Source organism: Monomorium pharaonis, chromosome 1 (genome assembly GCF_013373865.1).
Source record: "Monomorium pharaonis isolate MP-MQ-018 chromosome 1, ASM1337386v2, whole genome shotgun sequence".
NCBI classification, from domain to species: domain Eukaryota; kingdom Metazoa; phylum Arthropoda; class Insecta; order Hymenoptera; family Formicidae; genus Monomorium; species Monomorium pharaonis.
The window spans coordinates 32,101,845-32,173,933 of record NC_050467.1 but is presented as its reverse complement, the minus strand read 5'-3'; the positions used below and the strand labels follow the sequence as shown (position 1 = coordinate 32,173,933).

The following is a 72,089-nucleotide window of genomic DNA, read 5'->3' as shown; positions in this document are numbered from 1 at the left end:
AATCGCGAAAGACTCGGCTCTCGGAGAAAGAGCAGCCGCTGCTGCCGTCTGGGCAGCCATGAAAGACAAGACAAAGATAGGTATGGGTATGAAGAAGAAAAAAAGGTAACGAAAAAAAAACGTATACTTCTGACAGCCAGACGAGGCGGCATGTTACCAATTTTACCGATGTTGGGCGCGCTCGGATCATTGATCGGCGGCGTGGCCGGTGTGACAAAGGTGGTAAACGACAGCAAAGCTGCACGACGTCAGCTCGAGGAGCTGCAACGTCACAATCGCGCGATGGAAGGGCGCGGAGTGTATCTCGCCCCGTACAGAGGCGGACGAGGGCTGTACCTCGCCCCGTACAAGTACGGAAAAGGTGTAAAAGCGAAACGAAAAAATATGTCAAAGAGGCGTTAAGAATACCCGCGGGTGTGACGACGAACATGCAACTACTTCAATTGGCAAAACGATTGTGTATCCCGTATTTCAGAGGAGTGTTTATGCGTAACGCGCTACCGACGAGCGGTGCGCGTCAAAATGAGAGCGGTATGGTAAATCTGGACGATGCGGAGGGTCACGGTACTCACTGGGTAGCGTACGTAAAGAGGAGAAATCACGTAGCGTATTTCGACAGTTTCGGCAATCTGCGGCCACCCAGAGAACTCGTATGATATTTTGGGGACGATGTGACAAAGATAGAGTACAATCGAACGTCGTATCAAACTTACGATCAAAGGAATTGCGGACAACTTTGTCTGCTATTTTTACACTCGATTTAAAGACCGACGTTGCGCTGTTTAATCTCAGTATTCGTTCAAACATGTCGCTGACATTTACGCTGAGCGGCAAAAGCAGCATTCTCGCGGCAAGCTACTCTCCGGCTATAGATTTGAGCGACGACAATTACGAGCTCGGTTTAGCGATCTTTGAAACATATAACACGATACCGAACGTGAATGCTTCCAACAATAAATTTTACTTTGGCAAAAACAACGCGGAGATTACGATTCCCGAGGGATCGTACGAGTTGCATGCCATTAATGAGTTTTTGAAACGTGAGATTTCGCAAATACGTCCGCGACGTGATGTCACGACTGAAGGCAGTAATGGCGGGGATAAAGATCCGATAACGATCCGCGCAAACTATAATACGATGAGATGCGAGATCAGATGCGCACACAAAATAAATTTTGGCAAACCAAACAACATCGGCTCGCTCCTGGGATTCACATCGAAGCGTATACTAGAACCGCAAATATGGCATGAGTCAGACGTGTCGATCAACATAATGAATGTAAACATTATCCGCGTAGAGTGCAACGTGACCGCGGGCGCGTACAGCAACGACAAAAGCGTGCACGCGATACACGAGTTTTCACCGAACGTGCCACCTGGATATAAGATCTCGGAAAGGCCGTCGCAGATCATTTACCTGCTGATCATCGTGCGGAGCGTTACGAATCTGACGATACGCGTGGTTGACCAGAACGGACGATTGCTCGATTTTCGAGGAGAAGAAATTACCGTCAGATTGCATGTGCGACGACGGCTGCAACGATAACGCGAACGTGAGATGCTCGTACTAAACGCGTCGGAACGCGCTAGAAAAATAAACATCTTTACGACGAAAACACCAACGTTACAGCAGTCATCCGATACTTTTGCGACGACATTCGATAATATTCGATCATCCGACTGTTCCAAGAAAAAGAGGCTCACCGCGTCGAACGTTGAATATCTACAATCTCTGGGATTTGCTGTGCGACAATGACGGATATTTTAAATATCGAGGACGAGCCGATCTTTGACGATCGCATCGTCAAGATCGAGACTCACACGTACAATCCGTTCGCCAACACGACGTTTGAATACAACGATGAGATAAGAATTCCTATACAACAACAGGATCTTTACACGTTACCGTACGAAAGTTTTTTTATACATTGAAGGAAAACTTATAATAAAGAAACCAGTTGCGGGATCTGATGTGACATTGGCAAATAATTGCATCGCGTTCATGTTCGATGAGATTCGATACGAGCTCGACGGTGTGGAGATTGATCGAAACAGAAACCGAATCGGAATAACCAGCACCCTCAAGAACTATGTAACTATGTCAGCTGCCAGAAGCGTAATCGCGAGAAACGCCGGCTGGGATCCGTGGAATCCTCCGAACGGATACTTTAATTTTTGCGTACCGCTCAACATGCTGTTGGGATTTTGTGAAGATTACAGACGCGTGGTGATCAACCCTCGCCATGAGCTGATTTTAATACGCGCGCGTAACGATAACAATTGTCTGATGGGAAGTTCAGAATTGGAGCCGAAGATTGAATTACTTAAAGTTCAGTGGCGAATGCCGCATGTGTTACTGAACGAGATAAATAAACTGTCGATGCTGCGTGCGCTAGAAAGCGGGCGATACCTCAGCATGGCATTTCGTTCTTGGGATCTATATGAGTATCCTTTATTGCAAAGCACAACCAAACATTCGTGGGCCATCAAGACCGCTACTCAGCTCGAGAAGCCTCGATACGTCGTTTTCGCTCTGCAGGCTGGTCGGAAGAATAACATGTCTGAAAACATGAGTCGATTCGATCATTGCAAATTAATCAACGCAAAACTCTATTTAAACTCGGAATGTTATCCGTACGATGATTTGAATCTAGATTTTGATAAAAATAAATGATCGATTCTGTACGATACGTACGCACATTTCTGTAAAAACTATTACGGATATGATTATCTCGAGCCGAATCAATCCGTCACCATGTTTCGACATAATGGTCCATTCGTGATTATCGATTGCTCTCGACAAAACGAATCGATCAAGAGCGCAACCGTGGACGTACGCTTAGAATTTGAATGCAGAGAAAACGTGCCCGCGAACACTACCGCGTACTGTCTCATTATACACGATCGTGTGATTCAGTACAACCCGTTGACCAACGTTGTGCGCAAAATTACCTAAGTGCGGCGCCACTTTTTCTCCAAAACAGTATCAAGATGATATAAAAATTCATAACGCGTCGAGACGGATCACAGTATTCTCAACGACAGCTGTCATGTCTGTACCAACATTCGTGGATCTGCAAGGTTTCATCGTGGAGAATTTATCGTTAAGGAATTTGCCTCTCTCAAAGATGGATTTGAACTCACCCACTACATGTTTACACCCACCTATTCATGAGAATACCTTACCAAGGCAGAAAGACGTCAGGTGGCGTGGTTGAAAGTGAATCATCACGGAATATCATGGGAGGATGGATTGATTCCGCACAGCATGGCTAGAGATTTAATTACAAAGGCAGTGATGGGTACAACTGCAACCAATGATGAAATTGTCGTGTACGTAAAGGGATGCGAGAAACGAGAATGGCTGCAGGACTTACTCCTGGACGAGGCGAAAGAGGAAGCTAATGTTGAAAATATCGAGGTGCATTACGAAGACATAAAACCTCTAAATAAGTTGGACATTACGTACACCTTACGTTGTCGGAATCATGTGAACAATTGCGCTTTACAGAATGTATTTAAACTGTTTAATTGGTGGTCTAGCAATAAAAAATAATTTTTTATGTGTTGTGTATTTTTTATATTTCCATTACCCGTTTATATTTCGTCTTCCCCATTTATTAATTAAAATAGTTTTTAAGTTCGGATAATTAGTAGGAAAAAATAATTCTAAAACGTTTATACAAATACATATTTATTTATTATTCAAAGCATCATATACAATATTGTCTGATGCATAAACCATCAGTTCGCAATCTATGAGCGAAGTTTTTACACATATTTCATCTAATAGCTTTACAGCATCGCACTTATTATTAATGTTATTTCGCTGCAAGCAGTTTACAAATCGATTATATTTTTCTTTCACTACAAACATATCCCGCGACAATTTAAAGTATACATTATTGACGACATCTTCAAAATTTAGTAAAAATTGCACGGTCAAAGGTTTCATATACAAGGCTTTGTTATTTAATGTAAATTTTACGACACTCCCGTTATGTAATTTGACGAGTTCTATAAGAAGATTATCAATCCACAGCGATGTAACGGTGGTTGACTGCAGGAGTCGCTCAATATCCATGCGTTTCTCGATCATTATTACCCAGGTATCACGTGACAGCTGTATCTGATTGCTTTTGTTGTCACCAAGAATTATCTCCACAAAAGGTTCACGTCCCACACTGACTCCGATATCCAAATATTTGTAGGCAGTGGCGGTTAAAGCGAATCGCCTTCCCAGGATGCGAGGAGTATAGCGCGGCTGCGATAATGTTCTGCAAAAAGAATATATCAAGTTATAGAAAAATATAGAAAATATATAGGATTTAAATATATAGATTTTAATTTAATTAAAAATACTTACGATTTATCGCACCCGTCATTCTGTTGGATCGGAACGTAATAGTTCATCTCGTACGTTTCTTTCTTCAGAAGCTTCACAATCTGACTTCCACCAATCAACTGCTGCGGTAACGTTGTTAAAGCTTTACCGTTCGTATTCCACTATTTGACTGATGCAATAACGATGTCGGGAGCTCTTTTTTATATTATTATCCCCTCCACGAAATACCCCCTTTTTTTATCCCCCTCCACAAAAAATCTAATTTTTATCCCCTCCACAAAATATCTAATTTTTATCCCCTCCACAAATATCTAATTTTAACGCACTCACTACCGATTCATTATCTAGAAATTTAAGCTGCCGACGGTTCGGCGCTCCTTGTCGCGAAAAAATTTGTTTATAACAAACCGCTACCGGATATGGTCAGCGATTTTTGTTTATAGCTATTCCAAGAGCTGTCGAATAAATTTATCAGCTGCCGACGATTCGGCGCTCCGTACGATAAATATTTTTAGAAATTCGTTTATATCAAGTTGCAACTCGCATATTATTTTACTTAAAAAATGTTTATACTGATAAGCGATAGAAAGACCCATAGATAAAAATTGTTTATACCTAATAACTACTTCTAGCCGCAGGGCCTAATTGTTTATATCAAGTTGCAACTCGCATATTATTTTTCTTAGAAATGTTTATACTGATAAGCGGTGACCGGCAAGTTATTGTTTATATCTAGTTACAACTGACTTGTAGTTTACATAAATGTTTATACTGATAAGCGGCTACCGACCGGTATTTGTTTATATCAGGTTACAACTAGCATGTTGTTTACATAAATGTTTATACTGATAAGCGGCGGCACCCGTTTGTGTGACGTCATCCCCCCTCCCCCGCGTGACGTCATACCCCTCCCCGCAAATACCCCCCCGCCTCTCACCCCCCCTCGGAGCCCCGTAGTCAGAACCACCCTCCTATTCCTACTAAATAATTTCAAATAAAAATTAATTTGACATTTTGAAAATTCACGCATAAAAATGTGTATTTTTTAATCTGAATATTACATTGTTTGTGCAGGTTTTTATCAATGTACATTCCTATTAATTTAATTAAAAATTTAAAGGTATTGCTGTTTGTAGATACTCTGAATAACTTAAATTGAATAATCTTTAATAAATACTTTATTATAATGTGCACTGGTATTGAGGATGAAACAGATGGATAAAACACTATAGGTGTTAGAGGAGATGTGATTATGATTGTATTAACACCATGAACTACATGAAAAAACGTTGAAAGTATCGTGATGTAGGAGAACCGCTTATAATAAAGTTTCCTTTAATTTATTTAGATCATTTAAATTTAAAATAAAATATACAAGTGGCAAAAATTTCATTATTATATCAATATAATAAATTCCAATTTTGTATGTGTGTGAAATAAGGACATTTTATACATCAATCAAATTGTTAACATGAAACGTTACAGGAAATATTAAAAACATTCAGGATTTAACATCACAAAAGAAAAATTGAATGGTTATTATATAGAACTCCAAAAGAGCCTTATAAAAAACTACAGGTAATATGCATTTTGAAATGTTTTTACATATCGATCTTGTATACTCATATCGATCTCTCTATACTTTTTAACAAAGTTTATTACTATATTAAATGTTATAATACATTGTTTTTATCTTTAATTCTGATTTCATATGACTTATCCAGAAAGATCCAAAATTTAAAGAACTAATTACATATTACACCTTCTGCTGGACCAAAGTTTGTTACAACAATACCACAGCTTACAAATTCTTGCTATATAATAAAACTGTGCTAAATTGTATGGTTATGTTTATATGTTCTATAATATGTAATAATTTATATGTGTATTTAACTGCATTTATATGTGTATTTAAGTGCAATAAATAATGTTTTCAAGGTGATATATTCTTTTATATTTTAAGTAAAGAATAAGTGATTTCTATACAGGGTGTCCCAACGCACGTGCACCATTACTCGCAAAAAGGTAGAAGGGATCGAGATGAACATAAAGATCCAATATTGTCTTGGCTTAGGTCTACAAATAATCGAGAAATTAATTTTTCAAATTGTGCGAATGAGAGCGCGCCGTAGGAAGAGCCGAGCCGCTCGAGTTAGCGGCGTAGCGCGGCCCACTGTGTGAAGCATTGGCTGCCGGTGGCGAGGGGAAGGAGGAGAAGCGGCGCCGCTGCCTGTGCTTTCTCACGTCCCGCCGCACCGCGTCTGGATTCGTAGCGATGGCAGCTACGCACATTCACGATTACTTGACAAAATTAGGAGTTAGCAATGATAGGACAAATTAAAACCCTAATAAACTCCTGTGATTAAGAAAGTCGAAAAAGAGAAAGCGATAGAAACTTATGGAATCTACAAATAATCTAATTTCTATCGTAATTGTGAATAAGTAAATTAATAACAATTTTTCGTACATTCACGATAGATTTTTTCTTTTTCATAAATATCTTATTTACAGTATCATACATTTCTAACTTTGTTTCTTATCGAATTGTATCGTACTAATAAATCCTTGATGAAAACATTGATAAAACATTCGTAAATTCATTCGTAAAATCATTATCGTAAATTCACGATTGATTCTCAAATTAAAAGTTTTTTTTTATTCGTCTATTAAAATATTTGCTACATCGAGTTCTCTCATTGTTATGTTTTTTCTCTTACACAATATATTCATAAATATTTCTTCATATTTAATCAAAATGATGCAACAAACTTTTTTAACAGAAAATGCGAGAACGATAGAAAATGATATCATTTCTTTAAATTTGTTCTTTTTGATTTAGAGATGGATTATAAAATAGAAATCAATTAGATTTTTGTGTTTCTATTTTACATAAATAAATCACTGAAAATCTGACGTAATTAATAATGCAATTAAAGATAGAAGAAATTCTAAGTTTTCTATCGTCATGAAAAAAAACTTAGAGTTGTATTGACAATATGTGATGTTGAACGTTAATCTCTAAGCATAATTATCGTAGAAGACGCATCACGCCTAATCTATTATTGCATGCGTACTGCACGCGTCGCTCGGCCGCGCGAGTCAGCTGGTTGCTATGGGGAAGAGCGTTGTCGTATTGTTGTTTATGTCGGTTCTCGAGCTGTCAAGCTTGTGTATCGGAGTGTTTTGAATAAATTCCGTTCTTTTAAGAAAGCGTGCTATCCTATTTCGTGCGCACGGGAGTGCGCAATTGTGTACAGAGTTTGTAGAGCTGGCGAATGCGAGAGCGCGACGCAAGAAGCGCAACACTATTGTGAAATCGTCACATCAACAGGGGACATTTTTCTATATGTTATGACAAAGAGTGTAACATCCCAGGCTGGTGTCTCATACTGGCAAAAGGTACTGAATACTGGCGCAATACCGATCCAGTACCAAAAAATGGATGTCACATTTCAGTACTGGTCCAATGCTGGTCCAGTATTAAAATATTACATTTATGGTACTGACCCGTTATCTAAGGTACTGCACATAGGTATCGAAACAGTACTTGGCCAGTACAGTTATAGTACCATGCCGGTACAGAAAAATAGTAAATGAGAGTACCGCGTATCTGTACCGAAATAGTAGCTGGCCAGTGCAATTACGGTACCATGCCGGTATAAAGAAACAGTAAATGAGAGTACCACGTATCTGTACCGACACAGTACCTAGCCAGTGCAATTACGGTACTATGCCGGTATAAAAAAACAGTAAATGAGAGTACCGCGTATTTGTACCAAAACAGTACCTGGCCAGTATAGTTACGGTACCATGTCAGTACGGAGAAACAGAAAAAGACTTTTCTGTATATCTGTACCAAAACAGTACCTTGCCAATACAGTTACGGTACCATGCCAGTACGGAGAAATAGGAAAAGACTTTTCTGTATATCTGTACCAAAACAGTACCTTGCTAATACAGTTACGATACCATGCCGGTACGGAAAAACAAAAAGACTTTTCTGTATATCTGTACCAAAACAGTACCTTGCCAATACAGTTACGGTATCATGCCGGTACGGAGAAACAGAAAAAGACTTTTCTGTATATCTATACCAAAACAATACCTGGTCAATACGGTTATGGTACCATGCCAGTACGGAAAAACAATAAAAGACTTTGCCTCTTTGAACCGAAGCAGTCTCAGGCCGCCATTACAGAAACGGTACCATACCGGTACAGGAAACGATAAAAGAGAGTATCGCGTATCTGTACCGAAACAGTACCTATCCAATATAGTTACGGTTCCATACCGGTACTGGAAAACAGTAAAAAACTTTTCCGTGTATCTGTACCAGAACAGTACCTGGCCAATACAGTTACGGTACCATGCCAATGACGGCTTTATGACAATGACGTCGTGAATGTACGCGGATGCGCATTAACGATTTGCACATATCGCGAGGTCCCGGGCCCGGCCGGCTTGGTCGCGTGTTCGTTGCTGCTGCTAATATGTGTGCGCGGCGTGTGCGGGTGCCCCTGTAAGAAAAGTTGCGTAGAGCCGAGAACTTTCGAAAAGTAGTCGGCGGCAAGTTTTGTGGTTCCGCAGGAATATTGCGTGTGATATTGTGATGTGCAAGAGGTTAGTGGCGAGTCCGTTTTGTGTTGTGTTTAAAACGCGCATAATAATCGATTGAGTTGTTATCTTATTATTCTTTTCTGCTTTGGTAAAAAGAGAGTTATCAGACCCTTCGTCCTGAAATAAAGAGATCATATGCTTTAGATACAAAAGAGGCTGTTGTTAAAGCTTTAGAAAGAGGGGAAAATTTAACAAAAGTTGCTGTGGAATTTAAAGTAAGTTTTACTACATATTTTATTTAACGTTTAAAAAATTTGTATTTTGCCATGCAAACAGTTAACAATTGTTAATCAAATGTAACCTAAGATATTATGCTCAGATACCGAAGATTACATTATTTAGTTTAAATTAAAAAAAGAAAATGTAAAATTAAAGTATAGAATTTTCTTATACTATAATATTTCAAATTAAATTAAGAAAATATTTTACTTAACTAAAAAATGTTTGTATTTATTTAAAAAATTGTAAATTTTTATTAAAAAAAATTTTTTTTAATAAAAAAATAATTGTTTTAATAACTTAAATAATTTTTATGTAATATAATATAAATAAAATAAAATAAATAAAATAAAAAAGTTTTTTTTATTTAAAAAAATCTTTTTTTTTTTAGTAATATATCAATATTTATTGCAAGAATTGAAGATATTAATATAGAATTAATAATTTTTTTTTATAAAACTGAAATAATTCAATATAAAAAATAGTAAATAAATTTTTTCTTGTACATATAGAATCACTAAATCATGTGCTATTCATACTTTGTTTCTTTTTTACAATAGACCATTTTACCATCTAAAAAATTTCCTAAAAACATTAATTTTCATCACAGCTAGACGCATGTAACCTCTTCAGACATATAAGAGAATAAGCGCATGAAAAGTGTTTGGACACGAAAAGAAGAAAAATGGCTTAGATATTCATTCTCAGACATTTCTAGCAACAATAAAAATCAGCTGATAACGAAAGGTGAAGCAACGTATAACGATATTTATATCAACATCGTTTGTTATGGTCGCGCATTGATTGACACGATCACAATAATCGATTACTATTGCTAAAAATATCTAAGAAATAAAAGCCGTTATTTCTTCTCTGTCATGTCCAATCTATTGCTTCCCGTGTGCTCATTCGCTCAGACGTTTTAATTAACTCTAACTAAAACTTTTACCGAATTTTACATGACTTTATATTGATCCTCTACCCTCTCACTTCAGAACGTAAATTACAGAATATGTATAAAATTTAGGATGTTCTTATATATATTTTTGCAGAGAAGATGCCGAAAAAAAAGTATTACTATACTCAGAAGTACCGAATATTAAAAAAGAACAGATTACATATTTCATCATCATCAGTATCGTCATCACCATCACTGTTAGTATCAAATAATAATAGTACCAAAGACGTATATGATTACAACATAGACGATGAGCGTTTATCAAAAAATAATTTGGTCTCCAAAGGAGACATTACATTTATATCTGAAGTTACACTTGGAAACAATACAAGTGAACTGTATAACAAGCAATCTGAATAGAACTTGTTTTCTATTTCATCTTCGTTTGAGCAATTAAACTTTAACGAGGAAGTAGAAAAAGATAATAATTTTAAAACATTGGATTCAAACATTTCCTTCGAGCAGAAAATACGTCATTGGTCTATGAAACATATTTTACATCTTTGTAACAACATGTTATCCGAACTATTATGTATTTTAAAAACAGAACATGACGAATTTCCAAGAACAGCTGCAACATTTTTGCACACTAAACAGTCAAAAAACGCAGTAAAGCCTATGTTAAGTGCTAGTGATGCTTTTGGTACTTATATCTATTTTGGTTTAAAAGAAATTCTTGCATTAATGATAAATCCAGAAATATATATGGAAGATGCAATTGAAATCTTGGTTAACATCGACGGTGTACAGATTTTTAAAAATTCAAGGCAACAGTTTTGGCCTATATTAATTATGTTACATAACAAAAATTACGTTTCAAAACCGCAAGTTGTAGGTATTTATCACGGAGAATCCAAACCGAAGTCACCCACGGAATTCTTGGATGACTTTATAAAAGAAGTATTAAGTTTAACATCAAATAAAATTACATTGTCAAATAAAACGTACAAAATTAAAGTGTTAGGTTTTGTATGCGATACGGCGGCTAGGGCATTTCTTAAATGCGTCAACTCACACGTAGCATTTTATGCGTGTGAACACTGTTCTGTTAAAGGTAAAACAGTTGGTAAGAACAAACGTGTATATCCGAAAACTACTTGTGAAAAACGCATTAAATCTTCATTCGAAATGCGTAGCCGGCCTGAACGTCATCTTGATAAAGAGATCTCCCCCTTATTAAGAATACCAGACTTTGATCCAGTGCAATCAGTTTTTCTTGATTCAATGCATCTTCTATTTCTCGGTATTACAAAAACATTATTAAACAATATATTATACGGTGGTTCAAAGGCCGGTGGAATTGGTCCACGAAATCGGTTGTTATTACGTAATTTACTCTGTAGTTTATCTGGTCAAATTCCTGCAGAATTTCAAAGAAAAGTTTTTGATATCTTTGATATCAAAAATTGGAAAGCGACGCAATTTCGTTTCTTCCTTTTATATTGCAGTGTCTTAGTACTTCGTCATGTTCTTCCAACTAACAAATATAAGCACTTTTGTCTTCTATACGTTGCATGTCGAATATTATGTAATAATAATTTAGCAGTACCAAATGCAGAAAAAAGCGAAGGAACTCTTAATATTATTTTTCCGTTTGTTGCCGAAATATTATGATCCTTGTATACAAAGTATAAATTTTCATAATTTAATTCATATAACAGATGACGTAATTAACATGGGATGTTCACTAAATTTATTATCGGCTTTTCCTTTTGAAAATTTTTTAATGACTTTGAAGAAACTAGTACGCTCGCCAAACGTTCCTCTAAATCAAGTTGCAAATCATCTAAGAGAATTAACTTTAAATACAGACATACAAGTTCACCAAATTATGCCTGTAAGAGACAATGTACAATATAACTCAGATTTTAATAATAAGACAAAAAAAACATATACAAGTATAACATGGAATAACATGATTATTCAAAATATTTCTCCAAACAACGTCGTGCAACTTAAAAATGGCAATATCATCCAAATTGACGAAATATCCTCATTACAAGATAAAGTCTCAAACCAAGAAAAAATATTATTAAAAGGAAAATTATTCTCTAGTAAAAAAGACGTTTTTAAATATCCTTGTGAATCGTCTTTTGTTGGTTTATATCAGGTTAATATAAACAAATACCGTCGCACATTTCAAGTTACAGAAATAGAACATAAATGCGTACTTCTAAAACTTAACAATATTACGTACTGCATACAATTATTACATACATAATATTCCGAATTTTTAACCATAAGTAATATGCAATGAAATTGTTTGAAACTTAGAGACACATGTGTGTGGTACGTTGTTTTACTTTTTAATGGCATAAAAAATATTCTATTCGGATTAAAAATATTCTATTAAAAGATCGGATTTATTGTTATGTTCAGACATAATTTTAATTCATCGAATTAATTTTTAAAACTTTAATATTGAATAGAATATTTTTTATTATTTAGTTAAAAGTAAAACGGCGGGCCATACATGTGCATAACATTTGGCATATGACGCATCTATTCGGGATTGCATCTATTCGGTATCAGGTACGCAAGGCCGGTGCAGAAAGTATTCAGAGCTCTTGAGTTTGATTTTTCATCCTGTATTGATGGTAGTACGACAGCTACCCGACGGGACAGAGCTCGTCTCAGAGGTTCTTACTTCTTTCTATTTCACTACCATCGTCATCTCATACTGAGATTTCTTGCATTCTTTACAGTTAACGAGAGACGTTCAAACAAACATTACATTATTCTATTCAAAAGTTTCGACTGAAGGTCAATGTGCACATGCGTCATAAGTTGATTGCTTGTTTTTATTCTTTGTACTCTAACTTTAATTAGTATAAGAACAATTTACGTTTTGTTATAATTTTTTTACTGCATACCAAAGTGATTATAATTTTATTCATTTTTTTGTATATAATATTTAGCGTTATTTATTTTGTTTGCATACTCACGCATCTGTGCGATTTTTTTTTTTTTAATAATTCTAGTGTTGTTACTAGTCTTCGTATTAATTATTAATCTATGTTCTCATTATCAATAAGTTTGCGTAACACATTTATTGTTTAATTCTGTGATATTTCTGTTGATTACTCTATCACATTTTTTAACCATTTTGCTAATGACTATTTCTTTGTTCTAAGATATATATATATATATATGTTAAGATAGTCTGTCATTAACAAAATTATTAATTTGTAGTGTTTACTATTATTCAGTTAATAATTATTACCTTATATCTACATTTTGTGATTGTTTTGCTCTGATTATTAATCCTACTAACAATAAATAGATTTTAATTCTACTGAGATTTCAAAGTAACTTATTAATTTCTTTTCGTTATTGCTATCCCTTGCTTCCGGCAAACTTGCTTACTAAACAAACTTAATTCTGTAAAAAATCATTCTTATTTCCAATATAATTCTCATTTCCATTGTAATTTTTTTTCTTCGCTTCAGTTTTCTGTAAATTGATTAGCAAAATCTGGGTTTAAAGTTTAACTGATACATAAAGTTAAGAAGGTCAAGTATGTTTTTGTATGTGTGTGAAATAAAAATTAATTGATACATCTAGAAAAGCTATTAATACTAATATAAATTTAAATGCGTTTATTTTTCTTTTTTCCCTTTTAGTATAATTATAAATAGAAAATGTACATTACGGTGTACATATAATATTTTACTTACTGTTATAAAATAACAATTTTTTAATTATTATTTTACTTGTCACGTTCCAAAAAATTATTCATATATAATCATATAAAATTATATATAATTGTTCGCAATAGATGAAAACGCGATTTTTCATGACATTTAGACTCGCTAAATCATGATAATCGTGCATCAGTTGCGAAAAATACAGTGCGTATCTTGAGCAAGGTGACTTTTCCAAAAATGTGAAAATATATATATCCACACTCAGTGTTTTGCCTCGGACGGCAAATTTCACATTCGCGGAAAAACTATCTTGCACACTGTACTATATTATATGATTACAAATTACTTTCGTCCACACACACACACACACACACACACACACACACACACACACACACACACACACACACACACACACACACACACACACACACACAAAATTACATATTATAGTATCACATAAAAAAAAGTTGTTAACTTGACAACATTTTTCAACTTGATTAAATTTTTTTAATTTAATTATTTATGTGTTTAATTAAAAATATTAGAACTAGAGTTCGAGTATTTTATGAAACATATAAATACTTGAACTAAATTTAATAAACTTGATAAATTTAAGTAGGAATACAAGGGTGGTTCTGACCCAGAGGATCTCAGGGGGGGGAGGGGGGGTGTATTTGCGGGGAGGGGGTATGACGTCACGGGGAGGTATGACGTGACGGGGGGGGTATGACGTCACGGGGGTTGGTATGACATCACGGGGGGTGACGTCACGGGGGTGTGACGTCGCGGGGGGTATGACGGAAGGGGGGAGAGGCTTATCAGTATAAACATTTTATATAAACTCAGTTGTAACCTGATACAAACAAATACCAGCCGCTTATCAGTACAAACTTTTATGTAAACAACATGCTAGTTGTAACCTGATATAAACAAATACCAGACGATAACCGCTTATCAGTATAAACATTTATGTAATCTCAGTTGTAATCTGATATAAACAATTACTTAAACCTTTCTAAGTAAAACTATATGCGAGCTGCAATCTAATATAAACAATTAGACCCTGCGGCTAAGGGTAGTAATTAGGTATAAACAATTTTTATCTATGGGTATGGGTCTTTCTGTCACTTATCAGTATAAACATTTCTAAGTAAAATAAAATGCGAGTTGCAACCTGATATAAACAATAACAAATTTCTAAGAATATTTATCGCACGGAGCGCCGAATCATCGGCAGCTGATAAATTTATTCGGCAGCTCTTCGAAGCTATAAACAAATAACGTTAACCATATCTGGTAGCTGCTTGTTATAAACAAATTTTTTATCTCACGGAGCGCCGAACCGTCGACAGCTTAAATTTCTAGATAATGAATCGGCAGTGAACGTGTTAAAAATTAGATATTTGTGGAGGGGATAAAAATTAGATATTTTGTAGAGGAGGATAAAAAATGAGATATTTTGTGGAGGGGATAATGACAAAAAAAGCCCCCGACAACGTTATTGCATAAGTCAATTAGTGGAATACGAACGGTAAAGCTTCAACAACGTTACCGCAACAGTTAATTGATGGAAGTCAGATTGTGAAGCTTCTGAAGAAAGAAACGTACGAGATGAACTATTACGTTCCGATCCAACAGAATGATGGGTGCGATAAATCGTAAGTATTTTTAATTAAAAAAATCTCCTATGTATTTAAATCATATATATTTTCTATATTTTTCTATAACTTGATATATTCTTTTTACAGAACATTATCACAGCCACGCTATACTCCTCGCATCCTGGGAAGGCGATTTGCTTTAACCGTCACTGCCTACAAATATTTGGATATCGGAGTCAGTGTGGGACTTGAACCTTTTGTGGAGATGATTCTTGGTGACAACAAAGGCAATCAGATACCGCTGTCACGTGACGTATGGATAATAATGATCGAGAAACGCATGGATATTGAGCGACTCCTGCAGTCAACCACCGTTACATCGCTGTGGATTGATAATCTTCTTATAGAACTCGTCAAATTACATAACGGGAGTGTCGTAAAATTTACATTAAATAACAAAGCCTTGTATATGAAACCTTTGACCGTGCAATTTTTACTAAATCTTGAAGATGTCATCAATAATGTATACTTTAAATTGTCGCGGGATATGTTTGTAGTGAAAGAAAAATATAATCGATTTGTAAACTGCTTGCAGCGAAATAATATTAATAATAAGTGCGATGCTGTAAAGCTATTAGATGAAATATGTGTAAAAACTTCGCTCGTAGACTGCGAACTAATGGTTTATGCATCAGACAATATTGTATATGATGCTTTGAATAATAAATAAATATGTATTTCTATAAACGTTTTAGAATTATTTTTTCCTATCATTTATCCTAACTTAAAAAACTATTTTAATTAATAAAACGGAAAAGAGGAAATATAAACGGGGGTAATAGAAATATTAAAAAATGCACATAAAAAATTATTTTTTATTGCTAGACCACCAGTTAAACAGTTTAAATACATTCTGTAAAGCGCAATTGTTCACATGATTTCAACAACGTAAGGTGTACGTAATGTCCAACTTGTTTAGAGGTTTTATGTCTTCGTAATGCACTTCGATATTTTCGACATTAGCTTCCTCTTTCGCCTCGTCCAGGAGTAAGTCATGCAGCCATTCTCGTTTCTCACATCCTTTTACGTACACGACAATTTTAACATCGGTTGCAGTTGTACCCATCACTGCCTTGGTAATTAAATCTCTAGCCATGCTGTGCGGAATCAATCCATCCCATGGTATTCCGTGATGATTCACTTTCAACCACGCCACCTGACGTCTTTCTGCCTTGGTAAGGTATTCCCATGGATAGGTGGGTGTAAATATGTAGTGGGTGAGTTCAAATCCATCTTTGAGAGAGGCAAATTCTTAAACGATAAATTCTTCACCAACGATGAAACCTTGCAGGTCCACGAACGTTGGTACAGACATGACAGATGTCGTTGAGAATATTGTGATCCGTCTCGACGCGTTATAAATTTTTATATCATCCTGTTTTGGAGAAAAAGTGGCGCCGCACTTAGGTAATTTTGCGCACAACGTTGGTCAAGAGTTGTACTGAATCACACGATCGTGTATAATGAGACAGTACGCGGTAGTGTTCACGGGTACATTTTCTCTGCATTCAAATTCTAAGCGTACGTCCACGGTTGCGCTCTTGATCGATTCGTTTTGTCGAGAGCAATCGATAATCACAAGTGGACCATTATGTCGAAACATGGTGACGGATTGATTCGACTCGAGATAATCATATCCGTAATAGTTTTTACAGAAATGTGCATATGTCTCGTACAGAATCGACCATTTATTTTTATCGAAATCCAGATTCAGATCATCGTACGGATAACATTCCGAGTTCAAATAGAGTTTTGCGTTGATTAATTTGCAATAATCGAATCGACTCATGTTTTCAGACATGTTATTCTTCCGACCAGCCTGCAGAGCGAAAACGACGTATCGAGGCTTCTCGAGCTGAGTAACGGTCTTGATGGCCCACGAATGTTTGGTTGTGCTTTGCAATAAAGGATACTGGTATAGATCCCAAGAGCGAAATGCCATGCTGAGGTATCGCCCGCTTTCCAGAGCACGCAGCATCGACAGTTTATTTATTTCGTTCAGTAACACGTGCGGCATTCGCCACTGAACTTTGAGTAATTTAATCTTCGGCTCCGATTCTGAACTTCCCATCAGACAATTGTTATCGTTACGCGCGCGTATTAAAATCAGCTCATGGCGAGCGTTGATCACCACGCGTCTGTAATCTTCACAAAATCCCAACAGCATGTTGAGCGGTACGCAAAAATTAAAGTATTTGTTCGGAGGATTCCACGGATCCCAGCCGGCGTTCCTCGCGATTACGCTTCTGGCGGCTGACATAGTTACATAGTTCTTGAGGGTGCTGGTTATTCCGACGTTTCTGTTTCGATCAATTTCCACACCGTCGAGCTCGTATCGAATCTCATCGAACATGAACGCGACGCAATTATTTGCCAATGTCACATCAGATCCCGCAACTGGTTTCTTTATTATAAGTTTTCCTTCTATAAAAAACTTCCGTGCGGTAACGTAAAGATCCTGTTGTTGTATAGGAATTCTTATCTCATCGTTGTATTCGAACGTCGTGTTGGCGAACATATTGTACGTGTGAGTCTCGATCTTGACGATGCGATCGTCAAAGATCGGCTCGTCCTCGATATTTAAAATATCCGTCATTGTCGCACCGCAAATCCCAGAGATTGTAGATATTCAACGTTCGACGCGGTGAGCCTTTTTTCCTTGGAACAGTCGGATGATCGAATATTATCGAATATCGTCGCAAAAGTATCGGATGACTGCTGTAACGTTGGTGTTTTCGTCGTAAAGATGTTTATTTTTCTGGCGCGTTCCGACGCATGTAGTACGAGCATCTCACGTTCGCGTTATCGTTGCAGCTGTCGTCGCACATGCAATCATGAAAATTCATGTATCGCGTGCACGCTTTTGTCGTTGCTGTACGCGCCCGCGGTCACGTTGCACTCTACGCGGATAATGTTTACGTTCATTATGTTGATTAACACGTCCGACTCATGCCATATTCGCGGTTCTAGTATACGCTTCGATGTGAATCCCAGGAGCGAGCCGATGTTGTTTGGTTTGCCAAAATTTATTTTGTGTGCGCAACTGATCTCGCATCTCATCGTATTATAGTTTGCGCAGACCGTAATCGGATCTTTATCTCTACCATTACTATCTTCAGCCGCGATGTCACGTCGCGGACGTATTTGCGAAATCTCACGTTTCAAAAACTCATTAATGGCATGCAACTCGTACGATCCCTCGGGAATCGTAATCTCCGCGTTGTCTTTGCCAAAGTAAAATTTATTGTTTGAAGCATTCACGTTCGGTATCGTGTTATATGTTTCAAAGATCGCTAAACCGAGCTCGTAATTGTCGTCGCTCAAATCTATAGCCGGAGAGTAGCTTGCCGCGAGAATGCTGCTTTTGCCGCTCAACGTAAATGTCAGCGACATGTTTGAACAAATACTGAGATTAAACAGCGCAACGTCGGTCTTTAAATTGAGTGTAAAAATAGCAGACAAAGTTGTCCGCAATTCTTTTGATCGTAAGTTTGATACGACGTTTGATTGTACTTTGTCTTTGTCACGTCATCCCCAAAATATCGTACGAGTTCTCTGGGTGGCCGCTGATTGCCAAAACTGTCGAAATACGCCATGTGATTTCTCCTCTTTGCGTACGCCACCCAGTGAGTACCGGGGCCCTCCGCATCGTCCAGATTTACGATACCGCTCTCGTTTCGACGCGCACCGCTCGTCAGTAACGCGTTACGCATAAACACTACTCTAAAATATGGGATACACAATCGTCTTGCCAATTGATGTAGTTGCACGTTCGTCGTCACACCTGCGGGTATTTTTAACGCCTCTTTGACATATTTTATCGTTTCGCTTTTACACCTTTTCCGTACTTGTACGGGGCGAGGTACAGCCCTCGTCCGCCTCTGTACGGGGCGAGATACACTCCGCGCCCTTCCATCGCGCGATTGTGACGTTGCAGCTCCTCGAGCTGACGTCGCGCAGCTTTGCTGTCGTTTACCACCCTTGTCACACCAGCCGCTCCGCCGATCAATGATCTGAGCGCGCCCAACATCGGTAAAATTGGTAACATGCCGCCTCGTCTCGCTGTCGGAAGTATACGTTTTTTTTTTTCGTTACCTTTTTTTTCTTCTTCATGCCCATACCTATCTTTGACTTGGCTGGCTTTCATGGCTGCCCAGACGGCAGCGGCGGCTGCTCTTTCTCCGAGAGCCGAGTCTTTCGCGATTACGCGTGTTTGTGCTTTCGCGGCGAGTATCTCGTCCGCCACGTGTCTGTCGGCGAGTTCGTTGCTGCGAGAATACGCAATGTCGTGTTCGCGGCACGCCGCGTCCGGCGGATTTATACCTCTATCGCCTCTAGCTAATCGTTTTTCCAAGTGCGTTCCCGGTCCGCAAAATTGATAACCGGGGATATGTAGCTCGAATGGAAGCGCGTTTATCGCGCGATTCAAAAGATGACTGCAGCCGCTTTTTACCTTTGCGACAGCTGGCATTCGGTACAATTCTTGATCAACGGCGCGGGTCCGTCGATGTGCGTTTGCTGCCACGGCTGATTATAATGCTCGTTGCAGCGACAATATTGTTGAACTTCGAAATCAGTCTTTATATATTCCGGGAGCTTGTCCCACACGTGTTCGATATAGTTGGCGCACTCGCGTAACAGAACGATCTTTGGTACGAATTGTTACTGTTCAGCGCTCAAATTTATAATATTGGAGGGATGTGATAGTATGAGATACATGTTTGCTACTGAGCGATGCGCGATTTTGCATGCCTATAAATAGTGGTTCCTGCGAGGTTTTTGTTTCCTAGTAATTTTTTTATTATTCGCTTTAAAAAACCGTGCGAGTACTATTATGAAAAAATAGTTTTCAAGCCATGAGTGAAACGTCACAGGGCTATAGTTTACTCGAGCATCGACGATAAGCTCAAGTGACATCTCCACAGCGTGGGGATGATAAGTACCAAAATCATAAACAGTAGCCTTCAAAGCCGGACTGACCGTCAGTTCAGGCTGAAGTTTTGCGAAGACACAATGGACTTTTACAATTCCGAAACAATGGCACTGGTTGTAAGTATTTCTTACCTATTTTTACATTATTTATATTAATTGACATTATTTATATTAATTTATATCATTTAGATTAATTTATATTATTTATATTAATATTAATTCATTTTTGTAGTGCCTTTGCTGTGAGGAAGAGGTGCAAATAGCACTTCCAAAAGGTTTCCCGGCTATAGGATATATATATATATATATATATATATATATATATATATATATCCATAGCCGGCAGGCGGTGCGCACAGCTCGTCGCCATCCAACAACTTTTCCCCCGTTAGACCCGGCGGCATACATCAATTTCCCTGCAATCATTGTAAGTACCATTTTTATATTTCAACGTATATATTGCGTATTTTTCATGAATAATTAAATAATATACTTTGTGCTTGTGTATGTGTTCCGGCAACGTAATGTTAAGAACCGAGATATCCATTCCGCAGCACGTAAACATCCAACAGCACCGATTGCGGGTGCAGTGCAGCCGCCGGATAGATCGAAAATACCATGACTGAATATGGGGGGATATTGAAGATGACAACAATTACAACTACGAGGATATTTTTGACTTACGATATTTATTAGGAATAGAGGTGGAAAATCAAAAAGAAACGGAAAACTGGGATTATAATGGTTACGCAAATTATATTTTAGATCAAATAGAAAATATATTTTTATAGAAATTAAGAAAAAAATATTATATACTTTTTATAGTTATATAGTACTTTTTATATTTTAGATTTTATATTATTTTAGATATATTTTATGATTATATTTAGATATAGTTATATGTAGTATTTTTAAATGTATTATACAATATCTTTTTTTAGTTTTATAATTATTTTATATAGTTTATAATTCTATTATTAATATTTTAAATATATATATATATAATAGATATATCGCGTATCTTTCTTAATCACTCCTCAATCCTGCATGCTTTCCTCATCACACGATCGTCGATACATTCCTTTTCTCCATACACTGCGTTTATACATACTCGCGCACGCACACAGGCACGCACACACACCTCTAGCACGCGACCGTCGATATGCGATATCGCACCGTTGATGTCGATATTCTTTCTCTACACGCTGTGTTCACACATACGCACACATACTCACGCCTTCTCTAGCACGCGACCATCGATACGCTTCTTTCTCTACACGTGTGTTCACACATACGCGCACATACTCATGCCTTCTCTAGCACGCATACACGTGTAACCGTCTTCTCTGTTACGTATACACATGCGCAAGTGCCTTCTTTAGCACACACACACACACACACACACACACATACACGTCTTTCTCTATTGTGAGCATCGTTCACGTATTTTAGGAATGCACTTAGACAGAATTAAGATATATTGTTATTAAGCATAAAACTACTTATCATCTACGGAATTCACATACAGAGGATTAGAGATATATTCCTAATGTATATTTTCCATTATTCTGTTTTTAAGAAATACTTTACATTGTTCTCCTCTGAGTGTATGGAATTTCCTTTTTCTGGTAAACATAATACGTTATTCTACCCATATAAATAGGGCACCCTTCGACGACAGAGTCAGTTCTCTCAGTTAACAGTTCACAGTACGTAGTACTCAGAATCACGTAGTTATAAGTAATAATTATAAAAATTTGTGAAATAAAGTTTTTTTTATAAGAAGAAAAACGACGATTCTTACAATTGGTGGCAGCGGTGGGATAATTAGCAAATAGTGAAAAGTGCTTTTACTTCGAGGACAATATACTAGTTGCACTAGTTACCTCCGAGGAGGACCCGAAGATTATCCTGCTGTATCGAACTCAACGGGGACAGACTGGCGTGGACAGAGTACAGAGGGGTAAGAGAAATAATTGCCTCTGAAACGGAATCAAGCGAGGGTAGCAATATTCTAGAGTCAAGAATTTTCGTTACCGCTCCAATGTCGCGCGCACAGAGTCCTAACCGCGAGCAAACGCTCACTTTCAACATATTAACCGACAAAATGCTCGAAATGACAGACGCAATAAGAGAACTCAAAAATCAAATAACGGAAATTAAAATAAACGGACATGCGAATCAAATTCCATTGCAAACGACAAGAGAAGAGACTGTTGAACCTGAAAACATTATAAAAAATTACAATAAAGTTATGCAACTAATTCCGGAATTTGATGGAAATAATGTGGAAACCTTTATAAACCACATACAAACAGCAGTAAAACGATTAGCAGTCGATCAACATGAGCTGCTTCTCTGTAGCGTTGTGGCACAGAAACTCACGGGAAGAGCAAAAAACTCAATTAGAACAGACACTACGCCAAACTTTCCACAGTTTTACGAAAAACTGAGATATCTTTACGGCAAAGCACAGAATATCTCCGCTTTAGAGGTGCAAAGAGACACCTGCATCCAACGTCAGAGCGAGTCCATCGATGAATTCATAAATAGATTTCTTCGCATACATGATGAAATCATTCACGCAGTAAATTCACAGGGCACTGGCATCGCAACTATTTGTGTACAGGAACAGCTATACCAGCAGAAAGCTGTGGAAGTGTTTCGCCGCAACGTAAAACCTGAGATTGGTGATCATTTGTATTGTTTTGAGTTCAGCCTGCTCAACGAGGCATTCTCCAAAGCGAGAGCTTTCGAGGGAGAGCTCCGACTAAGAAAAATGCGAATGCAACGCTATGAATCTTCAAAAAGATTCTCTCAAGAAAAAACACGGTTTCAACCCAAGGAATGCAGCTATTGTAAGAAGCGTGGACATGAAGAAAAGGAGTGCAGAACGAAGGCATTCCACCTGCAAAAGGGGCAGCAAAATTTTCGCGAGCGCCAACATCCCAATCAACCACCGGACCGAGCATCGCATCATTTGTATGCAGCCAATCAGGACCTAAACAACAGCAACGACGAGAAGTCTACCAAGGACCCGGCGACACGTACGTCAGAGCACCCAGAATTAAATTGAAGATTCCAGGTTTCAAAGATACTATTTTCTTAGTAGATACAGGTTCAGACATATCTTTAATACATGAAATGTTTATTGAAAATCATAACTTACCAAAGTTAGACGCAATAATTGTATCTGGAGTCACTACGCACTCCATAAAAACTAAATACGCGGTAGTAGTAGAGGTATTTGAAAAAAAACATACATTTCATGTATTAGATGATCATTCGCCAGTACAGCATCAGGGAATACTAGGTATTGATTTTCTCACAGCAAACAATTTTATATTTTCAAACGAGCGACTAATTCTAAGCGGAAAAGAATTTAAAAGATGCGATAAACCGCATCCCGATAACGTGAAAAGAAAACAAGACGTGTTAGTAATATTCAAAGATGACACTGGAGCGATCACGAGAATGAATGACTCTAACAAACCTATATTGCCGTCACACTTACTTTCTGAGATAAAAGGCATTGAAGGTTTTTACGAGACATCAATCTATCCCATTTCAGAAAAGATATTAGATAACACGCGTTTAGAACTATTGAAAGAAAATACCCGTCTTTCACATATTCAAGAACATTCCAGCGAGATCTGGGATATCATAACGGAATTCCATGATATTTTTACCTTACCAGGAAACCCTCTTCCTCTTACTAAATTAATTGAACACGAAATTAAAACCTCGGACGAAATTCCTGTTAACACAAAACAATATCGTTATCCTCCAATACACCAAGAGGAAATTAAGAAACAGATTAAAGACATGCTTGCAAAAGGAATTATACAGGAATCAGATTCACCTTATAATTCACCCCTTTGGATTGTACCTAAAAAGCAGGATGCTTCTGGTAAACCCAAATGGAGATTAGTAATAGATTTTAGAAAACTTAATGAAAAGACCATTCAAGACGCTTATCCGCTTCCAAATATAGACGAAATATTAGATCAGTTAGGTAATGCGCGATATTTTTCTGCTTTTGATCTGGCATCGGGTTTCCATCAAATCGGCATGCATCCCAAAGACATTCAGAAAACAGCCTTTTCTACTCCAAACGGACATTATGAATACACTCGAATGCCCTTCGGTTTAAAAAAATGCACCTCCTACCTTTCAAAGAATGATGAATCGGGGCTTAAAGGGATTAATTGGTAATAATTGCTTAGTTTATATAGACGACATAATAGTTTATGGAAAAACAATCGAAGAGCATAACAAAAATTTAAGAATATTATTTGAAAGACTTAGACAGGTCGGGCTAAAATTACAACCCGATAAGTGCGAATACCTCAAACCGGAACTTGAATATTTAGGGCACGTTATTTCGGAACAAGGCATACAACATAACCCTAATCGAATCGAGAAGGTAAAAACTTACCCAGTACCAAGAAATCCGAAAGAAATCAAACAATTCCTCGGGCTAGTCGGTTACTACCGTAAATTTATCAAAGACTTTTCCAAGATAGCGAAACCGTTAACACGATTACTCCAAAAATCCTCAACCTTTCAATGGACTAACGAACAACAACATTCTTTTGAATCTCTCAAATCCAAGTTAATAACGCAACCTGTATTATCTTATCCTGACTGGAACAGACCGTTTGTTTTGACCACTGACGCATCTAATGAGGCCATCGGGGCAATACTCTCACAAGGAACAATAGGCAAAGACAAGCCATTGGCTTTTGCCTCTAGAACGCTTAATAAAGCAGAGACTCGATATAGCACTACGGAAAAAGAATTACTCGCGATTGTATGGGCGACAAAACATTTTAGACAATATTTATACGGAAAAAAATTTACAATCGTAACGGACCATAAACCTTTAGTCTGGCTAATGAACGTGAAAGATCCTAACTCCAGATTAATGAGATGGAGACTTAAATTAGAAGAATTCGATTACGAAATTGTTTATAAACCGGGAAAAACTAATACTAACGCCGACGGACTGTCACGAATTCCAGTAAATGCAATCGACTCCTATCTTTCCGATGAAGATATCGAACACATATTATCAGACATAATAAAAGAGAAACGCGAAATTAAGATTGCTTTTAACAAAGATCCAGTTCCGGGATGGTTAAATATTGATCCGAAATCTGTCTCCTTGGAAAATCTCTTAACTTTAATATCACCAATCATTGAGGATACAAATGCTGATCCTGACAAATGGACGTTATATTTCATAGGACCTATTAATACCAAGACACGAAACACTATAGACGCTTTAATTAACACGTACAACTTGCAGTCTAAAACTAAGACGATAATAGAAGAACGACCGTCTCAATGGTTTGAAGATAAGTTTCCACTACCAACTCCAACGAACGAATACTTACCTGAAAACGATTACGAAATACAAAAGGGACCATCATCTTCTCCCTCAATTCCATCCTCATCCAAACCAAAAATGAATAAACAAATAATAGTAAGAAATCAAGTCGGTAGGCAAACCAATAAAACAATATTATTTATCGAAACCCCTCCTGAAATTACTAGAGAAAACGAAGTTTATGTATCTCCTCACGCAACTCACAGACAATTAAGTATTCAACTACATGACTTTTTAACTGAGAACGATCATCATCTAAATATAATACACGATCAAAAGGAAGTTAGTAAATTGATTTCAGTTATCGACGAATATTATCTTGGAGACAAATTATACATTTACGTTTCTCAGTATCTTCCAGAAATTAAAAATAAAAATGAAATTATATCGGATGCACATTCCGGCATATTAGGCGGTCATTATTCAACAGAAAAGACGCTTCAAAAGATTAGACAAAAATACAATTGGCCAAACATAACTGTTGACGTCAAAGAATTCATTGACAAGTGTGAATTATGTCAACTCAACAAGCCAGGTACTCAAAAACCTTACATCTATTCTTCTCCTGATATCCCACAAACTCCAAATGACAAAATATCCATCGATATCATGGGACCGTTTGAAATAACAAACAGAGGAAACCGGTATATCCTTGTTACCCAAGACTACCTGACACGATATATTCTCGTAGAACCTCTAGTAGATAAATCTACGGCCGCGATTATTAGAGCCTTGTGGTACTCCTGGCTCAGATATTTCGGAAAACCTAAAGAACTACTTTCCGATAACGCTTTAGAATTTACTTCTAACGAATTTAAGACACTTTGTGATAAATTGCATGTAAAACACGTATTAACTTCAGTTTATCACCCGCAATCGAACGGAAAAAATGAGAGATCACACTTAATACTAACCGAATATATTAGACATTACATTAACGAACAAGAGCAATGGGATATGATACTACCCCAAGCAATGCTCACATACAATTGCACAGTTAATAAAAATACAGGCTATACGCCTTACGAGTTACAATTCGGTAGGGAACCAAATCACATCTTCAGTGAAGAAGATGAAAGGGTAACCCTTCAAAAACAAATTGAAGACTTACGTCTTCAACACGAAAATAAATTGGAAGAAGCGCGTAGGAGCATACGCGACTATCAAAATTCCAATATTCCTATCAAAAATTACGTACCAATTGAAAGCAATGAGTTGATTCTTGTGAAGAATTTCAATGCCAAGTCATTCGAGCCACAATGGAAAGGTCCTTTTCCTGTTGTTCAACATGACAAATTCATAACATATCATATTAGAGAAAACGGAGAAATTAAACAATATCACAGAAGTGATATTAAACCTTTCGTTTCAGGCAATGGGAATGGATCTGATACGAATCATTCCGATACTTCTTCTCCTGATTCCCCAGGGTCATCTTACTGACAATGTGGAGAGAGAGAAGTTCAAGATCGCTCAGCTAGATGATAGTGAAGTAATTTACCTTGAAACTTTAGATAAAGTAAAATTATATCACGAACAATGGAAGATTGTAGTAGGATATGATTTATCGGATTTAGAGAAAAACTTTGCTATACTTAAAAAGGAATATACTGATTTACTTAACCATTATTGTGTTAGTGAAGGGAAATGGATATGTTCCTCCCAAAAACGAATAACTAAGCGATTAGATCAACTAAGCGAAATAGAAAACGAAGTAGAGAACGTACAATATTTAGCCGGATTTCAAAAGTTAAATAGAACCAAGCGCGGATTATTTAATTTTATAGGTGAAGTCAGCAAAACATTATTTGGAACTTTAGATGATACCGACGCGACCTATTATAATAACGAGCTAGATAAATTGTATGCGGATCAGAAAAATATTATTCAATACGTAAAAAATCAAACTAGCATAATACTTAAAACAATCAAAGGCTTCACATCCATTGCAAATACAGTAACTAACGTAAACGAACAATTCAATCGCCTTAGAAATGTATCACAATCTAATGAAATAAATATTTGGATTGACGAAACGCTCTTAGATTTAGATGACGAATTACGCAAGTTAAGCGAGGAAATAAAAAGGGCAGAAGAACTGGTAATCGACGGTAAACCTTACGTTCTATCACCTAAAGAATTGTTTAGCGCGCTTAGACAACACAGACATGTAGATAACTTTCCGGTCCCTTTAGAGGAAATATATTACACTACTCTCGTAGACTTAAGTGAGATATCGATAGCATTAACGGGGAAACGAATACTTATTCAATTTTTAATTCCCCTTATAGAAGATAAAATCTTAGATTTAACTAGAATAATTTCACTTCCCAGGCACGGCTGGCTGGGACAATCTATTATCGACACTACTCAAAAACTCATTTTATTAGATCCATTTAGAACTATATTTATGCCGATTAGTGAAATAAAATTAACCCCAGCGAAAAGAATCGGTAAATATCAATTACTAAAACGAATCTATCCTGATTATAAAGTAGGTATTAAAGATAATTGTTTAACGGAAATTATTACAAAACGCGAATCAGAAAAATGTACAACTAAGTACATGCAAATTCAAAACACTTTATGGATCCAACTCCATACAAATCGGGATTGGATTGGTATAGCTCCAAAAGAAGAGCTGGTGCATGTACTTTGTTCCGATAAAATACCTCGTAGCGCACGAGTCTTTCGAAATTTTATACTTCATTTAGAACCAGATTGTACAGTAATTTCCAATACAGCTACTTTAAAACCTGACAATATAGCTGTAGACGAAATCGAAATACACAAGACTATTCATTTAATAGATCAAAAATCAATTAATGAGACACTTTTTCAATATCAATTAACAGATATACCTATGGACTTAATAAAAGAAATTCATATTGAACCGGAACTATTGCAAACTTTAGGCAAAACTTTAGAAGAATTAGATAACATAGCGGAACGAATATCAACACATCAAAGAACCATTACATGGAAAGAAAAATTTATGTATTATCTTCAATTGGCAGGATATATAGCCCTTGGCTCCGTCCTGTTTGTATTTCTTTATAAAATCGGATTATTTTCAAGCATTATTTATCTATTGAAACAGCTGTGTGGAAATTGCTATAATCAGTGCAGCTTTGGAAATCGCGCACCTACGCAACATGTACATTACACGCCTCATGCTCTACATGTTAATAATGAACTAGAACCAGCAATTAGACGATTAGTCCGAACCAAAATTTGAATAAACCTCAAATTTCTTTATAAGGAGGGAGGTGTGAGCATCGTCCACGTATTTTAGGAATGCACTTAGACAGAATTAAGATATATTGTTATTAAGCATAAAACTACTTATCATCTACGGAATGCACTTACAGAGGATTAGAGATATATTCCTAATGTATATTTTCCATTATTCTGTTTTTAAGAAATACTTTACATTGTTCTCCTCTGAGTGTATGGAATTTCCTTTTTTTGGTAAACATAATATGTCATTCTACCCATATAAATAGGGCACCCTTCGACGACAGAGTCAGTTCTCTCAGTTAACAGTTCACAGTACATAGTACTCAGAATCACGTAGTTATAAGTAATAATTATAAAAATTTGTGAAATAAAGTTTTTTTTATAAGAAAAAAAACGACGATTCTTACACTATCAAGCGCCTTCTCTCTAGCACACACGAACGCGCGCATACGTTTCTTTCTCCGTGCGCTGCATACACAAACACACGCACACACCTCTATCACGCATGTGCAAATATACAAAGGCGTATTTCCATAGATCGTACACCGCACTCACACACCTATAAATAGGACGTTCGATTCCGATGTGTAATTTGGAAAACATGAGATTCGTGCGACAACCTTTGACGATTTGCGTAACGAATTACGACGATAAATTACAATCGATGGGAGACGGCGAAGTGAGGCGTAAGCATGGTGCGATGCTGCCGAATACTATACGCGCCATCATTTGCGGTCCGTCGAACTGCGGTAAAATCAACGTTCTGATAAATTTGTTGGAATGTCCACACGGTGTACATTTCGAGAACGTGTACGTGTACTCGAAATCGCTACAACAGCCGAAATATCGATATCTGGAGAATTTGTTGTCGTCGATGGATGAGATCGGTTACTTTACGTTCTCCAATAACAGTGACGTCATTTCACCGAGCAAGGCGCGTCAAACTCGATTTTCGTCTTCGATGACGTTGCGTGCGATAAGCAGGATGTCGTGAGAATATTTTTCAATGGGTAGATACTCGAACGTCGACTGTTTTTATCTCTGTCAGTCGTACGCGAGAATACCTAAACATCTTATACGCGATAACGCCAACCTGCTGATCCTCTTTAAGCAGGACGGTACTAACTTGAAACACGTATACAACGATCACGTAAACACCGACATGTCGTATGATGATTTTAGTGAATTATGTCGCGATTGTTGGCAGCGTGATTATGGATTTTTGATGATAGACAAGGACAGTGCACTTGCTAACGGGCGATACAGAATAGGATTTAACGAGTTTGCAGTACCGCGGAACGGTTAGTCGATATTGATACCTTGTCGGGGTGAAACGTGCGATCAACACTCTCTGTTAACATGGCTGAAAACAAAGATATGCGTGAGCGTGAGAAAATCGCGAAGGAGTTTGAAAAAACGAGCGAATCGATTCGAAAGAAACATCGTGCTCTAAAAACCGGCAGGATCGAAGAGGATATCGTGACTAAAAGACACTTTGAACCGTTGATCAAACCGCTGCAAAAGATTATTGACAATTCCGGCGTACGCGCGATAAAAGAGGAGCCGATCGATAACGTTTCGTTCACCCGTAAACGTGAGAAGGAAGAGGGGGAAGAATATGCCAGTAAGAAAAAGCGGTCGAACGTCTCGTTCGATATCTCTGCAACACCGCAAAAATCTAATCATTTACAAATTTCAAACGACGCACCAATGATAACCTCCACACCGCGTCCCACAACCGTACAACCGATAGAATCGCTTGAGAATGTTTTCGAAACGACGGATGATTCGCTTGCGACGATTGTTCGAAATCAATTACAGACGTCGCAAGGACGAAAAGCATTGCAAGCTCAATTAGGTCCGCTGAGTCAAAAATATGTCGTGACTGTCCTGAGCGGTAACCGAGAGAGCGATGTAGACATAGACAATATATACGGTGTTCGTCTCGAGAATAATGGAATGATGCTCGGTTATAACCGATAATAAACATTTCGATGTGGACAACGAGGATAATATAATTATCGACAATGTACGTTACGCTGGTACACCTGGTTTTTACGAATTGATCTTCAAGAAAATCCCCGCCGATGACATCTACACAGATGATGATTTACAAAAGTACAAAAGCATATTGTTTGCTACAAACGTGCATAGCCGCAATTACACCAAGGACAGTCAACTACGGAGCAACAGAGGATACAAGTACAAACACCTGATCGCACCGTTGATGTCGATCGAACCTACGCCGAAAATGAAGAAATCTGGAAAGGGATTACCTCACGCTATGACGTTAAATGATAACGCCATCGATTACGTGCACTGGGACAATCCCAATGAACTGGTAGATCGTCTGCGCTTACTCGAAGCATCGCGTCGAGCCGGTCACAACGCGTACGACAACGAGATTCTGTCCATCATCGAAGAACTTCGCGAAGCGGGTCTTATTATAAATTAATCTGCGTAATCGCGAAACGTGTCTACATCATCAACATGCGAACATCATCTATAGTTGGAGCGTTCTACGAGCACGAGTTGCATCGTGCGACTCATCCGGACGTGTATCTCGTGGAGAAAGTATTGCGCAAGAAGGGTGACAAGGTTTACGTCAAGTGGTTGGGATTCGATGGATCACATAATTCGTGGATTCACAAAGACAATGTCATATAAAAATATTTTCTTTATTATAATCATATAAAAGTGTAATATAAACTTATAAAAATAGAAATACAGTTTTTTTTTATAATAAGTATATACGAGACTTTTTTATTACCTATCTATCCATTCATCATCCTTAGTACATTTTCTTATTAATACGTATTATAGAATGTATAATGTAATCAACTTTAATTAATTTTTAATAGAAATTTAACATATAAAATGCATACTATAAAATACAAATTACAATAGTATAAAAAGACTCACAAAAATACATAAAATGTACTATATGTGTATAATATAAAATACATGAAGCGCTAAATGTAAAATTATAAAATAAGTATAAAATGTAAAAAATATAAACTGTAAAATATATGAAACGCTAGATGTAAAATTAACAAATATATGTAAAATATAAAATACATGGAATGTAAATTACAAATGCATCAGGCGCAAAATATATATAAATATATATTATAGGGGTATCCGATAATGTCCCCACGGTAACGTTTCGATCGAATTGGGTACGAGATATCTCTTGTCGTCGTACGGACTTAGAGCAATTTTCGTTTCGGACACCGTGTATACTTCGTGTAACTTGGATCGTATACACGACTGGCGACGCGTCATCTCGATCTCATCTCTCAAACAGCAGGTGTAATCTTCGAACGTTATGGTTCGCGCTATTACGTTATTCTTGACACCTTTTGCTTTTTTGGTGTCCTTTTTCTCGTCCACCTTCAACGCGTACATTTTTGCTCTAAGTCCGACGAACTCGGTCATTATCGCACCATTGTTTACATCTTTTATTAGACCTGGTATTTTTTTATTTTTGAGAGGCATACCGTACGCGTTGTCGACCGGATAATCGCTCGTGTCGAACCTAGCAATATCGCGTTTCATCGTATCATAAAAGTCATCGCACTCGACGTGGTATACGAGACTATCGGTGTCAGTGTACATGACTTTACATTTGTCACGATACAAAGGTACCATATACTCGTGATGAAATTCGTATAGACACGTCTTGAAATATTTAAATTGCACATGCCTATGTAAATCGATTTGTTGATTTCACCTTGAGTTTTTTTTATTCAATGGCAATAAGATTTTTTGAAAAAATGCTACGACTATGAAAATTCGGTTTCGCGATCATTGCCTCCGCACCGTACTGACCCTTCCATTTCGTCAATAATTTAACGTTAACGTGATTACGCACATTCTCCATGGTTTTCCCGAATACCGCGTTGTTCATTAATTTATACAAGTTTTTTTCAAAATCATTTTTGGCGCGAGTTCGGAATTGCGTATTTAATTCTATGTATTTACAGAGCCATGGATTGCGCGAATTTTAATACGCGGTGTATCTTCGCGATACGAAGACCGTGACGCGTACACTGTAGGTTTCGGTAATGTATAATGTAACGTTCTTTATCGTAGAGCGTGGCGAGAAGTTTACATTCTTGCTTGTCGAGCGGTTTATCGCGCGTCGAGCAGAAAGGTAGGTCAGTGTGCCGATCGTGAAGATCTCGAGGATACTCGAGATCGACCTCGAGAATGTATCCCGTGGGTGAATCCGGAGCGATAGCGTTCAAGTCGAAATTTGAAACCTCGACCCATTGAAATTCAGAGTAGGGTAACGGTTGACACATCGCCCAGCCATACAAATTATTAACGTCAAAGTAGATAAGGTACGATGATGGTTTCGATGGGTCGTAGGTCTGCATGTACTTGTTGTTAGCCTGTACGTATCTGCCCGAACATTTACTCAAACCACCGCGTATACCGCGTTCGATAAACATTACCATGTCTATGTCCGTAAGCAATTCAAAAGTAATATCGGTATATTTTAACATAGCGTCCCACGTGTATCCGGGGAGAGTGTAATAATGCGCGGGATCGAGACCGTAATTTTCTAAACATTTATCGCGGAAATTTTCAAAAATGTCGGCTAACAACAAGACATCCGTTTTCAAATATAGATCGCTGTATTCACCCGATGTTCGAATTGAGAACCGATGTCAGACGTTGACGGCGTGTGCGTAATCGCTCTTGGATACTGTGTCGGAGGTCAGAGAACTATAAAAGGATTCGAGTGGTGGTAAACATGTGTCTTCCAATTTTTCGACGCGGTCAACGTACTCGTATGGAAATACGCCTTTTCATGTCAATAAATCAAATTTTGTGTCGGATAAGTGTAAAAATTCGGAACGTACAATTTTTAGTTTTTCTTTATCCAGAAATGATGCTAATTTTTCGAGACTAGTATTTAAAAATTTATATAAATCTATAAATCGTAACTTTATGTGATTGTGTGGGCCTAATTTATAGATAGAATAAAATAGAATAGAATTTATGTACTTCAAGCATATATACAATGCCAAGAAAGGACTTGGTTTACACTTGAAACTTAACCTTGCATCCATCCATACTTTACCTATTTATTAATTATTAATTTTAGCCTAGCCTAAGTTTCTAAAAACTTCTAAAAACTTAAACCTAATCTTAAACGCAGATAGTTAATTTTCTTATTTCCTAGTTTATAAGTTATATTTTACATTTTACATTTTTACATTTTACCTTTTTACATTTTACATTTTTCTTTTTTACCTTTTACCTCTTTACATTTTTACATTTTAACATTTTTTACATTTGTCCTATGCCTATGTATGACATTCTAAGCGCCTTAATATTATTATTACCCGATTTCTGCTTCTATTTCATTTTTTACTCGTTTTTTTCTTTTTCTCTTTAGTTTTCCAGAGTTTTTTTATCACCTTTCCTTTCTCTATTTCTAACTCATCATCGCAAATTTTTTTATATATCTCACTATTACTATTTCCTAGCTCTAAAAACCAGTCTTTAGTCTCTGTACAGTCTTCTATATAATGTTTCAAACAATCATTTCCCTGTCCACACAATATACATTGCCAAGCATTCTCATTCAACCAATATTTGTTTGCTTCTTCTAAGTTACCGCATCTTAATCAAATTATCTCTATATGCTCTAATTTCCTCACCTCTGCCTATATCATCTAAGCTGTCTTTATCAAGATATCTAGGTCCTCTCTCTCCTAAGTCTAAATCTTTATAACTTTTGTTGTACCTTGTCCTACTGATTTTACTATCTTCCCATGTTCTTTGACTAGCCTGTTCCCTGAGTATTATCTGGTCCTCTATATTCTCACTATTTCTCCTGATACTTTCTAATTCCTCTAGATTCCATCCAATCCTATTATAGTATCTCCTTTCCCTGCTATACGTCCATCCCCTTAATGCTTTTTCATTCCAACATCTCCTCAGTAAGCTATCTTCTTCATTGTTCCTAACTTTATACTATTCCTCGAACCTCGCCGCTCTAATGCCCCATCCTGTCTTTAAATTATTCATTCTTAGTTCTCTTGAGATTATATATCTAGGTGTGCAGAAGTCTAACCTAAATATCCATCTTACATAATCCATCATAATTTTTTCTAACGTTTCTTTTTCCTCCCATCCCCATATCTCTACCCCGTATTCTATGACACTCTGGACTAGATATTTAAATAACATTCACCTTCTCTTAAAGTCATTTCTACAGATTCTTTCTCCTAATCCCCATATCTTCCTAACCGCTATCCTTCCTTTCCTAGCTAACTCTTTAATATGCTCATTTTAGTCACCATTCCTATTAAACGTAAAGCCTAGATATTTAAATTTCTGTACCTCTTCTATTTCCTTTCCTTGCCAATCCCACTTTTCTAACCTTTCTTTACCATTTTTACTAAATACTAGGACTTTAGATTTTTCTGCGCATAATTCCAATTTCTTTGTTTTTAGATATCTTCTAAACGTATCCATCATATCTAATAAGGCCTCTCTATTACTCGCAAACAAAACTATATCATCCGCATACGCTAAATTCCATATTCTTTTACTGCCTGTTGCTAAACCTTCTATCCCTTTTTTTTCCATTACCTCGTCTAAACTCGCAATATATAGATCAAACAGAAGTGGGCTCAACACACACCCCTGTTTAATTCCTTTCTTTGTCCTAAAGCTTTCTGTGTTTCCTTGGCTTGTCCTTATTGTGACCTCTGTCTCTTCGTAAATCTCTCCAGTCTTCTTACAATCTTCTCTTCAATCTTCAATTTCCTTCGGGTATCCCACAAAGTTTGTCTGTCGATCTTATCGAATGCCGCCTTTAAATCCGCAAAGAACGTGTATACTCTCCCTTCTTTATTCTTGTCGCCCATCTCTCTTTGTACCATATGATTCAATACAAAGATATTATCCATCGTAGACTTTCCTTTTCTGAAGCCGCTTTGACTTTCCGGCAACAATCCTTTCGCCTCCGTTTCCTGCTCCAATTTATCTCTTATCACCTCTGCGCATATCTTATAGGCTGTACACAGAAGCGATATTCCTCTGTAGTTTCCTGCAGTTTCTGGATCCCCTCTCTTGTACTATGAAACTATTACACTTTTTTTCCAGTCGCTAGGTATACTGCCTTCTCTCCAGATCTGTTTCAGTAGCTCTACCAATCTTCTGTATAATGTTTCACCTGCGAATTTCCACGCTTCCATGGAAATCCCATCAATGCCGGCTGCCTTCTTACATTTCAATTTTTTTATGGCCTTTATAATTTCCACTTCCTCTAGGATATCGTCTTCCGAGTAGACCTCCATCCTGCCGTTCAATTCCTCCATTTCTTCTAGACCCTTGAGAAGTTTCTTAAAATAGTTTCTCCACGTAGTCTTATCTATTGTGTTTTCCTTCCATGTTCTCTTACCTCTCTTCTTATTTATAAATTTCCAAACCTCCTTCCTTTTTTATCATCCTTAATTCTTCCTCCTCTGCTTCCCTTTTTTTCTGTTTTATGGATAGTAACTCCTTCCAACTTTTCCTTTCCTTCATGTATTTCTGTAAATCTATCTTTCCATGTCTCCACTTCCTATACATTCTATGTACCTCTCTTTTCTTTTTTGTGCAGCTTCTGTCCCACCAGTCCTTGTGTCCTAATTTCTTTTTTTTTATTTTAATCCTTTTCCTTACCATGGCCTCGTTTACAATTTGTTTAATTCTTTGCCATTTCTCTTCAGTTGCATCCATTCTCCAATCTGTCGACCCAAAGGCTATTTCTGTGTTCTCCCTGTATATTTGTACTGCTTCCTCGTTCCACACAAACGATTCCTTTTCCGCCTCTTCCTGTGGTAATTCTGGATGATCTTGGGTTCTTCCCTTCTCTTCTTTTAACCGTACAGCCAGGAGCATGTGATCCGAGTCCACTCTGCTCCCTATCCTGAAATCTAGCACCTTCTCAAAACCTATTCCGTTAACTAAAACATAATCAATAACTGTGCTTTCTCTAGCGCCTACATATGTATATTCGCCGTCCCAGTCTCCTTCTACTGAACCGTTCAATATGTACCAACCTTTATTTTCTACCCAATTCACTAGATTTCTCTCCCCGTTACCTATTATCCTATCTTTGCTACATCTACTTATTTCCAATCCATCTTCCTTCAAACTTCCTAAATTTCCTATCCTTATGTTAAAATCTCCCCCTATAATTATTGTATCATTTTCCTTCTCATTTCCCATAATCATATCTAACTTTTCCTCTAAATTTTTCCAATTCTCTGAGTTATATACAGAAACAATATGGAGTATTCCTGCTTAACTCTTAACATTTGTTACTATCAATCTTTGTTCTTTTTCTATTTCTTTTTTTATTTCCGTCTCTCCTATCTTTTCCCCCCATTCCTTTCTAATACCTATTAAAAAGCCCTCTTTGACTCTACCCCTTTTTTTGTCCTTTACTGCGAACTTACATTCCCATACGTGCGAGTCTGGCAACCTATTCTTTAACCTATTCCAACCTTCCTCTTCTAACCATGTTTCACTGAGACTGACAAAATCAAAACCTGTAACGTAATTCCAAAATTGCTTATGCTTATTTACTAAACCTGCGATATTCCAAAATATTAAGCACCTATCTGCGTTATACAAATTTTTCTTACTCTTTCCCTTGTTTCTATGTTTTATTTTTTTATTCTTTCCATTACAAACTAACCTTTTCTTTTTGTCTCTTCGCTTTATCTTTTTACTAACTACATCCTCCTCTCTATCTTTATACTTATTCCTATTTTTTTCCTATTCAAAACTTCACTATCTCTATTCTTTTTGTTCCCCTCTTGACAACTACCTAGTTTTCCGTTATTTATTCAGATCCTGCCTCCTTTTGGTTAACTCCACTCTCATTTCTTTCCTTTTTTTTCCTAATTCTTTTCCTACGTCTTCACATCTTATCCAAGTCCCATTTATCCTAACTCTACCTGTTCCTATTTTTATATTTTTGCCTTTCTCTTTCAGCTTTAACCCATTTACCTATGTCTCTTTGAATAATTTTTTCCTCCCACGACAAATCGTTTTTAATGAAAAAACTTTCCCCTTTTATTTTTATTTTATTGTACATTACTTGTTTTTTTATTTCCTGAGTACCTAAGCACACTATTGCCATTCCTCCGCTCCACCAGAATTTTTCTACTTTAGTTTCCATCTCTATCTTTTCCTTCAGCATGTCTGTTATCCAGCTAATCGTTACCTTATCTAGATCCTCTTTTTTAAATAAACCTTTAATTACAATATTATTATTCTTTTCCTCTTTTTTTTTCTAACACCATTTTCTTAACTTTTTCTATCTCTCTGTCACTTAGAATCTCGCTTGCTCTACTGTAACTACATCTAGAGCTATTCCTGTTAATATTTGCTACACTGTTCCTACTTCTTTTAGATAATGCTATGCTTCACTCACTTCTACCATCCTCTGATTCTCCTACCGATCCCTTTTCCTCACATTCTCGCCTAGCTGCCTCTTCTAAGTTACCTACTCTTTTTTCAATCTCCTTGTATTTCTCTTCTAAATCTGCTGTCTTTTTTTTCCATATCGCCTCTAAATACTTTGTTTCTTTACTGATTGCTTGATTAAATTCCTCTTTAATTTCCTCTCTAAATTCCTCTAGTGTTAACTTAACCTCTTTCCTAACCATACTTCTGATTTCGCCTAAATCCCTCCTACTTTCATCCGTCCCATCTGGTTCTTTGAGACTAACCTTGTTACCTTGCTTGCCGTTATCTAATGTTAATTTCCTCTGACCTGCCTCATCTGTTCCTTTGCTTCCTCTTAAAATTCTATTCTTGCTTTCTTTCGGCATCTTGCCGCGCTCGCCTATGCTACCTAACCTCCTAACCGCCTACTTCCTTGTAACGTGCCGTTAACGTACGTAAAGATACGAGGCCGTTACCCTCTTACCTCGCGTAGTCCCCTCCGCTTATCTTTCTCCCCGCACATCTCCGCTCCTCTTGTCACCAAACGGGGGCTATAAAAGCCCTCCGCTGGTGATAAGAGAGCAGATCTCCCCGGTCTAGCGAACTGAGCCGACCGATCCTCTTAGCGAATTGAGCTAAGCCTCCAGTAGCGGGATTCTCTAACGTCTTAGCGACGATTGTCGCTGTCGCTAATTATCGATGTTCGTCGCTTGCGCGAGCGACGGTATCGACGCAGCGTGATTCTGTAACTTAACCTTAACGATATTTATTGTTGCAAGATTCGTTATCTTGCGTATCGACAAAATTCGATAAATCTGACAACGTAGCAGTTTTCCACTAGTAAAAATCTAGTAATTTTCAGTAGATTTTACGAACGCAGACAAAAATAGAGCTTCAATTTATTCAAGTAAATAGAAATAACCTGTGAAATAACCTTACAAGAAAATAAATAAGTGATTATAAGGTAGAGAATTTATTTTGTATTGATTGATTGATTTTTAGAAGATTGTTAGAAGAAAGAATATGGCTCAAATTGAAACAATGTAAGTATTTATATTCGAAATATGTTTTAAATATATTATTTATAAATTTACTACATTATTAAGCAGAATTCTTGTCTGTACGTTTATATATATATGTATATATATATATATATATATATATATATAAACATATTTCTTTTGGAAAACTTTGATTGTATTCGTCAAGAAACGATTGAAAATAATTAGAAAGTCATTCTAACTCAATATTGCTGTAACTTACTTTAATAACTTAAAATTGTGTTTTTATAGCAAAAAAGCACGAAGTTCCCGGACGACATCTTTGCAATATACAAAGATGTTGGATTTTTTTTATCTAAATAAGGGCCTTGCCGAAGGTAAATTCAATGCCTTACATGGGAAGGAAGTAGCGCACAAAAAATGGGCAGAGCTAGCTGCAGAATTAAATGATATTCAAGGAGCAACAAAAACTGTTGAGCAATGGCAAGTGGTACGGTACATACTTGAATATTAATGTAGTATTATATGTAGTATTATATGTGTATACATGTATTTTGCTCAATTTTAAAGTAATTTAATTTTATGACAATTGAAATTATGCATTTTAATTTGGATTTGAATATATTGTTTTATGAATAAGAATAAAATAAAAATAATTCTATATGTGCTTAGGTATGGAGAGATTTAAAAAGTCGTACCTCTGTGAAGGCACGTGAATTGAGAAAGGCAAAGGCAATGACGGGAAATAAATCAATCAAGCAAACAGAATTATCCGAATTGGAAGTGCGAGTTATTGGGTTAGTAGATGTGGAATATATTGAAGGGAGCAAGGATTGTGCAGAAAACATTCCGGAAGAGGAGGTGTGTGTGTGTGTGTGTGTGTGTGTGTGTGTGTGAGTGTGTGTGTGTGTGTGTGTGTGTGTGTGTGTGTGTGAGTGAGTGTGTGTGTGTGTGTGTGTGTGTGTGTGTGTGTGTGTGTGTGTGTGTGTGTGTGTGTGTGTGTGTGTATACACCTATAAAGAGGAGCTTTCCAGTAAATGACACAAATCGACACAAGTCGCATCATTCTGTCTTTGTTGTTCACTAAAGTTAAAAAGACAGAATGCGATGCTTGTGTCGTTTTGTGTCACTTGCTGGAAAGCTTTCATAGATATTATAATTACTAATTTTATTATACATAACATTCATATTGCAAACATTAGTATGATAATATATATCTTTTTTTCATGTTTATAGTCTTTACAAAATGAATTAATTTGTGGAAACTCATCAGTATTAAAAGATATTCCACAAGTATTGAATATTTGTGATACTTTTTCGCAAGAAAACTTGCAAGAAAATTCACAAACTTGGAACGAAGATAGAGGTAAACATTTTTATTATAACATTAATTATATTAAAGTTAAAGAAATTTTTGAACTTATTTACAAGTGTTTTAATAAACCATGTATATTTCATTGCAAAAGTAGATTATAATACATAATTATTACATTACTTACATTATTTTTAATATATTTTTATTTACAGGTGATTTATTAGATACCATCGATATCGATCATATACTTGATGGAAATAAATCTGAAAGTGAGAACATTCCCATACAAAATGTAAATGAAAGACAGACGAAAAGAAAGACACCACGTGTATTATCTGTTTCCAAATTGACTCCACATACTGATCGTAACATTAATTTATCAGTTTCTAAAAGATGTAATAAGAATTTTAATAATGTTATAGTATTAAATAATGTTATATAGTACCAGTGTACACAAATCTAACATTTTGTATTATACAATAATACAAAATCTAAGATTTTTTATTATTGTATAATACAAAATGTATTTTTAACATTATATAGTGCGATTATATTGTTTATTTTTAATTGCAGCAAATCGTAAAAGATCTGTTAATGAGCTTTATTCTACAAAGGAGCAGTTTGAAAATATTGCTCAGAAGCAAGCTGATGTTATGATGGTAAGAGAAAAATTTCGAAAACTGAATTGGAATTGGTAAAATTTTTCTAGAATGTATGATATGATTATATTATAATTTTTCTTAAATATTATGTAGATACTTGCCGAAGCTTCGAAAGCTCATGCAGAAGCAGTTACAATAAATGCCCATGCCATGACAGAACTGGCTAAAGCTGCTAAAAAATTAGCAAATATTGCAGAAGTACAAGCTGTGAACGATGCTGAAAGGATACGAGTAATGGAAAAAGTCGTGCAAGTATTGGAGAATATATTGCCAAGCTACGTAACTTAGAAGGTAAGAAATGTCATATTTTGTTCATTATAAATGTGTAAGTAATACAATTATAAATAATATGTATAACTTAATTTCAGACTGGTTGTAGAAAATACAATTACAAAAAAAAAAACGGACAATAAAATACCGAGTTGACAGCAGTTAATTAAAAGACTGATTAAAACGACTATATTTTTGCAGGTTATGTAAAGTATATACCAAAGTTTAAATTTTAAATAAGTTTTATTTTATAAAAAAAATTGTTTTTATTTTATTATAAACATTTTAACATACCTATGTTAATTTTATAAAAGAATTATATGTTGCATTACATATTCATTTTTGTTTCATTTAATAAGTAAATATTACTACATTACTAAAAGATATGTTATTATAATTATTTATTTAAAACCATTTTTAAGGAATAAAACCTCTAGAATAGTTTATTTGAATATAAATTGTCAATTTAATAATAATAAATTATATTTTATTTACTGTATGTATATTTAAAACATATATATAATTATATGTTTTAAATATATATACCATTTATTGTATTTGAAAAGCAAATACAATAAATGGTATACTAAAATAAAGTTAATAGTATAAAAAGTAAAAGTAAAGTACAATTTATAATAAAGTCTAATTATCTTCCAAATCTTTCTGCAATGAGGCGATCTTGAATTCGACGCGCGAGTGCAAGTGGTCGCAGATTATTATTATCGTCATCATTATCGTCAATGTAAATATTGGGTACATTTACGTTTGCGTAATCTTCTAACGGATCATTTATACCAGCAGCAATTCGCATATTGTGAAGAACCGTACACGCATTTACAACTCTTCCTGCAAAACCAGGTTCATATTGTAAGACTCTGTGCTTAGAAAGACATCGCCACGTGCTTTTAAGTACTCCAAATAATCGTTCCACACAATTTCTTGCACTGCATAATGCCTCATTGTACAAGAATCGTGGAGTTCCAACAGGTTCATTAGGCAAAGGAGTTAGTAACCAGGGCTCTAATGGATATCCTGAATCACCTAAAAAAAGAAATGTTTAAAATTTGCAACAATATCAAACAAATATCAAACAGACATATATAATATCAACAAAAACATACCAATGAGATATGTTCTTCTTTCGCCACGATTATATGCACGCTCCATAACAGCACGCGCAGCAGAAACACTCCAAATATATGCATCATGTCTAGCTCCAGGAAATCTGGCATTCACGTTCAAGATCTTAAGATTCGGGTCACATATCTAAAGAAATTAATAAACATGATATTATAATAATTATAATTAATAAACATAATATTATAATAATTATAACATAATTGATAAATAATTGCGATTTCCAGTACCATTTGCACATTTATTGAATGGTATCCATGATGATTTATATAAGCTTCTTCATGTTCCCTAGGAGCAATAATTGCCACGTGAGTGCAATCTATTGCTCCAATTGCTTCTTCAAATGGTTGAGGAGCATTTTGAAATTGCTCTCTTGCAAGTTGTTTGGCTTCCGGAGTCATAGGAAACTGCACCCATTGGCGAAAAAGATGGTCATTTATTGCGTTTGTAACTCGATGAACGCATCTGCTAATTGATGGTTGACTCATTGAAATACCCCATTGTTCTCCTACTGGACGTTGATAACATCCAGTCGCAAATAATCTTATTGCAGACAGTACCTACATGTGACGCATATATTATTATACATAAACAATACAACTATAAATATGAGTTATTGTAAGTGTTAATATTAATTAAGTGGAAGAATATTACTTGTTTCTCGACAGACAGTCCAGTAATCCTTGTACGCAGCAAATGAGGTGCAAGTTCATCTATGAGATTTGATGTCAATTCCGGAGTCAAACGATATAATTCCTTAAATTCAGCATCAGTCAAATCAAATGAATCTTCTATTTCTCGTAATATATGTCGATCTGCTCTTCGCCTAAGGCGTTCAATGCGATTTTCAAGGTCCACTATATGTGCGGCAAGATAGGCATCAGCCATTTCGCAAATAATTTATTTATTAATGCTACCTGTATCTGTAAGTCAACAGCACAAATTTAAAATGAAAGAGAACACTTTGGTATCATTCAAATTTACTTATGTATTGCTAAGCTTACTGTTTTAACTTATATTAAAATAATCTCCCTAACCTAGCAGACTATAGCGGTGTAAACTGATAGTAATACTTTAATTAACTCTTTTAACTTTATATTTCCAATAATTATTTTTTTATAAACAAGTTGTATTATAAACCACTGCAAAATTGGTTTTGTAAAAAATAAATTTAACCTAACCTATATATGTATATATGTATATACAATATAGGTTAGGTATATACAATATATGTATATACAATATATACATGTATATATATTGTATATATAATATTAAATATTTTTTCTATAAAATTATTTAAAAAATATAAAATGTGCCAAGTATTTGAAAATTTATAAATAAATATATGTACCTAAAAAATATTATAATTATATACTTGTATGATGTATATCCACTGAAGATTTTACACAATTATTTTAAGATAAATCTTCACGACAAGTATCGTTAAGTAGAATAGCGAGACCTCCGAAACCCATCGTTAAGGTAGCGACAACTTTCGAAACGATTTGACTTAACGAGAGATGTCGTTAACTGCTTGGTACAGAATAGCGCTTAACGAAAATTATCGATAAGTACAGTTAACGATAGCGACAATCGTCGCTAAGACGTTAGAGAATCCCGCTACAGAGCACGCACTGAGTGCCGAACTTAACCTCACACCGGCTTCCTTGCCAGCGCGCACTAAGCGCTTCCCCGCGCCACACAGTGAGTGGCAGACCACCGCCCCGCTCGTTACCCGGATCCCGGTACGCGCACTGAGTTACCGATCCCGACCGCACACGGGGACCCCGCAGTGAGGGGAAACCGCCGACGCGGAGGATAATCCACGCGGGATGATTCTCGCCAACAACAACAGCTGATCGTCGAACAGCTGATCGCCGCGGCTACCGAGCCGAGCTCCGCGCCGCACCGCGCAGTCGCGCAACGCCGCGACCAATAGGAGCGCCGCCTCGCGCCGCAACACCGAAATTGCACCGCCACGAGCGCTATAGTCATCGAGACTGACCGCTACCGCCAATCGACGCACCGACCGACCGGTACGCAGGCCGTACGCCCGCCGCAGCCAATCCGGCACCGAGACTCTACGCGCACATGCGCACCGTGACACACGTCGCCACAGTGAATCGTCCGCGCCTCGCACAGCGAGATACTAGTTCATAAGTACTGTATATATTAGATAGGGACATTGTACATATTAGTTAGGGCTAGGATATAATAAATCTGTAGTGTTAAACATGTACGACTTGCCTCCGTTCATTCACTTAACCAGCCCGCCGCCCGAACCCTGAATTCCCGCAGCTATCTGTAGCCAATAGGATTCGAAAATTCACGGTTACATCCTATTTTACGCTTTTCCTGCTCTCCACTTTTATTTCCTACCTTGCCTCCAATTCCTCGGTTCTCCTGCTATACCGTCTACTTTCTTACCTCTATTCGCTTATCTTAAATTGCTTTATTTTATCTTACGCTTTGTATGGTACACGGTCTCTACGTACATCCGCTCACAGCCACACCAAGTCCTGTGTGGGTCTCATTTATCGGCGGTACTTATGACATGTTTTGTAAAAGAAACATATTTTTCTTTCGTGATGGGTAATAAGTTAATTTTCCCTTTGAACGCTGTGGCTATTTCCTTGATAATAAAATGTGAATCGTATCCGGATAAATTATGGAAGACTACCGGTATGTACAACACATTTTGATAATATAAGTTACAAAGCGAATGCGCGGGACCGCGGTAACAACCGGTCAGATGGCAATGATCGCGCACCCGCTTATCATCCGGCGCAAACGGTTTTTCACAAATATGACAATGTATCGCGCTACGGTATGCCTCTAATTGTTCTTCCGATAACGTCCCCATGGGGACATTGGCGCATAAACGAATCTTAACGTTATGTGCTAAATCATCAAGTTGCTTAGCAAACCACGTGACACAATCTTTATCGCGACGAAACCGATACACGGATAACGCATTATCGTATGAGCATCGCACATAACACGCTATGAAATACCTTGTGTTGTTGGTAGGCGTATGTCATCGGCTCCGTGTCAGGTTGCATCTTCCGCAGCACACATTCGAGATCGGCGTATACGACGAAGGGCACTCGTTCCTTGTTGTGTAAGTTGCCGAAGCTCAGCCACTTATCCTTTTCATCTAGTAGTTCGACAGCACATTCATTCAACTTTTGGCAGTCCACATTGTGCGATTGTAACTTTTTATCGGAACTGAAGTAATGTAGACATCTGTAAATAACAAAGAAAAAATATATGTTTACTGCTATTTGAAACAATTTATAAACACATTCATTAAGAATTATTACTTACCGATTGCAAATGTATTTTTTGCATGCGTGTTTGCTCAATTGCGATCCCACCAAGCAGGACAGATTTTTGATCCATGTGAAATGACCCACGTTGTCATCCCCTGGATCTTGCACGTACAAAAGATTGACATGCTCCTCCCTCTTGTTATCCGTGAGTCGTAGTGGAAAAAATGTATCCTCTTTGATCCCATACACGTTGACCGACACGTCGTTGAGTCTCTCAAATTTCCCAATATCTTTTAATGTAACAGGAAACTTGATGTTGTCAAACTTTAAGACCGTCGTATAATGAGGGTACGATGACACTCTTTCACTATGTTTCTCTGTGGGATATAGAACGGCGACCACTGACCATGCAAAGCATGCATTGTCCGTCGATTTTACGTTCACAACTGCTTTTTTCAATATTATTTCTCACGGCAATGTCACGTAACATCCCGCGTGTAGAAGATTAAACTTGTTCACGTTTACAGTTAAATTGAGAATTTGTGAGAGCGCCCACCCGCTATCGCGTTCTTGAAACTCTTCAAGCGACGCTAACGTGGGCTCGATGACACGCTGCTCGTACCATTCGTCTAAATCCGACGTTTGAAAGAGTTAACAATTTTTTGTGGTGATACTCTTATTAGCGTTTTTTTCAACAGTCAGGAATAAACTGTTGAACGCGGTGTTCACTTTTAGACAGTTCACTTTTGTGTCTTTGTAAAGCGTCTCGCACACTCTCGAACACTATATCTCCGGCGTCTTCGAGAAACTGCCGCGGCTTGATATAGTTAGTATTGATAACCGCAGCAGTCAGAACGCGATTCTCGAAAGCGGTATCTATCTCGCGCCACACGAGTCTTTCCGCGTTATCACTCGCGTAATCACCGCCAACGTGCACGAAACGTCTTTGTAATCTTGTCTTTTCGCCCTCGAGTTGCGCGATTCTCGCCACTAATGATTGTTTATATCTGACGGCGAGCCGAGGACGCTTGACGCGGCTATGATCCTCGAGCCGTTGTATACACTCATCATATCGCTGCAACCACGTAAAACACTCGCCCAAAGTAGCGACTCTGTTCGCTTGCTCCAAGAGCTCGCGTTCCTCTAAATCGAATTGTTCCATGTTTTAGCATCTTTTCGCACTTTTTAAATTACGTTACATTCTTCAACGGGGCACTTGCACGTGACACGTCTACATGATTTGCAGTGTCGCACCGAATCTTGCACTTTATAGTGCATTTGCTTGCATTCTTTTTTGCGCCGAATGAAAACACACGCTCTCATCTTATGCTCAAAATTATCATTATTCTCATTATCTTTATAATCATAACGATTGCAAGCATTAAAAAATCCTTGTACCTGTGCAGCATATTTGTTATTTTAGGATTTTTTAAGAGCACTTTAACCATGTTATTTATCAACAATTTGATACACCTTCCAATACCAGCAGGAATTTTAATGTACATAATATCGTATGTACATAGCATCTTTTCAGCGATTTCATCATTCGGACACTGATTCAATATCATGATATACATTTCCTGTCTTACGTGATAAGGCCAGGGATAATTAGATTCATTCTTCATACACACTATATGTATCGCAACGCGTTCAAGCGTTCCACGTATACCAAGTTCTTGATCGCGTATAAATTGCACTGGTGATATTCGTTTATTGTTCAGAACATATTTGATATCTTCAATATCCTCCTCATCCATGTTATACGGTTATGTATTTAAAATCCTTACAAGCCGCACACTGGGTACATATTGCGCGGAATTATCACGTACATAGATTGACGGCAATTCGAGCAAGCCCGATGATCCAAATTTTCCAGCCGATCCGTTCGATGCTTCCTAACAGCACTCATCCCTTCTCTAATGTCCCACATGTCAATCATACACTCGCCACAGAGAGCTAGAGCACCACCCGTAGAATAAAAAAAAAATATCGCGCAATGTTCGGAACGTTCGTTTAATTTGAGAAAATCTTCGTGTGAAACAAATTTTTCCACGCGATCGACAAAGTCAATGGAATAGCTCGTAGAATCACTAACATCGGATACTAAACTGTCTTCATCATCCTAGTAGGAAATTTCAAAATCATCAACTATCATGTCTTCATCGTTGGAGTTTTCGTAATCACTGCCTGCGATATCAATATCTTCTTCATCGTCCGCGATATTCGCAATTTCTATATCGTCCGCGATATTCACAATTTCTATATCGTCCGCGATATCCACAATTTCTGTATCGTCTACGATGTCCACAATTTCTATATCGTCCGCGATATCTATAATTTCCACTTCATTTAACTGATTAGCCATTCTTCAAGTTATAAATTTAATTCACGATACTTAGGAATTATTTCACTTTGATTCGCTCGGGTTGGAGACTTCACGCTTACTGAGGCACCGTGCTCTTCCGGATCAATTATATTTCACTCTTAGTCCTTTGTCTCATGCATTTGTTTATAGTTATGCATAGCTTGCCGCTTAGAGCTGCCGGGCGATAAATGTCGATCAAATGTTTAAATATTTTAGCTGTGTTGGTGCTCACTACCGATTCATTATCTAGAAATTTAAGCTGTTGAAGGTTCGGCGCTCCGTGCGATAAACATTCGCTAATTTGTTTATAACGAGCCGCTATCTCTAACAAGAGCGCTAAGCAGGGAGATAACGCCGCGACAGGAAGAAACGTTTGAATTACAAGCTGCCGACGGTTCGGCGCTCCGTGCGATAAAAAATTTGTTTATAACAAGCCGCTACCGGATATGGTTAGCGATTTTTGTTTATAATTATTCTAAGAGCTGTCGAATAAATTTATCAGCTGCCGACGATTCGGCGCTCCGTGTGATAAATATTCTTAGAAATTTGTAATTGTTTATACCAGGTTGCAACTCGCATATTATTTTACTTAGAAATGTTTATACTGATAAGCGGCGACCGACTAGTATTTGTTTCAAGTTACTACTCCTAGCCGCAGGGCCTAATTATATATCAGGTTGCAACTCGCATATAGTTTTACTTAGAAATGTTTATACTGATAAGCGGTGACTGGCAAGTAATTGTTTATATCTGGTTACAACTGACTTGTAATTTACATAAATGTTTTTACTGATAAGCGGCGATCGCAAGTAATTGTTTATATCAAGTTACAATTGACTTGTAGTTTACATAAATGATTATACTGATAAGCGGCGATCGACTGGTATTTGTTTATATCAGGTTACAACTAGCATATTGTTTACTTAAATTGTTTATACTGATAAGCGGCGACACTCGTATGAGTGACGTCATCCCCCCTCCCCCACATGACGTCATCCCCCTCCCCGCAAATACCCCCACCCCCCTCATTCCCCTCGGAGCCCCGTAGTTAGAACCATCCTCCTATTCCTACTTGTAAGTATAAGTGTTAGTGCAAGTGTATGTACAGTGCAATGTGTAAAAAAGTAAATAATAATAATTTTTTTTTAGTACGTGTACGTAGACGCCGCAGCAGCGGGTCTTATTCTACAACAGATTAGATGTCCAGATACCTACTAGCAGGACTATTACAAGCATTCCCCTAGGAGGAGGTAGATTGATTTCCGTTCGCGAGTCCATAGAGCAAGAAGTAAGTTTTAATATATATATATATATATATCCGAATTGACCATACGAGTGGTCAATCAGCTTGTTTCTTTGTCGGACAATGTTACGGAAATATTGTTTCCAAAATTTTTTTTTTTACGTTAATATATCCGGATACGGACACTTATATATATATATATATATATATATATATATATATATATATAAGCGTATGTACTTAAATATAAAAGAATTTTTAAAAAAATTTAATTATTTTTTTTTTAACGTACAATTAATCCTGAAGATATCCGTGTCCGCGGATATATTAACGTAAAAAAAAATTTTTGGAGACAATATTTCCGTAACATTGTCCGGCAAAGAAACGAGCTGATTGACCACTCGTATGGTCAATTCGGATTTGCTGACGTCTTAGACTTGCGGCGTCTATTTGGCATGAAGCCGCTCATGGATCCAGACCAAGAGTTCTGGATCTAATTATTAAAATATTTGTCAGATTTTTTTATAAATGTGTACTAATGTACTAATATGTACTAATATGTAGAACAATATGTACTAATAAATGTATTAAATATATTTTTGTTCTTATATATTTTTGATTTTCCTTTTCACACTTTCCCATTCCTCACAATACTATCCTTGCATGCGCACAGTCAGGCCTATTCCTTTCAGGAATGGGGGTATAGGCATACGTAGAAAAGAATAAACGGAGACGTTGAAAAGGGACGGACGATATAACAGGTATTTCCTTCTCTCCCGCACGCAGGTGTGTGAGAGAGAAGTAAATACCTGTTATATCGTTCATCCCTTTTCAACGTCTCCGTTTATTCTTTTCTATGTATGCCTATACCCCCACTCCTGAAATTTGGAACAGTTCTCGGTCTAGATATACTTGGTTTGTTCGCGTCGCCATGCTCTAACATGCTCCTACTCACTCCAACGCATTCTAATAGGTTGGCGTCATCGGAATCAACGTATTGGAGTGCGTTGGGGTGAATAGGAACATGTTGGGGCATGTGACGCGAACAGACCTACTATGTCTATGCGCCCAATACTATCCTCCCACCCGTCGCGATACCTATCCTCTCGCTCTTTCTCTTTCATGCGCTCCCTTCTCTCGCTCTTTCGTACGCTCTCCTTCTCTCGCTTTTTCAAATCGTATGTTCTCGCTCCCACCCACCACGATGTTATTCTCGCTCTAACTCCCACCCATCTCAGTACTATTCTCTCACTCCCACTATCATGGTACTATTTTCGCTCTAACTCCCACCCGTCTAGGATACTATTCTCTCGCTCCTACCTATCGCGGTAATATCCTATTCACCTATATATGTAATGATTATATTATCCCTTATTTTAAAAAAACGCGTTATATAAGTAAATAAATATTTGTGATTTATTCTTTTATAATATTTATTTTATTTGTATTTTATAATAATTACAATTATAATAAAATATAAAAAATATTTGTGTTTATGTGTATATTTACGTTGTATATATTTACATAATTGAAATTTATTAAAAGCAATAAGTTTAAAACACATAAGTTTTTTACTGGTTAAAAAATATTTATATCATATTTATCACTATTAAATAATGAAATTGAATTAAATCAATGGCGGGCCCCAGCGTCTGCTTGAAGGTAACCCCCTACGGCGGCGACCCGGCGGATTCTTAAAAGCAGCACTGAACTGTTTTCTGAAAAAAGAAAAATAGAAAAATTTTTTTATTTGCAGCATTTAACAGAAGATATACGTTAGCGCTAGTTAACGTAAATATACATACCTCGAATTATTTATTGAGTGCATACGGGGCACATGTTGCACGGAAATATTTGGTATAGTGAGAGCTGACAATTGGTACAAATCCGATGGTTTATAAAGCCGAGGTATTCCGTTTTATGCTCCCTGGTTGCTGTTAGGGATCCATAGTCGGTATCTGACATTTGTATTGTGCATTCTGTGTCATATTGCCCATGGTGAAAAATAAAAATAAATGACGCACTTTTCGCTGAAAATGCGACCGAAGTTTCCCATATAAAAATGTTGTTTCAGTAACGTCTGTTTCGTCCTCATTTTGATTACTTTTGTAGTCTGAATCGTCAGGTAGCGTTTCATCATGTTCGCTGAAATCGTTGTCGTCAGCATTGTCGTTGTCGAAATCGTCGTCGTCGGCATTGTCACAACGATCGCCGTTGTCGTTGTTAATTTGCGCTGCCATTAGTCGCTCGATTTCAATTGCGGCTTCTTGAAAAATTTGATCAACCATATTCATGGGTTCGTTATTTATTTCGAAAACGTTTTCAGCCATTTCACTGCACTGCTTAATACACTGCTTATACGGAACACGTTTTCTGGTGAGAACTGACTCTACATTTTGGTCTGCAACCCCTCTATATGTCTTAGACCCCATAAGGTGCTATGGGAAAATGAATTGGCGCCTATGAGACGTTCAAGTTTTCTTTGGGTGAAAAATATTAGAAAAACAGCAGTTGCGAAATCAGTTTCCCAGATAAAGATCAGTGATATGTATCTAGGATCGCTTTCTAACAAGACACCTTGGTGACAAGTATCTAGAGCAGGTTTTATTGCGGTTCCTTCAAAAATACGAGTTCGAATGTATTCATTTGGCAATAAAACTCATGGTTTCGGCAATGAACTCTACCCCTAGATACTTGTCACCAAGGTGTCTCATTAGGAAGAGATTCTAGGCAAATATCGATATGAGATCTTTATGAGGAAGCGGCGACAATTGATGCCAAATTATATATTTTTTAAACCAATGAGAAGCACGCATTGCAGAAACGTGTTACGACGTGTCAACCAATTTTATCGGAAACCATGCGGAATACTTTTATGTCTCAACGTTTTAAATCGGTGCCAAAACTGATGCCGCTAGTAAATAAGCATGTCACGATAATTGCAGGTGCATTCTTTTTAAGATTATGTTAGTGTGAACAAGAGAATGTATATATGGCGAGAGCATCCCTTAGAACAAAGGATAGAGAGGTAACAGTCGCGGTCAGTCAGTCAGAGGGTGCGTGTGCTAAAACGAAATTAATTTTTATTTGATTTGTAATCGTAATAATGAATAGTGAACGAAGTGTATTCGTAATATGGAAAACTTCGAGCAAGTGGAACGCGAACTCTTGGAACAAGCTGACAAAGTTGCTACATTGGGCGAATTTTTTGCGTGGTTGCAATGATGCGATAAATGCATCGAACAGCTCGAGGAACGCAATCGTACCAAGTGTCCTCGGCTTGCCGTTGGACAGAGACAATCTTCGGTGGCGAGAATTGCTCGACTCGCGGGTGAAAAAACGCGACTGTAAAGACGTTTTATGCACGTCGGCGGTAATTACGCGAGCACTAGTGATAACACGAGACTTGAGTGGCGTGAAATAGATACTGCATTCGAGAGTCGCGTTCTGACAGGTGCGGTGATTAACGTGCGTCACATCGAACCTCGCCAATTTTTAGAAGATGCCAAAGACATTGTGCTCGAGCGAGGCAATAGACATACATGACAGTGTAAAAGTAAACACCGCGTTTAATGATGAATTTGTAGCGGGTGAAAAACGTGACAATAAAAGTATAAATACAAAAAATTACGGACTTTTTTAAACATCTGACTTAAACGAATGGTACGAGCGGCACGTTATAGAGCCCACGTTGGCGTCGCTCGAAGAGTTTCAAGAACGTGATGGCGGATGGGTGCTATTGCGAATCTTAAATCTGACTGTTAACATAAATAAATATAACCCTATGCACGCGGGATGTTACATTTAACTACCGGAGGATATTATGCTGAAGAGAGCGGTGATCATCGTGAAATCGACTGACAATGCATGCTTTGCGTGGTCGGTGGTCGCTGCTCCGCATCCCGCAGAGAAACATAGTGAAAGAGTGACATTGTACCCACATTACAGTACGATTCTGAATTTCGAAGATATGGAATTTCCAATTGCGCTGAAAGATATTGGAAAATTTGAGAGACTCAACAATGTGTCAGTCAACGTTTGTGGGATCAAAAAGGATAGAATTGAAAAATATAAAATTCTTCCGCTGCGACTCTCCGACGTGAAGAAAGAGAAGCACGTCAATTTATTATACGTGCAAGATCCGCGTGACGACAACATAGGCCGTTTCGCGTGGATAAAAAATGTATCCCGCCTCGTGAGCTTACAATTGAGCAAAAAAGAGCACAAAAAATACATTTGCGATCGGTAAGCAATAATTCTTGTATAAAATGTGTTTATAAATTTTTATTTAAAACATAAAATAAAAGCTTGTTTGAATTTTTACAGGTGTTTACACTATTTTAGTTCTGAGAAAAAGTTGGATGCCTACGGCATAGATTGCACAGCGTTGAATAACTGTGCCATAATATTACCTAACGAGGACGACAAGTGGCTCCGGTTCGAGAATTACAACAACAAGGAATAACTTCCTTTTGTCGTCTACGTTGATTTAGAGTGCGTACTGCGGAAAACAGAACCGGATACAGGCAACGCGTCATACACATATCAGCATCACCAGGTATTCATCAATGGATATTACATGCGATGTTCGTACGATACGTCGTATCCATGTATCGGTTTCACCGCAGTAATGATTGTGTCGCGTGGTTCGTCAAATAACTAAAAGAATTGGCTCATAGTGTAAATAACATATTATCTGCTAATGTCCCCATGACAGATTTAACGCGAGACGAGTGGGATGCATACCGTAGCGCAACACATTGTTACATTTGCGAAAAACCGTTCGCGTCAGATGATAGACGAGTACGCGATCATTGCCACATAACCGGTAGATATCGAAGTCCCGCGCATTCAAATTGTAATCTAAATTACAAAAATTCGTTTTACATTCCAATAATATTTCATAATTTATCCGGCTACGATGCGCATTTTATTATTAAAGATATAGCCGCAGCGTTTAAAGGGGAAATAGACTTGCTTCCCATCACAAAAGAAAAGTACATTTCGTTTACTAAATATGTTAAAAATACAGAAGAATACAAAAATGGTCGAAGAAAATGCATAAAATTACGTTTTATCGATTCATACAAATTCCTTAATACGAGTCTGGATAAATTAGCATCGTTTTTAAATAAGAACAAACTTCAAATTTTACAATCTGAATTTAAAGACATCAGCTGAAAAATTTAATTTATTAACACGGAAGGGAGTATTCCCATACGCATACGTTGAAAAGTTGGAGGAAACGTGTTTACTGTCACGCGAATAATTTTATAGTTCTCTAATACCGGTAACACGGTATCTGAGAACGGTTACTCTCATGCTATTAACGTATGGCAACGGTTCTCCGTTTAAACACTAGGTGAATATAGCGATATGTATCTCAAAATTGATGTTTTGTTGTTAGCCGATATTTTTGAAAATTTTCGCGATAAATGTATGGAAAGTTATGGACTCGATCCTGCGCATTATTACACTCTCCCCGGATACACGTGGAATGCTATGTTAATGTACATGAAAATTACTTTTGACTTGCTTACAGACATTGATATGGTCATGTTTATCGAACGCGGTATACGCGGTGGCCTTAGTCAATGTTCTGGTAGATAGGCACAGACTAACAACAAGTACATGCAGTCGTATGATCCATTGAAATTGTCACCGTATTTAATATACTTCGATGTGAACAATTTATACAGATGGGCAATGTGTCAACCGCTGCCGTATGAAGATTTTCAGTGGGTCAACGACGTGTTCAAATTTGATGTATTATCAATCGCGCTCGATTCACCAACAGGCTATATCCTCGAGGTCGACCTTGAGTATCCACAACATCTTCACGACGCGCACACCGATCTACCCTTCTGCACCACGCGCGATAAGCCGCCTGGTATGCGTCAGGAGAAACTTCTCGCGACGCTTTACGATAAAAAGCGCTACGTCATCCATTATCGTAACTTGCAGCAGTGCATGCGCCTGGTCTTCGCGTAACGCAGATACACCGCATATTACAATTCGAGCAATCTCCATGGCTCTGTAAATACATAAACTTGAACATACAGTTCCGAACCCTCGCAAAAAATAATTTTGAAAAAAATTTATATAAATTAATGAATAATGCAGTATTTGGCAAAACCATGGAGAATGTGCGCAATCGCGTCAATGTAAAATTGCTAACAAAGTGGAAGGGTAGATATGGTGCGGAGGCAATGATTTCTAAACCAAATTTTCATAGTCGTAGTATTTTTGCGGAAAATCTTATTGTTATTGAATTGCGTAATCTCGAGGTGAAATTCTGTAAGCCTATTTATGTGGGCATGTGCATACTCGATATTTCTAAAACATGTTTATATGAATTTTACTACGAGTACATGATGCCTTTATATCGTGACAAATCTAGAGTTATGTATACTGACATGGACAGCCTCATTTATTACATTCAATGTGAAGACATATATGAAAACATGAGGCGTGACATACATAGATTTGACACGAGCGAATATCCGATCGACAATGCGTATGGTATCCCTCTCAGTAACAAAAAAGTTTTGTTACTGAGAGGGTTACTATACCGGGCCTGATGAAGGATGAGAATAATCGCGCCATTATGACCAAATTCGTGGGACTTAGGGCGAAAATGTATGCGTTAAAGGTGAATGGAAAAAAGGACACAAAAAAGGCTAAAGATGTAAAAAGCAATATTGTGACACGAACTATATCCTTCGATGATTATACGCGCTGTCTCAACGAAGATATCGAGTTGACACGTCGCCAGTTGTGTATAAGATTCAAACTACACCAAGTATATATGGTGTCGGAAACGAAAATTACTCTGAGTTCTTACGACGATAAATGGTATCTCGTACCGGACTCGACCGATACGTTACTGTGGGGACATTATCAGAATTACCATTATAAATATGTTTTTCTTTTATACGTTTTGTACTTGTTATATCATGTATTTCACATTACATATATTTTTTTTAATTATACATTTTGCGTTTCACGTATTTTATAGATTACATTTTATGTATTTTAAATTTTACGCGTATTTTATAATTTTACATTTTACGCTTTATGTTATATATATATTTTACACACATATATATATATATATATTGTCACGACTTTTCCTGACCGGAAAAGCCGCGGGCAAAAAGTCGCAAGACTGATAGGGTAACCGATACCCCCGATGCCGTGTTTGTCGCGCTCGAATCTCGGCCACACGCTATCGCGAGGAATTGTTGGGCGCCAGACGCGCTCGACGACGCGTCAATTCGCGAAAGTCGCTACACCAAGGTGTCCTCGATCCTCGCGCGACAATCTCGACCAGCTCTGCCTAACGGTAGAGAGGCGGGGCGAATCGTAAGGGAGCAGGCGACGTCTGAATCACGAAGGGGCGGACGACACACCAGAAAAATCGACACCGTATTTAATAAGGAACAGTCTTTATTAAGAGTAAATGTAAGGCGTAGACAATGATATCACGGGACGCGACATTCGCCGTTCCGACAATGCGGCACCATGGCGCGAATCAGATCAAAATAAACGCGAACGACACGCGGGCAGCTCCCGCGGTATGCGCGCGGCCGACAAGGACGAACGATGGAATTCTACACACACTATGAATTTCGGATGTTCGAGCGTGCCGACACTCCCGGCAACGATAGAACGCGACCGCGTGGCTCACGGGGGTCACAAAGCAATCGCCGGCTGCCGCCGCACCCTACCCCGTCGCGAAACCAGAAGTCCCGTCCACCCGCTACTCGCGACGCGATACTCGCGCGAGGGCTTTGCGGCGCACACGATCGAGGGGAACCTCCGACGGAACCTGAGCGTCTTCACAACCGTCCTCCCCGTGGCTCGGCGCGTTGGCGTTCCGCCCGCTTGCATCCGACAAATTCCCAATTAATCACGCGTACGTATGACCGCCCCGCGGCCCACGCGAATCACGCACTAACACGAAAACGGATGCAGAACGGACTCGGGGACACCCCGCTAGCCAGCAACCGCTTACACAAAATTATCCTGGCAGGCCACTTCACCGATAAAGTCCAGGGCGAAGTCCTCCCTCGTCTCTAGGCTCGCCCCGTTCGCTCTCGCTGAGGCCTCGCACCAGTCACACCGATTCACACCCAGTCACACCGTGCCAAACTGACATTTCTCTGGGTTTAGGCGTAGGCGTGCCTCGCGGAGTCGTCGGAAGACCTCGCGCAAGATCTCGAGGTGTTCCGCGAATGTGTCATTTACGATAATGATATCGTCTAAGTAGACGAAAACGTGCAGCTCGAGTTCCGGCCCCAGAACCGCGTCCAGCAACCGTTGAAAAGTCGCGGGGGCGGAATGGAAACCGAAAGGCATTACTCGGAACTACAACAGCCCCTTCCCGGGGACGGTGAACGCGGTCACCGGGCGACTCGCGAGGTCGAGGGGCACTTGCCAGTACCCGTTTTTTAAATCTAGTGTGGTCAGGTACCGGACCCCGCGGAGCTTATCCAGGGTCGCCGTAATTTGGGGCAATGGGTACGCGTCTGGCTCGGTGACCTCGTTCACGCGTCGGAAGTCTACGCAGAATCGCGGCTTTCCGTCCTTTTTTCGGACAATTACGATTGGAGAGCTCCAGGCACTGCGAGAGGGTTCGATAATCCCTTCGCGGAGCATCTCCTCAACTTCTTCATCAATGATCGCTTGCATGGCCGGATTTTGTGGGCGGTATCTTTGCTTTATCGGCGGTTTTTTACTCGGATAGTGTGCTGGATGCGGTCGGTGGGGCCGCGCACGGTTTCGAACAGGGGTAGTTCGTGGCCTAAGAACTCGCGGAGTTGTTGCCCCTCGTCCGACGTGAGAACCTTGAAGGTGGTTTTGGCGATCCGTTTTGGTGCGGTTGTTGCGGCGTGTTTTATCGGTGGCGGGGAAATAGCCCGGCGCAGGCGGGCTCAGAAGTCGACGTCGATTAAGACTTCGGCGTTAAGGCCCGGCATGATCTGGAAATCATGCCATATCGCGGGGCCGGCTGTTGTGATTGGTAGAGTCATGTACCCGGTCACGGAGGTGCTTGACCCATTTGCGAGATGCACCCGGCTGGTGGCGGGTTTTGTCGCGAACCCGGCGGTGTGCAGCAGGGCGGCGGCTTTGGCGCCGACGAACGAGGCCTTGGACCCGGTGTCCAGCAATGCGAGGAACGAATGGCCCCGTATTGTGATCGGCAGGTGCGGTCGCGGCTGATAAATTATTCTGAGGGACGGGGCGCGACCGCACTTCCCTCGGCCCTGGTTGCGTTTCCCGGCGGCGGGTGACATTCCTTGGTGAGCACCCCGTCTTTCCCGCATTGGGAACAGAATTTTTGCGGTATCCGGCGGCATTCAAAACGCGTATGACCTCGCTGTTTGCACCGCCAGCAGCATTCGTTTTTATTATACACGGCTGCGGCGGTGGAGCTTTCTTTCGGCGCGGGTTGTCGCGCCTTGCATTGCTCTTCGAGAGATTCGTATTCCTCCGCGCGTTGCAGCAGCTCGTTAGTGCGTGATATATCCTTGCGGCGCACATAGAGCTTGTATCGTGGCTCGAGGTTCTCATATAGGATATCTAATTGTTCAACGACGGTACCCCCCTGCGCGTCTTATCATGGTTAGCAGTTCGGTTGCATATTTTCGATATCTTTCCCCGTTTCGCTGCGTGCGGTTTTGTATCTCGCGCCGGAGTTGCGTAAAATAGCGGTGGGGCAAATAATACTCTCGGAAGTCATGTACGAAGTCGTCTCACGTCCCCCAGGTTTGCCGGTTATTCCGGAACCAGAGTAGGGCTTACCTTTTTAGTAGTTCGGGTAGCCCGCGTAACAGCTGGTGGTTGCTGTATCCGTATTCGGTTTTTAATTCGTCGACGCGTTCGAGAAATGACATGGGGTCTTTCCCGTCGAAGTGGCAATCCCACTTCCGGATTTGATTCATCACCTTTGCGGGCGTTTCCGTCGCATTTTCTACTTCCGGGGTGTCTATCGTAATTCGCGGCGCGCTCGTCGAGGTCTCCGGCGGGGGCGACATGTCGGTGAACTCTTCGGGGTGATCGGTAATGTATTCTCTGAGACGACGGCGGATGATGTCAAGCGTACCGTGTGTCTCGAGACCGAGCTGCTGTAGCCGTAATATCAGTTCGGATTTCGGCGCGAGATAGATTCACTGTTTTGGCATTTAATTTCTGGTCGGCTACGATTCGTTGCCTCACGGCAAGACCTGTTAGTCCCTGTTCGGACGCCAAATGTAACGACCGTTTTTCCTACACGGACGTAGCTCGCCGGGATCTAGAGTAAGAAGAGTCCTGAGGCAATGAATCGTTACCGATGGTATCGTGAATTTTTATAAGTATATTTTAACGAATATGTACAGATGTATTTACAATATGTTTAGGATGGCGTGACGTTTCGGCGTCAGCTGTTTGCGCGATTCCGCGGGCGGCGTTCGGTGGTGCCGGCGGGGTATGCGGCGCGAGGTCAGGTGGTATCCCGCTGTGCCGAGCGAGAGTTCCTGGGTGCGGGAGCGCGCGGCGTGATGGGCGCTAAGCCGTGTTCACGCGGAGCTTAGGTGATCGCTGGCGCGCGCGGCCGATGATTTCCCGTCTCGCGTCGGAGATGCTGGATAGACGGTTGCTCAGGAACGGCACCGGTCCCCGAGAATGCTCGAGAGAGACGGAGAACTCTCGATCTCGTGTATCCGGGCCGTGTGCTAGGATGGTATGAGCTGCGGCCGAAACTGCCTCGGCGAAGGCGGAGAACACTCCACCCTCGACTGATGAGCTCAGGACAAGGAGATGAGTCGATCGTGGCCAAGAGCGCTTGGCGAAAGCGGAGACTCTCCACTCTGCTTCTTGATCGCAGGGCTTCTCGTCGTATCGGGCGAAAAGGATTGCCGGAATACGGTCGGTCGAGAAGTGACTTGTTCCTCCATCGGGACGGCCTTTTATACCCGTCCGGGTGGAGGTTCGTAAGGTTCCGAGAGCGCTCGGGTCCCTCCGCACTTGATCCCCTCCGCTGATCGGGCGAGCAGCGGGGCAGGTGCGCGGATCGTCGGAGATGTCTATCGTTGAGACGTCTAGCTTTTTATGACGGGCCGGTGCCCGTATAGCGGCCCGACGGGTGTTCGGACGATGGAAGCCGGTGGACGGGAGGTTCGTTACAAAGTAGCAATAAAATGTATTAATATTATAAAATTTTTGTCTTTTTTTAAAGAGTATAAAAAATAAGTAAGGAAATATTTTATTTACAGTGCATTTTTAGGGCTCTGCTTTATGACAACAGTCGGAACAATATATGATGTACTCGTATCTAAAAGAAAAGTAAAGAATAATGAGAAGAACAAAATTGATGACAGTAAGCATATCATATAAAAAACCGCTCAACATTTTTATTTTAATAAGTTACTTTCTATTTTAATGTACTACGGATATTATCTTTTACTTTTGGAGGATCGGCTTTTTTTGAACGATTTATTTAGTTTTAATGCTAGAACATTTTTGTCCTTGTCAGCGATCTGAACGACGAAGAAAACGACATTGCTCCATCGCCTAATATTAAGCTTTCAGTTGGGAAAGAAATGAGTAGTTATTTTTTTACTGTACTTTAACTTTATATTATTGCTTGTTGTTCCAAGGAACACTGTATTCAGTGTTTATAACAATTTCGATAAACGATCTAATGCCCGGGTACGCGACAATAACGTACCAGTTATATGAATTAATGACCGAGTGAATCGGGCAATGACAAAGACCGCGAGCGATAATTTCGCACAAAAAAGTTTATTTTGTTTAAATAATATTATTAATATCGTAAAATCGCAATAAGCGAGAACGCGACGATTCCGGCTTAATACGGTAAAACTAATAATAATTTAATATTGGAAGACACCTTATGGACGGGCCTAATTATTTTGTGAGCGTAATAACGCTAAAGTTAATTAATTTCGATAATTTTCAGTTTGGCACAGAGATTGCATTAATGGCATCTCATTGGCCCACGCATGGGCATAGTAAGGATCAAACCGGAATCGACGCTGTGAATATACCCTATTGTGCGGTATTTCCAGAACGCGCATGTCATCCGGAAATACCAGAGAGAGAGCATACGAGTGTGAAAGAGAAATAACCACTCGACGCTTCCCGATTGGACAATGAAATCAGAAGATACTGAAAGCGCCAATCGGAAGGCGCCGGGTGGGAAGTGAATGCGAAACGTAACGATCGAGATCCAGACAATGGAAAAGTCTGCCTGTAGCACTCGAAGCGTACGGACGTGGTGCGAGACGCGTTCCCGCGTTATCGAGGCTTATCTAAATCACGCGAGTCCGGACCGGATGTGCGATTTAAGTACGCGCGTAACCAATCTGAAAGGACTCGGAAGCAAGCATTTTTTCCGCGTGATTCGTGCGAGCGCGTAAAAGACCCGCATCAGATATACGAAGGGCGTTGCTATGCGAGAGGCACGACCCTTGCGTAACGATAGAGCCACACGTAATTAACGCGCCTGCCGATCGTGCGACGTGTGAGTGTGTGCGTGTAAAATGCTTTCAAAGCAATAAAGCAGAGTAATGTGAAAGTGTTGTGTAGTGATTATTCCCTAACCCATGCTTGGGCGAGTCCATTCTGCAGCGGCCATATTGAGATACCGCGAGATGACAGACCCGGCGACGACCTGTTGCATAATCCAGGGACATCCCCAAGGCGAACCTAAAGGACTTCCTCGAGAGCGGCAAGACGTCCAAACATTCAACTAAAGGAACTTGCGACATTGGGACCTACGCATAAGGGCGAGGCCACACCCTGGCAGCGGGGACAATCACCGACCTGGCGACCGTTATTATTACATAATTAAGTAAGATAATTCCAAGTTTCTTAAGATTTTATTAATCGCGACAGTTTGTTCGGTCACAATCTAACTCACAACCACGGAAGCTTCTCGCCATGTGAAAAGCTTTCGGAGCTACACTTGTTATTGTACAGATATTATCTTAATATATTTGGTGCAATTAATAAATTGCTAACTAATTAACTTCAAATTGCATTAAAAACACTCCACTTATAATGAAACCAACAATTGAAAAATCATTGTGTGACGATAGGGTATCGTCACGACCGTAATGGTCTCAAGACCGCTTCTATTTCGCGCTGCCGTCACCGCCGATAGCGCCACTCCCCTACGGCCTTGTGGGCATCCCCTCCACTACCGTCGCCTGTCTCGGCACATGGAGTGGGGATGTCCGAGCGGTATATAAAGCCCGGCCGTTAACCAGGAAGGGATTTCAGTCCTGACCAGGGGGTCTATTCTTGAAACGAGGACCCTAGATGTCGTATGCAATATTGTATGTGATAGCATACTTGTTTAGTCTTTGTTTTAAGAATAGACCCCCTGACCTTGGTACGGATACCTCGGTGTTTAACCGAGCAAGAATGTGCCCTGACCACTTCGAGTGTACTCGAAGTTTTCTTGAGGCCAGAGCGTACTCTTTCTCCGCCGGGCGTGCTCGGCGATCCCAATTCGAGAGTAAGGGTGTTCCCTGACACGGTAGTGTGTTCTCGATCCTGAGGTGTACCTTGCAGCTGTCAGCAGGAGCCGACGCTGCACCGATCCGAGACCTCCGAATCAACGTGGCGAGGATGGACGAGGCGCCGAAACAAACGCTGACACCGAGGCCGACGCCGACACCGAGGCCGACACCGACGCCGAGGACAACGCCGACGCCGACACCGAGGACGACGTCGACGCCGAGTCCGACGCCCGACTCGGACATATCAGTACAACCAGCAAGCCAGGCACCGACGGACGAGCCGAGGGAGGATGACTCACCGGTTCCGCCGACTTAGCCGGCAGCTCAGTTCGATGGAGGGGACGAGGGGAATCCCGGCGTACCCCCTGCATCGCGTTACATCATGCTGTGACTCAGCAAAGACTGAACTTAGTGCGCGTAGAGACAGTGATCTGTGCAATTTAGTTATAAGCTTAGACACATAAGTCATTAGTTGTTTAGTATGTATATATATATAGGTATACAGTGTGCTAATTAGATTTAAGATATATTTTATATATTGTTATTAAGAACACTCGCAGCGGCGAGACCGCGTGTAGTTAATTGCGTTAAATCCGCACTATATTCTTCTAGATTATTATATTCAGTATTATTATTATATTTACTAATAGTATTTGCAGCGGCAAAAACCGTACGTGATATTTAACATTATATTACATATTAATTAGGAGTTCACATTGTAACTGTGATAATATTTTTATATCCAGTATTGCCATAGCGGAAGAATCGCATATTGTTTACTTAACGATAAATTCGTTTAAATAATTACATTATTCATTGTATTATTGATTATACTTAACGTGTTTGTAGCGGCGAGACCGCATATATATAGTTTATTTGATATTAAATTCATTTTCTTATAATAGCATATATTAATCTTAAGCTAGTTCATAACGGCAAGACCGTAACAGTTTATATTCAATATTTTATCATATTTCTCTTAATATTATAACGTTAGGCATGCGTTAGCGGCAAGTCCGTATAAGGGCCACCGCACAAACTCTTCCATAACGCGTTACGTTACGTTAAGTACTCCATACGAACCTAAGTTGTACTTAAAATTTAACTTAAATCAACGCACAAAGAAATCCTTAACGTAAGAACTTAAGAACTTACGTTAAAAGTTTCTTTGTGCGTTGATGTAAGTTTAATTTTAAGTATAATTTAGGTTCGTATGCAGTACTTAACGTAACGTAACGCGTTATAAAAGAGTTTGTGCTGTGGCCCTAAGTTTTGTAAAGTTTATTATATCCCTATTAAGGGCCACCGCACAAACTCTTCCATAACGCGTTACGTTACGTTAAGTACTCCATACGAACCTAAGTTGTACTTAAAATTTAACTTAAATCAACGCACAAAGAAATTCTTAACGTAAGAACTTACGTTAAAAGTTTCTTTGTGCGTTGATGTAAGTTTAATTTTAAGTACAAACTTAGGTTTATGGAGCACTTAACGTAACGTAACGTGTTACGAAAAAGCTTGTGCGGTGGCTCTAAGGTGGTTACTGCGATAGCAAAAACCGCGTCGCGTATATATATTTTATAAAAATTTACACACCCGTATTAACCGATACTCATATATTTGGATTAAACAAGCGTCGCGACAGTAAGCGGCGCATCGCGAGCGCAACAGCGCATAAATTACATATTATATTTGTCGTGCATGTAAATAAATGCGTTATAGCCCAACAAAGACTCTCGATCCGCGATACGTGAGCCGTGTGAGCATGCGTGAGAGCGAGAGAGTGAATGGCGTGCGTGCATGCATAAATAACTATAAATACATATTTGCGTTAAACGGCAATGCCGTAAATAAAGTTTTATTTGATTATATGTCATATATTATTTGTCACGTTCCGAGAAACGCCAGTAGTAAACTCCTGTACTCTTCCTAGACAGAGACAGACATAGCCGAGGACCGCGAGCGGCTTAAGACCCATGAGGATCAGGCAGCCGGCGATTTGACAGGTCGAGGTTAGGTTGCCCATGGTCAGAAACACGCGACACGATAATCATGTACGCGAGGCGAATCAATCGCGAGATTACGCTCGAGATTCCCCAAACAGTAGTCCTCTACTGTAATATTCAATGGTGGAATACGATTTACCACTTATTCATAACGATAACAATATCGGAAGGACCGGAGGGAATCGCGACCGTTCTCTGGCAGGTTTACGACGCTACGACAAGCGTAACGGAACATTTTACATAGCAGACGCATAATTCTGCGTTAATTATTAATTTGCATTAAATATTAAGTGACGCTTAAAGCGCGTTCACTTGGTAAGTAACGCAGGTCCATGATTTTGCATAACGCGCATATCGCTTGACGCGAACGCATATTCTTTTGTTATTTTACATTGTTTAATGCCAATTTAGGCAATCCATTTAATTTAAACGATAATTAATCGTTTTCGGACCTTAAGCCATTAAGGCAGTCCGTGTGGACGGACCTGTGTTACCAATAGCGTTACAGCATGGCTCGCTCGACGCTGTGGATTTCTTACGCAATGCGCATGCGGTGCCACAGCATCCGAGCGAGAACAAGAGTGAGTATGAGTGAGATACCATTCGATGCTCACCGATTGGCGACAGACTACAGCCTGACAACAACAAGCCAATCGGGGTGCACCGAGTGGTAGGGATGCATGGGAACAAGCGGCTCAGCGTCCCGACGCTAAAAAAGTCTGCAACGAGACGTCTTGGGAGACGGACGTGCGTGCGTGTTCGTTTTCCCGCGCGTTCTTGTTAACGTATAATTACGTGACTAGTGCACAGGCAGTAACGGGCGCGACTAATTATTGTACGCGACACCACCCGCGAGCCTTGCCAGCAGATTCTTTCCGCGCTGTAATTAATCGCGAGCGCGTAATAAAATCGCGAGATCTACGTGCGTTATGCGAGAGGCGACGCGTAGACAAGTGAATCGCGACACACGCGTGGGCGATTAGAAGCCGCAGTGTGAGTGTGTGCGCGAATGTATCAATAAATCGAGTTGTGTGAAAACCCTGAAGCCTTTAATTATTCGTGCGACCCAAAATTCCCATCCTGGGCGAGCATCTCATAGTGGCGGGAGATTGCGTCATCCGACGCGCACCACGTAGCGAGACGTCCCAGAGGATTCTATCAACGCGGGGGTCCCAGCCAAGTCTGAGCGGACGTAAACAACGAGGACTTCCGCATTCCAAAGCCGTGTAGGCGTATTACATCATCCGGCCGACAAGACGAGAGGGCCGTGACCACACCCTGGCGGCGGGGCTGTACACCGACCTGGCGACCGTGTAAAGTAAGGAATCTTCGGAAAATCTAAGATTCTCTAAGAATTTATTTATTCTGTAAGCATGTTCGGTCACAACCTCACCTTCGACGGAGGTATTCGCTAACCCGTACCTGTCTAGATTCCGTTTTTCCACTATTTAATAATTTCTTACAACTTTGTGCGTTATTTTTGTAGAGGTATTGTGAAAGAATAAATTGTAAAACGAAGCCAACAAAACCAGAACATTCGTTTCTAAACTAGACATTTCTTGTTGCGTTTTCGTTAATTTCCTGATAATAGCTGAACCGTTTTTACTAGTTTTCTTTTAGTAGATAAGTTGTTAGCATTACGGACCGAACTTTAGTTCACCGCGTGTAATAAGCGAATCGATGCCGAGTCCTAGGTATAATTAATCGTTTATGTCTAATTTATGAGAATAGAGTTAATGTCATTCTGTTAAAAGTTTAAATAAATAAATAATTTTTTTTTTTTTTTGCTAAATCAGTGTTTCTTGCTTTCTCGGACCCTGATCCCGGCGAGCGAATCCGGACGCCCGAGAAAGTCATATCGTTACATTTGCTTTGGTGTTTTAATGTCAATCACAAAAATTTGTAATAATAATTAAGGATTCTATTTTAAAAATTTTAGATGATTTTAATATAATATTTATATTATTTAATCTTTATATTATTTAAAATTAAGTGACGCGTCTATCCTTTTTGTTTATCTTGTTCTATTGAGACAACAAAAAGATGATACAGCTGAAGTTCGTGAGCTCGTAGGATTTTGAATTTGATATGGGCCATTTCTCAAGAAGATGTTTTTCTCATACATGCTATCACTTTTATTACATATCAAATAAAGTTAACAATTATTTTATACAAGAATTTTTTTCAAACGCATATAAAATTTACATCTTTATGGGCCTGCTGTTCCAACTTTTTGATATACTTACCTAAGAGGTAAACGTGTCTCTCTTAATTTTTTTCCTCAAATAAATAAAGACAGACATATATTTACCTGATAGGTAAATTTATTAAGGAAGAACTGGCTCTAAATCATGCAAATGTGAATATATTTTGAATGTCAAATAATGTATGTTCTTAATACATTTGTACGTCCACGAACATTTGAACAAAATAAAGACTAAAAATGGATGTCCATTGGATATTGTGTGCTGTGTATGTACATTTATAAGTTTGTGTATTATAAATTTGTTCTATTTATTATTATTGTGAATATGCAACACTCAGACCGAGAATAGCGCGAGCGATAAGGGTGTCGAATGACACCTCGCGCGAAGACACTGTCCGGCCTTCACACCAGACGTCGCACCGGGCAATGTACTCGGTTGCCACCCGAAATCTCCTGATTTCCGGTGGAATGCGCGTAGCTAACAATTGCTGGCTAAGCCAGTGCACGGGCCAAAGGCTTGTGACCGCGAGTGATACCTCCTTGCAGCAGGCCGAAAAGCGGTGTATATAAATACCGCGAAAAGAGAACGAGTGGGCTCAGTATCAATCAATATAGCGACGAATCTATGTCGCCCATCGTAACACACCTAATCAACTACGACTCTATTTCGGATTCGCCAACCAAGTCTTGTACACGTTGAAACAAATACATCTCTTTTATAATTACTTTCGGCGTTATCTCTACGCAACCTGATCCTGAGGAGTCATCGGCAGCGATCCTGTACCGTGTCCCGAGAACAAGGGGCACGATCTGGTGGCAGCGGTGGGATTTCACTGCCGAAATATACCGAATATCATACCGATAACTTAATAAAATTACGTTAATAAAGATAATGATTTTATGAAGATAATATCTGTTGCGTCCGTTAGATCCCTTCAGTTGTGTTGACCGATCGATACAGTAATTTTGGCAGAATAGCCTTGTCAGTTAACAAGAGCTTAACAAAATAAAACAACAAAATTGAAGCCTGGTTGCCAGCAAGGACGGACGCCGTTGTTATTACCTTTATGTTACTGCTATCTAAATTTTAAAAAATTTTATAGGTTCTTAGAAGTAAAGAAATCTGTTTTGTTTCCGCCCGCGATCACGTGCAATAATATATTTGGGATTACAATAACGTGTATTATTATTTATTTTGTTTTTTATTACATTTTTTTTTCATTTTTTAAAATTATTTATTCCATTGTTTATATCGGCAAGAATTTTTTTAAAATATAACATTTTCTTAATCCTAAAATATTTGTTTTAAAGTTTTCTTTTTAAAACGTACATTTGAAATATTTAAAAATTTCTAAACTTCTGCATGCATATGACATTTCGTAGTATCTTGTATATCTGTATGCAAATACCTTTCTATGCATCCTATTACGATATGGTATAATTCGCATTAACGGGATACAAAATATTTCCACCATCAAAGACAATATATAAGCGTGACTGACCGTAACGTATCCCACTCACAGAACAATCAAGTACACAAAAATCAAGTAAAGTTAATACATTTGTTTATCAGTATTAAAATTTTTAACATTTATATACTTACCCAAGACATAAGTTCAAAATGAATTCATGTTTCACTATACCTAATCGATCGTATGTTGATAGGATGTGTAAGATAAGCGCAATACGTGAATCTGCTAAGAGGGATCCAGATTTTAAGCGATAGTAACTTGTTAATAATGCCTATAACAAAAATAAATAAATATATATAAATATAGTGTTCGTGTGTGTTATACATTAAAAATGTATATTGTTTTAATAAGATAAATTTACATATTAATAAATAAGCAAACCTCCGTGTTTAGGCTGCGTTTCGATATTCACTGTCAGTACTGAAATTTTACAGTGTATGTGACGTAAACTATAGTTTTTCAGTAGATTTTCAGTACTGGCAGTGAATATCGAAACGCAGCCTTAGTAGAACACGCTATTACAATCCATGCTATACATATGGCCTAAAGTGTTTTATGAAAAGCATTATAGATAGCAATAGAACGGATTCAAGTCGCTTGTAAAATAACAAGAAAACGTTACAAGCGCTAGCAAAACAAAAGATGCACCAACATGGAATTACAATTTCCTGAAATTAATGTACCAAATTATTAAAATACGTTATTTATTTATTACTATATTAAATATTAATTAATTTAAAATTAATAAATAATTAGTTTATTTCATAATTATTTAAATATCTATTTCTTTTTAATAAGGTACTGAAATAATACTTAACTCTTTTTAAGAGCAAATTATTATTTAATCTTATTAATGTATAACCTGCAATTATTCCAATAATATGTAACCGTGAATCGTAGTTTGTTAGCGCGGATAGCCGCGGGATTCAGGGTTCGGGCGGTGGACTCGGTGAGTAAAGAGACAAGGCGTGTGTATTCGGTTAACAAGCAATTTATTATAAAGTAATGTAACTGTCCTATGCTAATATACTACAGTGCCCTACTCTAATATATACATGTAAGTATTTCCTCGTATTGCGAAGAGCGGAGTATGTATTTGGCGCCGAATGTCGCGGCATGCGGGCGCGTGCGGTGCTTCTGCGCTCGGATTGGTTACGGCGGTGGGTGCGGCACGCGTGTCAGTCGGTCGGCGCTGTGGTTGGCGGCAGCGGTCGGTCCCGGTATCTGCGGCGCTCGTGGCGGTGTAGCTTGGGCTGCGCGGCGCGAGGCGGCGATCGTGTAGGTCGCTGCGGTGTCGCGATTGGTCGGTCGCTATGGTTGCGGCTGCGCGGTACGGTGCGGCGCTCGTACTAGCTGCCCGGTCGATCGCGGCTCTGGGATTGGCCACGGCGGTGCGCGGCTGCGCGGTACTCGCGGTGCGGTAGACGGCGGAGCGCGTATCCCGGCGAAGTCAGCTGTTTATCGGCAATCAGCTGTTCGTACGGTCGGTGATCATCCCGCGAGGATGATCTTCGCGGCGCCGATTATCCCCTCATTCCGGGGTCCCCAGCGGTAGTACGGGACCACTCACCTCGTGGTCGGGACGAGAAGTGTGTCGGTGCGTCGTCGTTCACTCCGCGACTCGGGAGACACTCGGTGCGTGTCGGCGGGATTTTTAGGTTAGGTTTGCACTCAATCCGTGCTCTAGGAGGCCAAGCTCAATCCACCCGGAGGTACGATCAGCTCACTCCGCTGATCGGGAAGATCTGCCTTCTCTCGATCGGTGGAGAGTTTTTATACCCTCCACCGGGTGACGAGAGAGGTAGAGAAGTAAAGAGCGGGGAGCCCGCATGGGGTAGAGGGTAACGGCCTTACATGTTCTTTTTATCCGGCTTATCCCGGTCGCGGATAGCGGCTCCTTACAAATATATGAATTTATTCTCGTCCATGGAATGTATAAAATATCTCATGGTCTATAGTATAGACTCTATACATTTCATCATGTCTGTAACAATAAAAAGTTCTTTCAAATAATTTCTCGGTACAGAAGATGTTTCACTAACTTACGTTGGTACATATGTATAAATGTATGAAATATAAACACTAAGAATGATGGAGCCTATTAAAAGTGCACCCACTACACGGAGAGAACTTTCTCTTAGAAATTACCCTGAAAATCATAGTAATTGTGAGACAACGTAAACCTTGAAGAATTTTACCGTACTTTTAATAAAATTTACTAAAATTTTAATACAATTTGGCAAAGTTTTAATAAATTTTGTTAGAAGTATAGTAAAATTTACAAAATCTTGCCAAATTTTATTAAAATTTTAGTAAAGGCCGACGCCAACAATGCTATGAACTATGAACCCATTTTTTTGCCAGTAAAATTTGCATGCAAACTTGGTATAGAATAAAAGATCTCATCGTCCTGATTACAACGATGTATATCATTAGTGGTACCGGCTTGTCGTTCTAAAGAAGATGGACTTCTGGTGCGGTTGGCTCGGGGTTGATCAGGCCCCGGCCTTCCAATGTCGGCCTCGACCGCCGTTGACCGTTCCGGCGGGGGTCCTCCATCCGGCTCTACGGAGTGTGAGGGCGAGCTCTACTTCCCCCGGCGTCGACCTCCGGAACGCCCCATTCTTTTCGGTCCACTTCCGTCTTTCTGATCTCCTGAAATACGGTACCATGCGGTAGCAATTGTCTCAACTTTCCTCTCTCCTGCTATGATATTTTGACGAATACTTGCCCTGTGGCTATCCGATAGTCCGGGGTCCCGCTGCTCAGCTACTCCTGCACTTCTTCCTTCGGTCCCACGACGGCTGCTCCTCTTTTACGTTAGGTATCGTCAGCACACCACTTCTCCCGCGAATCGCGCCTTCTGCTTATCGGGTCCTTAAGTGTCTTAATACTAAAAATATTAGTCGGAAAAGGAGAGGCCGCTCTCCCCCTCGGGGCAATGAGCGGCCCCAAATGACCTTTCCCGGTCGAGCCATCCGGCCCTTGTGACTGACCAAAAACGTCACGTCACAAGTTATTTAATCTTTAAAATAATCCCCTTCACTTTCTACACATTTTTGCTATTATCTTTCAGGCAACTGTCGAATTTCATTTTGGAAAAAAGATGGTTGTTTTAAGTCGATG

At 38.9% G+C, this 72,089-nt stretch overlaps 7 protein-coding genes across 7 annotated transcripts; 3 read left to right on the top strand and 4 right to left on the bottom strand.

Moving 5' to 3' along the window:
* The first annotated feature begins 1,752 nt into the window (after positions 1-1,752).
* Positions 1,753-2,674, top strand: LOC118647051. The gene is made up of 2 exons (XM_036291189.1): positions 1,753-1,847; positions 1,891-2,674. The coding sequence occupies exons 1-2, from the start codon at positions 1,753-1,755 to the stop codon at positions 2,672-2,674; spliced, it is 879 nt and encodes a 292-aa protein (XP_036147082.1).
* Positions 2,675-3,681: 1,007 nt separating this feature from the next.
* On the bottom strand, positions 3,682-4,428 carry LOC118647452. The gene is made up of 2 exons (XM_036292432.1): positions 4,367-4,428; positions 3,682-4,277 (listed from the first exon to the last, which is right to left on the bottom strand). Exons 1-2 carry the CDS (start codon positions 4,411-4,413, stop codon positions 3,695-3,697), a joined length of 630 nt encoding a protein of 209 aa, XP_036148325.1. The 5' UTR covers positions 4,414-4,428; the 3' UTR covers positions 3,682-3,694.
* A 12,451-nt stretch (positions 4,429-16,879) lies between these two features.
* LOC118647050 lies at positions 16,880-18,046 on the bottom strand. The gene has a single exon (XM_036291188.1). The coding sequence runs from the start codon at positions 18,044-18,046 to the stop codon at positions 16,880-16,882; it is 1,167 nt and encodes a 388-aa protein (XP_036147081.1).
* Positions 18,047-39,502: 21,456 nt separating this feature from the next.
* On the top strand, positions 39,503-41,745 carry LOC105840903. Its single transcript, XM_036291185.1, has 7 exons — positions 39,503-39,522; positions 39,772-39,970; positions 40,153-40,341; positions 40,717-40,846; positions 41,008-41,160; positions 41,369-41,454; positions 41,551-41,745. Exons 1-7 carry the CDS (start codon positions 39,503-39,505, stop codon positions 41,743-41,745), a joined length of 972 nt encoding a protein of 323 aa, XP_036147078.1.
* Positions 41,746-42,256: 511 nt separating this feature from the next.
* LOC105840905 (putative nuclease HARBI1) lies at positions 42,257-43,041 on the bottom strand. The gene is made up of 2 exons (XM_028194742.2): positions 42,849-43,041; positions 42,257-42,768 (listed from the first exon to the last, which is right to left on the bottom strand). The coding sequence occupies exons 1-2, from the start codon at positions 42,892-42,894 to the stop codon at positions 42,374-42,376; spliced, it is 441 nt and encodes a 146-aa protein (XP_028050543.2). The 5' UTR covers positions 42,895-43,041; the 3' UTR covers positions 42,257-42,373.
* LOC118644086 (putative nuclease HARBI1) lies at positions 42,938-43,752 on the bottom strand. Its single transcript, XM_036291178.1, has 3 exons — positions 43,519-43,752; positions 43,095-43,424; positions 42,938-42,952 (listed from the first exon to the last, which is right to left on the bottom strand). The coding sequence occupies exons 1-3, from the start codon at positions 43,750-43,752 to the stop codon at positions 42,938-42,940; spliced, it is 579 nt and encodes a 192-aa protein (XP_036147071.1).
* Positions 43,753-62,987: 19,235 nt separating this feature from the next.
* Positions 62,988-63,595, top strand: LOC118647041 (putative uncharacterized protein DDB_G0290521). The gene is made up of 3 exons (XM_036291168.1): positions 62,988-62,998; positions 63,131-63,275; positions 63,332-63,595. Exons 1-3 carry the CDS (start codon positions 62,988-62,990, stop codon positions 63,593-63,595), a joined length of 420 nt encoding a protein of 139 aa, XP_036147061.1.
* Positions 63,596-72,089: the final 8,494 nt, after the last annotated feature.

Coding starts and splice junctions, on each gene's coding strand:
- LOC118647051 (XM_036291189.1), top strand. CDS start 1,753: ATGACGGATATTTTAAATATCGAGGACGAGCCGATCTTTGACGATCGC. Junction 1,848..1,890: donor AATCCGTTCGCCAACACGAC/GTTTGAATACAA, acceptor ATACAACAACAG/GATCTTTACACGTTACCGTA.
- LOC105840905 (XM_028194742.2), bottom strand. CDS start 42,894: ATGGAGCGTGCATATAATCGTGGCGAAAGAAGAACATATCTCATTG. Junction 42,769..42,848: donor AAGAAGAACATATCTCATTG/GTATGTTTTTGT, acceptor TTCTTTTTTTAG/GTGATTCAGGATATCCATTA.
- LOC118647041 (XM_036291168.1), top strand. Junction 63,276..63,331: donor TCGGCGATCCCAATTCGAGA/GTAAGGGTGTTC, acceptor TGTACCTTGCAG/CTGTCAGCAGGAGCCGACGC.
- LOC118647452 (XM_036292432.1), bottom strand. CDS start 4,413: ATGAACTATTACGTTCCGATCCAACAGAATGACGGGTGCGATAAATC. Junction 4,278..4,366: donor AATGACGGGTGCGATAAATC/GTAAGTATTTTT, acceptor TTCTTTTTGCAG/AACATTATCGCAGCCGCGCT.
- LOC118647050 (XM_036291188.1), bottom strand. CDS start 18,046: ATGACGGATATTTTAAATATCGAGGACGAGCCGATCTTTGACGATCGC.
- LOC105840903 (XM_036291185.1), top strand. CDS start 39,503: ATGGCTCAAATTGAAACAAT. Junction 40,342..40,716: donor AAAACATTCCGGAAGAGGAG/GTGTGTGTGTGT, acceptor TCATGTTTATAG/TCTTTACAAAATGAATTAAT. Junction 41,455..41,550: donor AGCAAGCTGATGTTATGATG/GTAAGAGAAAAA, acceptor AATATTATGTAG/ATACTTGCCGAAGCTTCGAA.
- LOC118644086 (XM_036291178.1), bottom strand. CDS start 43,752: ATGGCTGATGCCTATCTTGCCGCACATATAGTGGACCTTGAAAATCGC. Junction 43,425..43,518: donor GACTGTCTGTCGAGAAACAA/GTAATATTCTTC, acceptor CGTCACATGTAG/GTACTGTCTGCAATAAGATT.